We start from the raw sequence: 72,089 nt of genomic DNA, 5'->3' as shown, positions 1-72,089 counted from the left end.
CTAGAAATAACATTTCATGTCATGAACCAGGACACAGCTTACAACGCCATCATAGGGCGACCCTGGATACACGCCATGAGGGCCATCCCGTCTAGCTTATATCAAGTAATCAAGTTTCCTACTCCGTAGGGGATGTTCACCATCCGAGGCGAACAACACACAGCCCAAGAATGCTACCGCATCGCCCAAGATTGTACATACACTTAACAGTTAAAGGGGATAGGCTCGGGAGTATAGAAATTACCAAAGTCAGGGCCCGAACTTGATGAACAAAAAGATGTCATCAAGGATCCCGACATCGTGGAAGCCACAACATCAACGGTAGAAGACCTTAGACAACATCGACCACAACAAAAAGGCTTACATCGGCCATGAACTCTCAGAACCAGGTAAATTTCATAAATTTTTAACTGACAACGCCGATCTATTTGCTTTCTCCCATGCAGATATGCCAGGTATCCCAAAAGACATTGCCACGCACAAGTTGAACGTCGATCCACTCTACCCGCAATCAACAAGGTCGTCCGTGATGAGGTGGAAAAACTACTCGCTAACGGCTCCATCCGAGAGTCGAAATACCCCCAATGGGTCGCCAACGTGGTCATGGTGAAAAAGAAAAACGGAAAGTGACGGATGTACGTGGATTTCACGGACCTAAACAAGGCCTGCCGGAAAGACTCCTTTCCGTTGCTTCACATCGATCAACTCATCGACGCAACGGCAGGGCACGAGTTGTTGAGTTTCTAGGACGCCTAATCAGGTTACAACCAAATCCTCATGGAGGAGGAGGACCAGGAAAAGACCACTTTCATCACCCATTAGGGGACGTACTGCTACAGAGTCATGCCATTCGGATTGAAGAACGCAGGGGCGACTTATCAAAGGCTCCTCACCAAGTTGTTCAAGGACCAACTCGGAAAAACAATGGAAGTTTACATAGACGATATGTTGGTCAAATAAAAAAGGAAGGAAGACCATATCGACCATCTGAAGGAAGCCATCGCTATACTAAGGCGATACATCATGAAGCTGAACCGCGAATAGTGTGCCTTCGGCGTAACCTCGGGCAAGTTCCTCGGCTTTCTGGTGTCACAAAGAGGCATCAAGGTCAACCCCTACCAGATCAAAGCCATCGAGGGAATACCCGAAGTATTGACCAGCAAGAAACAGGTACAAAAACTGACCGGCCATAAAAACCCTATCGAGGTTCATCTCACGATCCTCTGACAGATGCCACAAATTCTTCAACGTGCTTAAAAAGGACAACGGACTCCAGTGGAATTCAGAATGCATCGAGGCCTTAAGAGAACTAAAGGCATACTTGTCCTTGCCCCCGCTACTCGCCAAAGCAGAACCCGGCGAGCGCCTCCTAATATACTTGGTCGTATCAGAGGTCGCAGTAAGTGTAGTGTTGGTCCGTGAAAACAAAGTAAGCAATCTCCAATCTATTACATTAGCAAAACCCTGGTCAATGCCGAAACAAGGTACCCCTACCTTGAAAAGTTGGCCTTGGCATTGGTCATAGATTCACGAAAGCTTAGACCCTATTTTCAATGTCACCCCATATCTGTGGTCACGACCTTCCCCCTAAGGAGCATCCTACATAAACCCGAGCTGTCGGGGAGATTGGCCAAGTGGGCCATAGAATTGAGCGAGCACGATATAACATATCAGCCATGAACAACGATAAAATCGCAGGTACTCGCCGACTTCGTCACCGATTTTAGTGCCAAAATAATGCCTGAGGTCGAGCAGGAAACTTCTCGTACCTCTCCCAAGTTACCCGACCTATGGGTCCTATACACCGATGGCGCTTCCAACACGTCAGGATCTGGGTTGGGACTCGTACTCGAGGTCCCAATAGGCAAAGTCATCCTCCAGTCCATACGGTGCCCCGATATGACTAACAATGAGGCCGAGTACGAGGCCGTAATTGCAGGACTAAAGCTAGCTCTCAAGTACGGAGCACGACGAGTCGTCCTCCGATGCGACTCGCAACTCATTGTCAACCAAGTCACAGGGACTTTCCAAATCAAAGAGCAGAGGCTACAAAAGTACCAGGCAGAAATTCACAAGCTACTACCAGAATTCGACGAATATCAACTCGACCAGATACCTCGAGCACAAAATATCGGGGCAGATGGCCTCGCCAAGTTAGCAGCAGCAACCAAAAACATAAGTGGAAAAGAAAACGTGGTTGCCCTCCTCCACTCGTCAATATACCAACCTGAGGTACACTCTATAAATTTAACTTGGGACTGGCGCAACCGTATTATAACATATTTGCAGGAGGGAATACTTCTATCAGACAAAAAAGAAGCCAAAAAGCTTCGAATGCAGCCAGCCAGATACAACATCATAAACCACGACCTATACAAAATAACGTTTGGCGGTCCCTTGTCGAAATGCCTAGGGCCAAAGCAAACAAGACGCGTCCTCGAGGAAGTACACGAAGGCCACTGCGGTGCCCATATCGGCAACCGAGCCCTCGTCAGATGCCTCATACGAGCAGGCTATTATTGGCCCACCATGAAGAAGGAAGTCGCCAACTTCGTCAAGAAGTGCGAGCAGTGCCAGAAATACGCTCCTATGATACACCAAGCGGGCAAGCACCTCCACTCGGTCACATCGCCATGGCCATTCATCAAATGGGGAATGGACATCATGGGACCACTCCTAGCGGGACGAGGTAATGTGCGTTTCCTTTTGGTTTTAACTGACTACTTTTCCAAATGGGTAGAAGCAGGTGCATTCACCCAAATACGCGAACAGGAAGTTATCACATTCATATGGAGGAACATTATATGCCGCTTCGGCATCCCCAAAGAAATCAGCTGTGACAACGGACCCTAATTCACCGGGAAAAAGACTGTCGAATTCTTCGAGAAATGGCACATCAAGCGAATACTCTCCACGCCATATCACCCTGCAGGTAACGGCCAAGCCGAATAATCCAACAAAACAATAATAAACATCATGAAGAAGAAACTCGAAGACGCCAAGTGACTATGGCTGGAACTACTATCAGAAGTGCTATGGGCATACCGCACCATGCCAAAAATAAGCACAGGAGAAATGCCATATTCACTAGTTTATGGGACTGACGCAGTGATACCAGTCGAGGTCGGGGAACCAAGTTTGAGATACTCCAATGAGACCGGAGCAAGCAACGACGATAACAGAAAGCAAGACCTCGACGAAGCGGAAGAGCGAAGATATATGGCACACATAAGACTGATAGCCCAAAAGCAGCAAGCAGAACAGTATTACAACAAAAAGGCCAAAGTAAGACCACTCAAGGTCGGGGACTATGTACTCAAGGCCAAAACACAGGCGAGTAAAGACCCAAGAGAAGGTAAACTAGGAACCAATTGGGACGGGCCATACAAAATCACGGCAACATCAAACAAAGGATCATTCCAACTAGAAACAATAGAGAGAAAGCTACTACCAAACAATTGGAACGTCGCCCACCCCAAATACTTCAACTTCTGAGAACGGACACCCTCCAAGTCGTACTCTTTTTCCCTCACCCGGGTTTTATCCCAATTGGGTTTTATCGGGGAGGTTTTTAATGAGGCGACGAAGGGGACGTCTCGAAGTTCAAGTATAATTCATCGCCCCGCCTATCGACTACTACTCCAGGCCGAGTGATGAAGGGACTAGGTAGACTGGAACTTCTTAAATGTATGTATGGAACAAACAGAAACATGTAATATTCTCTAATGAATGAAATAAACAAAGCAGCATGCAGCATTTTCGCACAACTCCACCAAATCATTCTACATCCTACACTCGACTCGCTCCTCGCTCGAATTATTTAACATTCGACCTCGCTCGAATTACTTTACACTCGACTCGCTCGAATTATTCGATATTCGACCTCGCTCGAATTATTTGACATTTGACCTCGCTCGAATTACTTTACATTCGACCTCGCTCGAATTACTTTATATTCGACCTCGCTCGAATTACTTTACATTCGACTCGCTCGAATTATTTGATATTCAACCTCGCTCGAATTATTTGACATTCGACCTCGCTCGAATTACTTTACACTCGACTCGCTCGAATTATTTTACATTCGACTCGCTCGAATTATTTAACATTCGACCTCGCTCGAATCACTTGACACTCGACCTCGTTCGAATCAATCAGACTCGACCTCGTTCGAGCTAACTAATATTCGACCTCTAGTCGGTCTATGTTCGACTCCGCCAAAATCAACAATACATGCAAACGACCGAAAAATCAGGGACATTCCCACATAGCAAACAGGAAGAAAAGGAGAACGGGTATCCGAAAATACATAGCAAAAAGGCAATTGTTCCATTTCAATTGTTGGATTACAGTACTTTTTACAAAGGGCTCGAGGACGCCCTCACAAAAATAGCAAACCAAAAAAAACACTAAGTACAAAAGCTTCACGCCACATCATCCCCATTAGCATACTCATCATCATACCAAGTATCAGAGGCAAGCCCATCCACGACGTCGTCATCATCATCATCGCCGGGTGTACCAGGGTCATAACCACAAGCTTCACGAGCTCCACGTGCCTTGACACGGACGCCCTCAAGCTCCGCCTCGGAAACCTTCCCAGCAGCCTTCAAAGACTTGTACACGTCAAGTTGAGCCTCGGCATGGACCCAAATTTCATACAACTCCCGCGACACACCGAGATCGGTGGAAATATGAGATATAGACGGTTGTGCCTGCTGTTGTGTCTTCTCGGCCCTCAGGACGATGACTTGCTCATTCAACTCGGACAACTCCTCCTCCAATCCCACGATCTGCTCCTCAAACCTCGCCTCCTTAAGCGCCGAAGTTTCCGCCTCCGTAGCCCGCTCGGACTTGCAAACTCGGAGGGCACCTTCTAGCGTCGCCGCCTCTGCCGCAGCAGCCATTCTGATTTTCTCAGCTCGACCCAAATCTGCGACCTTGGCACTCAACTCATCCCTCAAGTCGACAGCCCTTGCCTCGCTCTGCTCGAGTTCAACCTTTAAAGACGCCACCTACGCCTGAAGATCAACATTCTCGGCTACCACTCCCTTGCTCACCTCGAGCTCGTCCTCTATATCCTTTAGCACTCCTTCAAGCACGCTGAATCTGCTGACGGCCCTCAAAATCTCCTCGTCCTTCTCCCTCAGCTCCTCGTCCTTCTTCTTCAGCTCCTCGTCTTTCTGCTGGAGCCCATCACGGAGCGACTGAAACTGGTCGTCTTGGCTGAGTAAGTTGGTTAGCGTTCGGTGCTTAGAACGTACTCTCTGTACTTGGATGTCATTTTCTTGAAAATGGCCATCCTCCAATCTTCCCGCCGATCCCGCTCAATCCCCATGATAAGGGTCTGACATGCAAAAAAAAAGGAAAAAAAAAGAAGAGGAGGTCAGTAGAAGCAAGTTCCACATACGAAATGAACTTAACCTAACACGGGAAAAGCAAACTTACTCGCAAGGCCATGCCAGATATACTCAACGATAGATCCATATCTTTTAGCGTCTGCAGCGTCCTATTCTCCGAACCCGCGCACAGGGGAGCGAAGGCCGGCACCGCCCATTCTGAGTTGGCTAGAAGGTCGTAATCTACGAGGATGACTATGTGCCGATCAGGTCCCTCCGTCCTTATCTCCACTCGGGTAAACCTCTCCTCAAAAGCCCGCACTTCGTCAGGGTCGATATCAGAACCCGACCCCTCATCTTCCATGAGGACGATTTTATCCCTTTCGTCCGCTGAAGATGAGCTGACTCCGACTATCCGAGCAGGCTCCCTCCTGTCATAGGTCACCTCGGCCGCTGACGGTCTTTCCTCCATGACAATAGCCAGCGTGGGAGAAGCCTCAACGTTCAACGAGGGAGCCGCCTCCGCATCCAAATCAATAGGCCTTTCCAACTTGGTATCAATAGCATCGGCCCTTCCAATCTCCACCCTCCGTCTTTTCCGGGGTACCACCCCCCTCCCCATCATCATGAGACGACTCGTCAACTAGATGTAGGACGCGGTGATCATAAGTCTCAGCAGATGTGATGGCTGCCCGCGGGGAGGAATCACCCGACGGCGGAACTAGAGTACGACTCCCCTGTGCGGACTCAGCCAGTACGAAACTGCATTCTAGCCGACGCGACAGCCGGGCGAAATACAAGCATTGGAGCCTTCGCCTTTTTGGAAGCTCGCCGACCTAGCACCAAAGGAAGGTCGCATCAAAAGGCGATAGTGAACGGCAGTAAGCTGGGAGGTAGAAATAACACTTACTGGACGAAGTCTTGGGTCCAAAGCGCTTGTGGAAAGACGCCCAGTCATGAATTCCCACGGTATGGGGCAACACGCGAGCCACCCAATCTTCAATATCGAAGATAAGAGAAGGTACACGCCTCTCAGCTGAAAACAGGGAAGCCGTGAGTGGTCGAAAATGAAAGAAGAAGAGGAAAAGAGAAAGCAATAAACATATGGCAAGATACTTACGATTATAGTTCCATTGCTCAGGGAACCCGGTCGGATTCGCCACCAGATGCTCGGTCTTGATGAAGAAGTATTTATGCCAGAACCGCCGGTTTGCCTTATCATCCATCCCGACCACCAACCCTTTGGTCCCACGATGTCACAGATGTATCAATGTGCCTCTATAAAAACTGGCGAGAACAGATGCAGCAGATGGCAGATGTTGACCTCACAGTCGGCCAATTCTCCGTACTTCGCCAGTATCAGAAAAACTTTATATTTATAAGGGGAGAGTTGCGCCGGGCATACATTGTAAAAGCGGCAAAACTCCACCGCTAATGGGGGAGAGGAGGAGAATAACCAACTAGGAACAGATAAACGTAGAAAGCACAATATCCGGGTCGGTGAACCTGTACTATGTCGCCTCCCGCCGGAACAATTTCGACGTGAGAAGGAATACGATATTTGGACCGGAGGTCGGGTATTTGACGCGGCCCTATCTCAGAAAGCTCCTGAGCAGGAGCGGGTTCCTTTGGGAAGTCATTTATGACCGAAGGATTCTTAGGAACCACCTCCTCCACGGTGGGGAAGCTTTCTTCCTCCTCAACCATGGATTGCTCACCGCCGAGAGGAATGGCCACCGATAAAGGAGTGGCATCGGAGACTCCGTCGTAAATATGAGGGGAATTCGACATATTTCTGTAGTAAAGTGTGTACGGCAAAGTCAGAGAAAGAAGATATTAACCGGGAAAGAAACCAGGGACCGGAATTGAAGAAGCTGCAAGAAATCGGACGTGGAGATTAGAGAAGAAGATCAAAGAAGAACAATATGCATACAAAATGGGAAATGCTGAAAGTTTCGAAAGTGAAGCCCCTCTCCTCTATTTATAGGGTTGGGTGACACCAGAATCGAGGCAAAGAGCCGTCAATGGCACCAAAATCGAAGCGAAAAAAGCACAGACACTACATTGGGAAGACGCGTAATGATGACGCGTGTGGCCATGACGTCATCCTACATCAGCCGCACCAACCACAGTCCCGCTGGCAACGCCGCCAGTTCGACCTCGGCTGATTCGATTCAATTATCACGACCAATTTTCCTCTGAACGGTTGCAGACAGAATCCGCTCATCGAGGACGTCCAAGATCACGACCTCAACAAGCGGATGGACTAACTGTATTGGTCAAAATTTGGACTGGACTTAATAACTGTAAATGGACGTGGTCGAGGATTAAGCCGACCACGACGCAATGGCGAGGAGTGGTCTTAAGAAGGATCAGTGATGAGGTCAAGTAAAGAATGTACTAAAGCAATGGTAGAATAAGTTTAGAATAGAAAGAAGGAATATTCCATTGGATATTCTTTCAGTTGTACTTTTTAGGGTTTCTTAGAAATATCCCCTATAAATAGGAAGAGATAAAGAACAAAAAATGGTCTTCTTCACTTTTCGGATAAGAACATATTGTAAAGGTTGACTACAGAGAATATACAAAGCTTGTCTTGTCCACTGATTCTACTATTCAACATATACCTTTTACTCACAAGATCCAAGGATTCTCTTGTCCACCTTCATTTTATATTGTCCCCACGTTGTTGTCAGGAAGGAGAATCATACAAGTCATCTAACATTGGGTGACAAGTTCCTTCTTATTACATTTATTGCCATTATCTACATTCATTACAGGCTTTCTTTATTGCATTCATTGACAATCATGAGCACTCTTAATCGGCATTCAATATTATCGGACATAATCCTACATCGTTAATACTTTTGGTCTTCAGATCTAGTAGTTATTATATTAAACTAGGATTCGCCCCCTGTTTTCTTATTAATTCGTTTTAAGAAAAGGTTAACACATTTTTGGTAAAACAGGCCTTCCAAGGAATCTCACGAAGGCATCGCGTAACAATACACATGCTCATTGACTTGCACTTATTGATTCCTATTGTATTTTTGAAGAGAGGGGTAAAGTCTGCGTACACACTATCCTCCTCAGTCCCCACTGGATTTGTTGTTGTTGGTGATGTTAAATGATTCTATTAACATTTTCGCTAATACTTTAATAGTATGTGTAGGATATAAAATTTGTACGAATTAAATTCATAGATTAATTTGGACTTATTTTAAATTCAAGAAATATTGGTCCAAATAAATATTATGGGCTAATATATAAATGAATTAATTATATAGGTCCAATATATATGATTAAATAAATAAGTCTTAATCCATTGGGCTAGCCCATTTAATTGGGCTAAAATGATGAGCCTACTTCATTAAGCCCAAGATGTCATCTTCCTAGAGGCCCAGTTTGGTGCCACGTGTCAAATGACGTGGCGCGCCAAGTCAAGCGGAAGAGCCAATAGGACCACACCACATGTCAAAATGACAAGGCATGCCCAGTCACACTAAAAGGCCAATGAAATCGCGCCACGTGTGCAAGTGACATGTTCTGGCCAATCAAATGCGGCCATGTTACACTTCAATTTGATTGGTCGGAAAGAGTTTGTTCTTATCATAACTCCTCCCTTCCACAACTATAAATAGGGGTCCTCATAGCTCAGAAAAGAGACCAGAAGTTATAACAAGAAGCAAGAAAGAGCTCGTGGATCAAACACTACAAATTTCTCCACAAGTTTCAAGCTTCAAGCAATCAAGTTAAAGTTCAAGAACGAAGGACAAATCAAGTTCAAGCTCAAGAACGAAGACCAAATCAAGTTCAAGCTAACGAAGACCAAATCAAGTTCAAGTCCAAGCAATCAAGCTCAAGCTCAAGAACAAGATCATCGTTCGTGGCAACAAACATAGATTCAAGATCAAGCTCAAAGGCCCTTGAATTTATTTACCGTTGAAAAGAAGATCAGAGGATTCATAGAGATTGTAACACTCAAATATTCGAAATAAGATACTACGATTGTTGCGATATTTTCGGTCTTGATTTTATTTTCTCGACGCCAATTTATTGTCTACAGTATGATATTGGCTATTTCCAAAATATCATTCTAAATGAATTAAAACATCCTCATATCATCAGAAAAGAATTAACTTTTACAATGTTTACTCCAATCAACTACTAATAACATATAACTAGAAAAAAATAAAACACATATTTGTGTAGGGATTAGGTTCAACTCTTATCTTTCGCACTATATATAATCATTGTTAATCAATTGAGAGTCCACTTTGTTTGTGATAGTTTAGAACTGGATTCCAAGTAGGGGTTTCGTCGGTTGGTACGGTACGGTATTAGACATTTCGGTTCGGTATTTTCGGTATTCGGTATGGTTTGATTTTTCTTCTTTCGGTTTTGGTTTATTCGGTTTGGTAACTTCGGTTTATTCGGTTTGAATACTAACTAGTGCATAGAGCTATACGCTCTAATATTCTTAATTAAAGTACTCAAAAATGCAAAACTGAAAAAGTTTGTTGACAAAATTTTTGTCCAAAACTAGCAAATATCGACTCAAATAGAGAAAATTATACGTAAAAGAATATTTGATCTTTAGAAATGTCTTGTTACTTGTTTAGAGTTAATTGATGAACTTTGAGAATAAAGGAAAGTAAAATTTTAGAATTTTTATATTTATGTTATAAGTGAGTATATATGTTTTGTGTAATATAATATATATTTCGGTACGGTATCGGTATTTCGGTATTTTATCTTAAAATACCAAATACCATACCTAATACCAATTTTTTTTTTTAAAACTTAAACCAAATACCGTATACCAAATACCAAAATTTTCGATTTCGATACGGATTCGGTATTTACCAAATTATGCCCAGTCCTAATTCCAAGAGCATATTCTCAAAAAACAAACTATAGGTGGCTGAGTTTGTATTTGATATAATATTCTGACCCTGACCAATAAATTATTTTTATCCTTCCATTTGTGTTTGTTCATTGACGACTACTCCGTGATTCTTAAAAGCTTGTTTGGAGGTTGTTAAATATCGTTTCATAATGTATCGTATTGTATGTATTTTATGGTATTGTTACTGTATCGTTCGATAAATAAAATGTTTGGATAGATTGTGTTGTTTACCGTCATTTCATGATACCATGCACCACCAATATAAAAAATAAATTTATAATATCCTTAATTTTTTTTAAAGAATAAATTTGTAATATTCTTAATTTTTTTTAATGAAATTACTATATAAAAGGTAGGTTAAATGATAAAATAAAATTATTTAACAATAATTAAGGGTGATATTGAGAGAAAAAGATAAGGTAACGACGCGACCACACCAAATTGGGCGTTACATAAAGTAACATTATTCGTCGTTACGTAACGACAGATTTAAGATATGATACAATAGAATTTAAATTAACAATCAAAACAAACATTGTATTTAAAGTAACAATACTATATAATACAAGAGGTAACAACCATCCAAACAAGCTCTGACAAGAGAAGAAAAAAAAGAGTTAACAAGAAGACCAAAAATGGCGCCGGTGCCGGAGGAAACAACGGCGATAGAATACGTGATGGATGCAGCTTCTGGTGCACACTTTTCCGGTCTCCGATCTGATGGCCTTCTCACTTCTAGCTCAGCTTCTCCACGCGCTTCTACTACTCACTCCCACGCAATTTTCCACCACTATCTCTCTTGATTCCACTACCCCTAAACAGCCTTTCGTCATCGGTAATTCTTCAAATTCTCAATTAATTCTCGATTTTTCTTTAGTGTGAATTAAATACGTCTTAATTTTAGATTAGTTGAGAATTGGCTTTATGAACTTTTAATATCTATTTTGCTGTATTTTTGTTGTAATATGAATCGTCTATAATTAATTTGGCTCTGTTTAGGTAGGCTTCGTTTCATTAATTCAGTGTTTTGCTGACAATTTCACCAGAATTTAAAGAGAGTACTTATATGACTGACTGTTAGGATCAGGAAACCGGGTAGTGCATAATTTAGCCAAACAACGTTATAATGATAATAACAAAGACAATGCAAGTTGATAATAACGACAAATTAAAGCATATAAAAGAGGGACAAAATTTAACGTGATTTTGTCAAGATGACCTACGTCCTCGAGTGGAGAGGAGCAATTTTACTATAACAACCGGCACATAAAAGAGAGTACAAAATTAAAGATGAAACTCAAGACCACGATCTAAGTATTACTTTTGAGCAAATTAAATTTTTTACGAAATGTTGGACTACGGTTTAAAATTTTGTAAGTTATAATTAATGTTTGATGATACTTTAATGTTTGTCTGTAAGGTTCAGTAATATATGAGCAAATATTAGACCCGAGTCTAATATTATCTAAGGGTGTCTAACGGGTCGGATCAATCCGTTTCCGGACCGGCCCAAATCGGTACATAGGGGGCGGGTGGGTTGGGTTACTGGGGTAAGGGGGGTTGGTCTGTTCACTTTGGTTCAACTGGTTAACTGGACCGGTCAAATCCGATCAACTTAAATCACTGTAGAACCGCTTAAACGGCCTGGCCCAGACTGGTTTAGCGGCTAGTCTTTCAAATTTTCTTTTTTTAAAATGTTTTTGTCTTTCTGACCGTTGGTAACGGTCAGCTGGGCCAAGGGGCCGTTGCCCAAAAGGCTGTTTTGCACAAATAGCCATTTTTTGGGCCATTATTTTAAAATTAACACTTTTTGTAAATGCTAATTTAGCCCTTTGAAAAATTATAAATACACTCCCCTCTTCTTCATTTCTTCACTTATCTCTCATTTCTCAAACTCATATTCTCAATTATCATTCTCTCATTCTTCACCTAAAGTGCAATCAAGTATTTGACTCTCATTTTTTGGAATTTAATTTATCGTATTATTTATTATTTGAAGTTTGAACAATTGACGTTTCTTCGTGGTAACATTGGAGTTGCGAAATCATCAAGTGTTCGATTTATTGCCGAATTTGGTGCACTCCCTTCAACTCTTGTTCTTATTTACTATTTTATTTGCATATTTAATTTTTGCTAGTAGTTAAATTTTCACAATATATTTAATGCTGCAAAAAGAGTTTGTAATAAGATTACTAATCGTAAAAATAGAAAAAGAGGTACTACTTCAGCATATGGTGGTAATTTAAATGACTCTACACATATTACTGAAACATTAACTGATAATAATATGGATTATAAACAATCACAGGAAGATTTTGGTATATAAGATAATGAATTAGAAATTGAAGATGAGACACCACTTACACCTAGTAGTGTTGGAGTTGGTAGCAGGGGTGGTGGTCGTGATGCTAGTAGTAGACCACCTGTGGCCCCGATTACTAATCGGAGAAAAAGAAGTAAGGTTTGAAATTTTTTTGACGAAATAGTAGGTACTGCTAGAGTTAAATGCAGACTTTGTAATGGTGATTTTAAACATATGACTGGAGGACAATTATGGGGGACTGGGACACTTATAACCTGTTTGGCCAAGCTTCTTTTTGGCCAAAAGTGCTTTTTTTTTTTTGCCAAAAGCACTTTTGGCCAAAAATTGAGGTGTTTGGCCAAGCTTTTGGAAGGAAAAAAAGTGCTTTTGAGGAGAAGCAGAAGCAGTTTTGGAGAAGCAGAAAAAAGTAGCTTCTCTCCAAAAGCACTTTTTTGAGAAGCACTTTTGAGAAAAATACACTTAGAAGCAGTTTTTTAAAGCTTGGCCAAACACTAATTGCTGCTCAGAAGTGCTTTTCAAACTAATTAGCCAAACACAAACTGCTTCTCACCAAAAGTACTTTTGAGAAAAGCACTTTTGAAAAAAAGCACTTTTCAAAATAAGCTGATTTTTGCAGCTTGGCCAAACGGGCTATTAGTAGACATATGAGAATTGAGCATCCTATAGAATGGGGCTCTAATGGAGATGGAAATCAAGCAACTCTAAACCCTATGACTTGAGGACTTATGAAATATGATAAAATGAAGGATCGTGAGGAGTTAGAAAAAATGATTGCTTTAGGAAATTTAAGAATAAGTGTACCGAGCATAACCTTAAACCCAGATTCATGCCAGACGAAATTGTTACTAGATGGAATTATACATATATTTTTTAAAATGTTGCTACAAATATAGATTTCCAATAACTGAAGTTGCTAATGCTCATTGTACTGATCCAAACAGTATGTTAACAACTACTACTTGGGTGGCCATTAATGATGTTAAATTTTTACATAAATTTTATATAACTACTGTTGAGTTTATTACCCTACTATTACTATGGCTTTAGTACATATAGCTGAAATTTCTTTTCTACTCTCTTAATTTAAGAAGAAAGAAAAATATAAGGATGTTGTTGAAAAAATGCAAGCAAAATTCAAAAAATATTTCTTTCCAATTCCTTCGATTTACTTAATTGGTATTGTTTTAAATCCTTCTATTAAGATGTCTGATTGTCACCAATAATCAATGATTTACAGACGTATATTGAGATTAGGCCAACTGAAACCCCAGATATATATGTTTGTATGAACAAGTTAAATGATTCTTTACAACAATTATATAATTATTATGCAAATATATTTGATACTGCTGCTCTTAATGTAGGTAATGTTAATCCCACTATTCATTGTACCACTTCTACTACTATGGATGATGATGAAGGCCTTGGTAGTTTTAATATTTTTTCTAAATTTTCTAACACTCAAACTAGTAGCAGGAACATTGATGAACTTCAATTCTACTTGCAAAAGAAAAAAGAGCCTCGCACAAAGAAATTTTCACCGTTGGGATGGTGGTATGGGAATGAAAAGCAATTTCCCGTTCTTTCCGCTATGGCTCGGGACGTGCTGAATGTGCCAATTTAAACTGTTGCATCAGATAGTGCATTTAGCCAAGCAAGACAACAACTTGGAGACACCCACCACTTATTGGGAAGCAATGCTTTCGAAGTTTTAGTACGTTTTAGAGATTGAATTAGATCAGAACGAAGAAATCAAGGACGTGAAGATGTCGATAGCCCAGGAGACGAGGAACTTGGAGATATGTTAACACATGGTAACCCATCTGAATTTAACACTCCAGAAGAAGGCCAATCAATTCATATTGATTATGAAGAACTAACTAAGACAATGCAAAACCTTTGAATTTACTCTTTTTTCGTTAATTTACTTGTTGTTAAATGTAAACCTTTCGATTTGTAAGTTTGAATTTTGAAATAAATGTAGCACTTGCAATTTATAAGTGCAATTTTTTCCCCATCTTCATTGTATTCTTTATATTTTTACTTTATATTAATATAAATTACAATAGTTATATAAAATACCCAAAAAAAATACTAACCCGGCCCGACCCGACCCCTTGGACCCGTAACCCTTACGGTTTATTTTTTACCCGGATGAAATCGAATCCGTTAAGCCCGAGAAAACCTAATCCGTAACCGGCCCAGATTGGAACTCAACCGGTTTGATTTTTTTCCAACCCGCCCCGGCCCAGCCCACCCGTTTAACACCCTTAATATTATCAAAGGAGTAATTTTCAAGGGCTATATTTGCACAACTTTTAAACATAGGGACAAAAAATGATGGTAAAAAAGGAACATTTGCGAATATCACTTTTTAAAGAAGAATTAACCCAAATGGCCGCCATCTAACCGCTTAAATTAGAAATAGATAATGGAGGTATAATATATGCATAATTTATGTATTATACATGTATAATTGTGTATAATCAATGTATAAATTATGTATATAATTAAAAAAAGTAAACCATGAATATGGCGGGCTAATTGTGCAAAAATCCCCTTTTAAAATGTATTGGGCCAGATATTGTGTCAAGTCTGGGCTGGACCATTTTCTAGCCCAGATCACGATGGATTTTCGCTAAATATCCAAACAAAAACCCTAATCCTCTCTTCTCCATAGCCACAGACGGAGCACAGAGCAGCCAGAGAGGGAGAGAGGAAGAGGGTCGTAGAGAAAATGGTGACCTACAAAGTAAGGTTTTAAACTTTCTTTTCTTTTACCGTTTCTTGTGGTGCAGTTGATAACTCCAATTTTTGTTTTTGTGTGTGTGTGTGTTTTTATTTTGTTGTTCTTTGGCAGTTTCATCAGTACCAGGTGGTGGGAAGAGCTCTGCCAACAGAGAACGATGAGCACCCAAAGATCTACCGCATGAAGCTTTGGGCTACGAATGAGGTCCGTGCCAAATCCAAGTTCTGGTGAGTATCACTACTCATTTTTTGACAATGAGCGCAGTCTTAGTATAAACATGTTACTAGATAGTCGAATGTGTGTATTGGAAAATGATTATTATTGAAAATAAGGTGTTGGTTGATTTGGTGGAAAAAAGGTACTACTTGAGAAAGTTGAAGAAGGTGAAAAAGAGTAATGGGCAGATGCTGGCTATTAATGAGGTATGATCTTGATATCTATGTCTTTATGGATGAATGAATAGGATTTTACTGCATTTCTGGTATTGCTTTATGTATTTGGATTTTTCGTGTCAAAGTTAGTACACTAATGAATCATGATTCATCAACTACGCTTCAATCCCAAATTGCTCCTTTATATGGGCTTAGGTTTGGCTTTGCTTTGAAAATATTACATGTCTATTTTCCCCAAAATTGATTTTGTACTTGACCATGTATCTATTGCCTCTTTGTTGTGCATCTTTTTAGTCAATTAAAAAGGAATTATATATACTAGCTTACTGGATTTCGGAATCTGATGTTTGTTGAGATGATGGCATTTAGATTTTGACCTTGTGAAGGCAGTTTTATTTCTAATACACGATATTGTTGTATTATAGGACTTATATTTGGAAAGCTTTGTGTTGCAAATGTGGCACATGCTATTTCTTTCATGCTGATTATGTATTACCTATTAGAGGGAATTGTTTGTTTTGTGTTCTGTACGCCATACTTTTTCAATTCTGTCGTTTTTTCTGTCAATGTATTTTATAACAGCGATGTCTGGACAGTGTTTGTCTGTGCATATAACGAGCTGTATTGTTGCTTCTGCTGCTCGATGATTCCTACTCGTACAAGTTACAACAGCACTGTCTTACTGTCCTCCACTCTGCCTAGAGGGATGCTTTGGTTTTGAATTGTAAAGTTACAAATTTCTTAACGGTGCTTGGTGCTCTTAGAATCCATAACATATTATACTGTTGCTGCTTATACACACACTCACACATATTCTGTTGCTAATTTGCATGATAAAAGAGAGGTGGATTTTGGTGATATTATTCTTTTCACTAATCTCTTGGAGATGAGGGTTCAAGTTGCTTTGATGGATGTGACGATGGAAGCAATTCGAGGACAAGATGCGTAATAGAGGATGTGAGCTAGTATATAATAGATGTATGCTTATAGATGAGTCGAGCGGGAGAGAGAACAGGGGACTCAAAACCCTGTTATGGGGCTTCTGGAACCTAACATTAGAAGTGGTATATGGCTTGCTTGAATGGTTGACTGAAATGTTATTTTTGTCTGTAGATCTTTGAGAAGAATCCAACTAAGATCAAGAACTACGGTATATGGCTGCGTTATCAGAGTAGAACCGGGTACCACAACATGTACAAGGAGTACCGAGATACCACTTTGAATGGAGGTGTGGAACAGATGTACACTGAGATGGCCTCACGTCACAGGGTCCGCCATCACTGCATCCAGATCATCAAGACAGCCACTATTCCAGCTAAGCTGTGTAAGAGGGAGAGCACCAAGCAGTTCCATGACTCCAAAATCAAGTTCCCGTTGGTGTTGAAGAAAGTTAGACCACCTAGTAGGAAACTCAAGACAACATACAAGGCTACCAGACCCAACTTGTTCATGTAACATGTTAGGTCATAAGTTAATTGAGAAGCAACTTTGAATTTATGCAAATTTTGTTGCACCAGTTGGCAAGTTTGACATCAAACAAAAACCTTTGTCTTTTCCTTTTATTATATTTCTAGCCTTCTAGGTTTCGAACAGTCTCTTCCTTTCTGAGTCCTAAAAAATTGTTCGCTTTGGTATTTCACTTAAAGTTCTCTGTGTTCTCTCAAGGTTGGTTTTCGTCATTTTGTTGTCATGATTTTGTTATAGTATTATGATGATAGTTGTCATCAGCTTGATGCATAGAGTTGATTAGTATGCCACCACTTTCCTGATGAACAGATTGTGGTATCGGTAAAGCTGATGCCAACAGTAGTATCATAGTACGCAGGAAAAGATCTAATGTGACGCCATTATCCCAGTCCCCGGATAAGCAAAAGATTCTGTACCAGTGAAGTTGATCTCATTGTTTATCCGGAAAGTGGTGTCATATTATGCATCTTTTCCTGCTTGCTTTCCTTGCGATGATGTTACTGTTGAATGTTGATACAGCATATATTCGTAAAATTGTGTTAGAATTTTCAATTTACAATGTACTTGGCTGGCTGCACTTGAAGTTCCTCTGGCCCGTCTGCGCGTATATTTTTATCTTTGATATTGATATTCATGCAGTTCCATGAGATAATAGATCTCCAAATTCAAAACTGGAAAATCTTTCTTGGTCAGTCTAACGGTTATTTAGAGCCCATTTGGACTTAAGAAATTTTTCCTTTTTTTTTGAAATTAGCGTTTGTTCATATTCCAATTTTACTTGAATATGCATCTTGGAAATTTTTGAAAATTTGAAAAACTTCAAAAAGCTGTTTTTCAATATTTTCCTTGTCTAAAAGTAAGAGCAAAAGCAGTAACATCTTTCAGTTTATGTTCCTTGTCTAAAAGTAAGAGCAAAAGCAGTAACATCTTTCAGTTTATGTTTACTTAGTGACTATGACATTAGAAGAATATCGAAATTCTTTAAGGTCACATAATGCAGAGGCTCCAACTTTATCCAAGGACTGCTTCATAACCAGGGACGGATGTAGCGTGTTAGTAATGAGTTCAATTGAGCTCATAATTTTCGACACAGAGTAAAGATTTATATATAAAAATTTATGAAAATTGCGAAAATAGTATATGTGAACCCATAACTTTAAAAATATAATATGTTCAATGCTAAAAACCTTAAAAGTTGAATCCATAAAGTATACTAACTCCTATATTTTATATCTTTCCTAACCAAAAAAAGAAAAGAAAAAAGAAACTAAATGTGCATCCTAAAATTACATTCACAAATTAGTTTGACATAAATATTTTCATAGAAGAGTCTCCTCAACTAAATGAAAAAAGAAAGAATATAATAAAGGCACACACCTAAAAGAGGGATCCCACAACTTCATTAAGTGGAAAAGGTGGAGGTTAGTTTCATTATTTTTTCTTATGCAAGAGGTATAACATACTCATCAATTACGTTGTTCAATTGACTTGCACTAATTAATTTCTATTATATCATAACTAGACCCATTTTTAAATGGTGTTAAATGATTCTATTAACATTTTCGCTAATGCTGCTTTAATAGCATGATATAGGCTAATTTATTTCGTTATTTCCAAAATATCATTCTAAATGAATCAACACATCCTCATATCATAGGAAAAGAATGTAACTTTTACAATGTTTACTCCAATCAACTACTAATAACATGTAATTAGTAAAGTAAAACACATATTGATTAGTTAGAAATATTTTATTCTTCATCTTCTTATTTACTAATATAGTCATTGTTAATCAATTGGAAGTCCACTTTGTTTATGATAGTTTAGAACTGGATTCGAAGAGCATATTCTCAAAAAACAAAGTATAGGTAGCTGAGTTTGTATTTGATATAATATTCTGACCCTGACCAATAAATTATTTTTGTCCTTCCTTTTGTGTTTGTTCATTGACGACTATTCCGTGATTCTTAAGCAGAGAAGAAAAAAAAGATTTAAAAAGAAGAGCAAAAATGGCGCCGGTGCCTGAGGAAACAACGGCGATAGATTACGTGATGGAGGCAGCTTCTGGTGCACACTTTTCCGGTCTCCGATTTGATGGCCTTCTCACTTCTGGCTCTGCTTCTCCACGCGCTTCTCCTACTCACACTCCCACGCACTTCTCCACCACTATCCCTCTTGATTCCACTACCCCTAAACAGCCTTTCGTCATCGGTACTTCTTCAAATTCCCAATTAATTATCGAAACTTTTTTGTTTTTTTCCGGTTTGAATTAAATACATGTTAATTCTAGACAAGTTGAGAATTGGCTTTATGAACTTTTAGTATCTATTTTGCTGTAACACTTTAGGCCCATACCATTTGAAGAAATTTTGGTTGGTAATATGAATCGTGTAATATTCATTTGGCTCTGTTCATGACAACAACAGCAACCCAGTATTCTGTTTTCATTTCCTTCCATTTATTTAGTGGTTTGCTGACAATTGTACTAGATTAAATTGGGGTTGAGTTAATAGGAATGGGCATAGAGGATTTTATATGACTGACCCCCCTAGTTTAGGCTTCAGGCGTAGTCGATTGATTGATTGTTTTGAATGTAATGTTGTTTTTTTCAAATGATTCTTGAGCTTTTGCTCTGTGTATCCTATTATTTCAAGAATTCAGTGGGAAATTTCACTACTTGAAATGGGTCCAAAAAAAGCAGAAAAGATATAGAGAATTCATACAAAACAATAAATTATTGTTTTTACTTTTTTGGGTTTATTCATGGAGATTCTGTTATACCAATTTGACCTAATATTTGTTCTATTATTCTCTGGGGGTTTTTGAGCAGGGGTTTCTGGAGGTACAGCATCAGGTAAGACGACAGTGTGTGACATGATCATCCAACAATTACACGATCATCGTGTCGTGCTTGTTAATCAGGTTTGTTTCGTGTTCTTGTCTTTGCTTACTTATTGATTGCTGACATGTTTTGATAGTTGTCAAAGCCACGGAAAGCATATTGTTATAAAGGAAGAGGGTTGCTCTGGTGTGGTGGGATTTACCAAATCCTCCCCTCCCCCCAACAAAAAAAAGGAATACATTGTTCTGAAGGTGGCATTACGAATTATTTACAGATTTCACGAATCCCAATAAAACTACATACTCTTTCACAAATTGGTACCACATATCTGGTGTACCTATATTTAGTTTCTGATTGTTTGGATTTAAGTAAGGATGCATACACATCTTCTTCATCATGGGGGATTTCTCAGGTAAGTTTATTTGATTGAAATATTAATTTTTTTTGTGACGAAATTTGATGTTATCAGGATTCTTTCTACCGCGGTTTGACGCCTGAAGAAATGAAACGTGTCCATGAGTATAATTTTGATCATCCAGGTAATGCGATCTCCTCAGATGTAACTGTTTAGCTGGTGAAGATCCGGAAATTAGTGCTCTTGTACTTCTCTGGACTTGGTTGAACTTTCAGTTAACCAACCTCTGGCACTATTATGTGCAGGAGCATGAGTTCTAACTTCGGAATAATATAATGATTTACTTTCAGATGCTTTTGACACTGAGCAGCTCTTAGAGTGCGTTGAAAAGTTAAAATCTGGCCTGTCAGTCCAAGTCCCAATATATGACTTTAAAACCCATCAAAGATGTTCAGACAGCTTCCGCCAGGTATACATTTGTACCATGTTACTGTTGCATTGTTCTGTTTCCCTCCTTTTATCTCTTTTCACGAGAACATTTCATACCGACAACCGTGCTCCACATTTAAGTTCGTTGGAAAGCATTTAGTAGTTTGAAATTTGTCGACTCATATGCATGTTCTCGGTTTGCTGATTTACTTGGATCTCGGTTCTTATTGCTTTTTATTTCTTCGATAAGGATCACGGTTCTAATTGCTTCAAAGGATCATTTAAGACCTTTAAGCGTATTGCCTTATTCGCAGTCTCTGTAGGAGTAATGAGATTTTCCCCGTTGGTTTGTATCAGCTTGTATATGCTGCACAGTTCTTTCATTTAACATGGCTCACCCGTGACCCACCAATTGTGTTTCTCATTGGTCTATAAGATGTTGTGCTTCTGTTTCTCTTATGAAGAGAAATCCGATAGAAAATAATGCATACCGCTTTCTAGTTGAGTTTCTTTTGTGTTTGTTTGTTCCTTTTTTAGCAACTTAACAAATCTTTAGCATGAAAATTCTGCCAGGTGAATGCATCTGATGTTATCATCTTGGAGGGTATTCTTGTTTTCCATGACTCGCGTGTCCGCAATCTGATGAATATGAAGATTTTTGTTGATACAGGTTCCACTTCTTTAAATAATTTTGGCGCACTGTAGCTTACTGCGGTGCATCTTCTATTCCAGCTTATCATCTTCACCCATGTTGCTGTTGTCATCATATTTCTTTTACTTTGCACACATGTTCCATCAAGCTTATAATAAGCTTCAATTGCATGCCAATTCATAAAGTATTTTAACTTTTAAGCTTTTACCAACAGTTCAATCGAATATGATAGGCATTTATTTTCATTTTTTAACTTATCAGCGCTTTAACTCCCTAGAAAGATATTCTTCTTATGGCTGATTTCAAGATTTTAGAAAAGAAGAGTTGACTATGTTATTTTCTCAATGTAAGAATTAACTTCATCATTATTATTTGCATCTTCTTGATGCCATTAATGAAATCACTTCATCTAAAAAAGAAAAATTAACTTCATGGTTTTCAAACATTGATTGGAGAAATAATCATCTATAAAAGGTTTACTTTAATAACACTTTATCATGGCTAGAATGGAACTCCAGATCTCCATCTTGTAATGTTGTCGTGGTTTCAAAATCATTATGTTTCACCCCGACTGAAATGATATTCATTAATTTATAGATGTGTAGTGTGTATTCTACAGCCATATGTGAGCAACAGAATCTTTCACTAGGGAATTAGAAGCACTAACCAAGTTGTGGGAAACTTTACTTGTGCATGTATGTGCGCTCCAAGAAAATGTTCCTATTACACGTATTATCAGCCTGCACGGAGGAACTAGAAGTAAATAAAAAGTTGATTAGACCATACCTCTATAATGTTTAGTCCAAATTTTACGTAGTAGAGAACAACCTGTACTATCTCACTATATCTTACATGAAATTCCATCTTATTTTAACTCGGGGATATATTACAACAAAGTTTTTGCCTCTACTTTAGCTAAAACAAGATATGTTAGATTATATTTAGATGAAATTCAGTTCATATCAATCCATAAACACCAAAAAGAAAGTAATAAGTAAATAAAAGTTATAAATTGAAACTACATATAGTAACTAAAGTGGCTTAATTAAGTTTAACCGTATTTGCTTAAATAAATTGAGTCTGCATGTAGGTTGCCTTAGTACGTTTAATGGAAGCTAGTAATTTGCTTTAATCCCCTTTACTACTGGTGTGTGTTTATTAATTTACATATTGAACTAAAGTAGATTACCAAAAACTTGTTATCTTTTCCATCTAGAGTCTCCTCAACTTAGAAGAAGGTGAATTTTGTGTATTCTTTATCTATCATCCTGTGGAATATTTTCATTTGGAGAGTTATGCACACTTAATGGCTGATAGGGTATTATTTAATTTACCACATTGAAACTATCTCAAAGCTTTTCTTGTCTTCTATTGAAAGTTGTCTTTAGAATGGCAGAAATCATTTTTCTTAGTCTTGCTTGCACTTTACGGGTGATAATTATCTTATGCTAGATGCTGATGTGAGGCTTGCTCGTAGAATAAGACGTGATACAGTGGAGAGGGGTAGAGACATAAACTCAGTACTTGAACAGGCAAGCATTACTTTCTTGAAATATGTCATACTGCCATTAGTCCAATTTTTGGGATCAATTGTCTTTTTGTCTTCAAAGTTTTCTAGGTTATTCTTTTAAATTTGAAAAGGAAAAAGCTAACTATTGTCCTTGTTCCTTTTGAGGTTCAGATTATTTCTTCTTCTGCATGGCTTGAGCTTGTTAAGAACTTCAAATCTTCTTAATATGAGATTCTTTCTCTTTATTCAGCAATTAGTAGTTATTCAGGATTGACATGTTCCTTTTAAAGTTTAAACACATTTTTATATTTAATGCTGCCTATATGGCTTTAAGGTACAGTTTAACCTTAAAAATTTTCTCACTCATGCAGTATGCAAAGTTTGTCAAGCCCGCTTTTGATGACTTTGTTCTTCCTTCAAAGAAGTATGCTGATGTTATCATACCAAGGGGAGGTGATAATCATGTTGCTATTGATTTGATTACCCAACATATTCGCACAAAACTTGGGCAGCATGATCTTTGCAAGATATATCCGAATGTGTATGTTATTCAGTCGACTTTCCAGGTATGCACATCACTGTTTATTATGTAAAATGAACAATTTATCTGCTTAGACTGTTAGCTGATGTCAGATTGTTTAGGCGAGGCACCTAGGTAAGACGATATCTTAGCTTAGGTTACTAGAAGTAGTTAACTCTAGAATAAAACTGGTAGTGCAAAGCGGCATTCTGTAGTATTAGTTTCCGAAGGTTATCATAATTTACTTCCGGACTTATCAAAGTCAAGTGAACGTGGATGGACAAGAAGTCGAGAGAGAAAGGTGGAAGAGAACAATTTTCATTAAAGAGGATCACTCATGTACCTTCAGCGAAAAGATCAAGAATTTGCCTAACAATTAGGTTTAAGTGATTGGTGAATTTGGTGTTTTCTGTACGTTTATCTACTAATGACAATTACCTTTTATTTTCTTCTGTATTACAGATTAGAGGTATGCATACACTAATTCGAGATAAAGATATTTCAAAGCATGACTTTGTTTTTTATTCTGATCGGCTTATTCGTCTGGTAATCCCAACTTTCTAAGTACGTTGGATATGACATGACTACAAGGCTAATGTCTTTAATAGGAACTTAGAAGGAAATTTCGATGAACTTCTTTTCAGGTTGTGGAGCATGGTCTTGGGCATTTGCCTTTCACCGAGAAGCAAATAGTCACTCCAACAGGTATGTTCATAAGACATTCTATGTGATTTGAAGGTTTTTCTACCTTTTCTTCCTTTCAGTTTTCTCTATCATTACCTTGTGGGCAAAACTGTTTCTTCTTGGAATGGATAGATTGTCTACCTACTTTTGAATATACTTGGAATTATTTCTCAAAAGAGAAAATATACTTGGAATTAATAATTTAGTTATTCGTTATTGGGTTAGCTTAGTCATATATGAAGTGTTCCATCTAGAGGTGTCAAACGGGCCGGGTTGACCCGGGACCGGCCCAGGCCGGTTGAGACCCGGCCTGGCCCGGTAGTTAGGGGGCCGGGTGGGCTGGGTTACTGGGGTTAGGGGGGTTGGTCCGTTCACTTTAATTCATCCGGTTAACCAGACCGGTCAAACCCGGTCAACCAAAATCCCTTTAGAACCGGTTAACCGGTTTAAAGGCTAGATTTCAATTTTTTTTTTTAAAGGTTTTAGAGTCTAAGGTAATGCAAAACCTTTGAATTTACTCTTTTTTCGTTAATTTACTTGTTAAATGTAAACCTTTCAATTTGTAAGTTTGAATTTTGAAATAAATGTAGCACTTGCAATTTGTAAGTGCAATTTTTTTTCCATCTTCATTGTATTCTTTATATTTTTTTATATTAATAAAAATTACAATAGTTATACAAAATACAAAAAAAAATAAAAAAATAAAAAAACACTAACCCGCCCCGCCCCGCCCCCTTGGACCCATAACCCTTACGGTTCATTTTTTTACCCGGATGAACCCGAACCCGTTAAGCCCGGTAACCCCTAACCTGTAACCGGCCCGGTTCGAAACCCGGACGGTTTCAACTTTTCCCTACCCGGCCCGGCCCGGCCCAGCCCAGCTCACCCGTTAGACACCCTTAGTTTGATCCTTATCCAAAAGCCTTACATATGAAGTGTGAGCTTAACTGTAATACAGGTTTCTTAGAGGCATTTGAATACCTCGTATCATGATTAGATGTAGATATTTTATCATCCAGAAAGCCCTTATGCGGCTTAAATTTAAATGTTATCTCTTGTAAAAGAAATCAAAATGATGACAACCCCCACCCCCGCGCGCGCCCAAACACCCAAAAAAGAAGTCAAAATTGTTTTAGATCCGTTTCCATCGAATGAAATGCTTGACTAAATACTTCTCTTGATTGAGTGCAGAATAAAGCAAGAGAAACTAATGTGATATCATCTTAACCTTTTCCCGGTCATGCTATTTTGGTTTACGTGGTCTGTCTTCTTCTTCTTCTTTTTTTTTCTTTTTTTTTTGAGAATGAAGTTTGCGTGGTCTATCTTGATGATTGAGCTTCATTATTTATTTGATGTGGAGCAAAGACTGCCTATCCAGTTATGACTTCTTTTCCATTCATAGCCATCTTGAGGATACTTCAGCTTGCGCACTCAGGATCATCTTAGCTTTCCCACTCACCCCTAAATTTACCAATCAATCAACTTATCTTTAATCCCAAATTAGTTTGGCATAATTGCTGTAATTATTAGATTTTTTTAGGTTCTTTGATGCTGATAAGAACTACAACACCTCTACTCCTAGCGATTGTTCTGAATTCTCAATATCCATGTCGCTCCCAATTAGACCCCTCCCAAATCAATATTCACTAATTTAGGTTTTCTAACACTAAATGCTCTCTACATTTTCTGTTGGCATACAAATTCTAACTAGATTAGAAGTCTCCTAGCTAACATTGAACCTAAATTTTAGTTTACTAACATGACTAACCCTTAATCCTAACTAATTGGTATTTTTATGTGGATCTTTTTCTTCCACTATACCCTATTTTGCACTTAGTTTGCATGGATTCTAAGATATTGTAGGTCTTTCGAGACTACTTCATTTGTTGTGATTTTGGCTTCCCTCAATTACCATGCTTTCACACCTATGGACTGTTGCATCTGGAGGTCGACGTAGGACATGATCAAACTATCTCAAGCGACGTCTTACTTCCCTTTCTCTTCACTTTCTGAATGTTGGGTTGGCAAAAAATTCTTGTTATCTGTTCATTAGCTATTCTTTTACTTCTCAGTTTTCTGTTGCATATCTCTCCTGCATATGAATCCAAGCTCACATTTTTGCTTGATTCAATTCCAGGGTCAGTATACACCGGTGTTGATTTTTGCAAAAAGTTGTGTGGAGTGTCCATTGTTCGAAGGTGAGTATTAGATCAGGTTTTAACAAGTTCTCTTTACCTTTGGATATATACTGGTTAAAGAAAAAAAAAGGATAGAGACTGGACTGAGCTGGATCTCCTTATGTGTAAAAGCAAATATGTTACTGATTTTTTTGGGTTTCAGTCCAGGAGTGAGAAAAAAAGAATTCGTCCTTTCTAGTAGTCTAGACTCTAGACTTGCAACAAGCAACCTTTTCTCCTCTCGTGTCTGTGTTTATTGTTCAATGGGAACAGTACCAGTTATCTACTATCTTACTAAAGGAGTTCAGATATATAACTTGTTTCTTACTTTGCACTTTTTAGTCACTTCCATAAGATTGTCTCCTCATCAGAAAGTCAAGGAGAACTTTGCTTTTGCTTGCTATATTTTCCCAAACATGTGTATATACACATTTATACACAGTCAATTTGTTCTCAAGTTAAGTTCATTTTACTTCCTCCATCTTGAATTGGTAAGTTGAGTTAATTGCCCATGCAACATGTAAAGGCTAGAGCTGAAGGATTACTGTCTTTAAATGGAAATGGATATGCAAGTATAGATAAGTTCACTTGCACCCAAGGGAGTGGTCTTGTGGCGAATAAAGTGGGTGCAAACCTTAGAGACCAGGGTTCAAATCCCATCATAGACAAAATTCAGGTGATTTCTTCCCATCTACCTAATGGGTAGAGTTACCCGGCATCTGTGGTGGCGGGAGGTAACAGGTACCCAGTGAAATAGTCGAGTGTGAGCAAGTCTATGAATGCTGGTCTTTGTTACCATCTCAAAAAAAAAAGTCTATGAATGCTGGTCTGCTCGAAAAGTTGATAAAGCCATCAGGAAAGTCTGGCAGATGATCCTTGCTTGTAGTGTGTTTGGACATAAAGGAAGCACACATGTTTTGATGGGAAATCAACTTCTCTAGTGTATACTCAGGACTAGTCCTTAATTAATGAGAACTTATTGTATGACTGCTGACAATTTTGATTAAGGGATATGTAGAAACAGCCTTATAAGGCAAGGGATGTAGAAATCCAGTCCCGGTCTCTATGTCTTACAATTTGGATACTTGCATGACTTACGAGGGGTAATTGATTCTACCAGGCATTTGAAATTAGGAGGATTTTTTTTTTTTGGGGGGGGGGGGGGGATCATGGTTTATTGATATTTATGCATCAGTAAAGCAGTTTGATGTTGTGCAGTTGGTTACTTTACTTTATTCTCAGGACAAATCAACTAGCTTAAAACTTCTGTTTATTTGCAGTGGTGAAAGTATGGAAAATGCACTTCGTGCTTGCTGCAAGGGTATTAAAATTGGGAAAATTCTGATCCACCGTGATGGTGACAATGGGAAACAGGTGATCCGTTTTGTTCTTTTCCTTTTCTGCTTCCACATTGACAGGATATCACGGATAACGTGGTGATGAACTGCATCTGAGCAGCTTATATATGAAAAACTTCCAAAAGACATCTCAGAGCGGCACGTCCTGCTTCTGGACCCGGTACTTGCTACAGGTATAGTATCTTGGAACCCGTGACCCATAGGACGATCATTTCATTTTTGAAACCAAATCTCTTGTTTGTAGAAAAGTTGTTTTCTCCTATAGATGATCCCAGTTCTTTATCTGGGTGTTTCCTTTTGGGGTTTGGAAATCTTTCTTCTTTTGCATTGATTTATTGCTGGAAAGATAAAACAAGGGGGGAAAAGAGGATGTTGAGTATGTGGATCAGGATTCTGGAGACTAAAATGTAATAGTAACAGTGTGTTTACTTGATTCTTTTACCCGGTCCTTCACCTGCGGATGAAATGTCGTTTTCTTTTGCTACCGCTGTAGATAAAAAGGAAATAGAATTTAACCCTATATCCTTTTCCTTTGAAGGTAATTCGGCTAACCAGGCAATTGAGCTGCTCATACAGAAAGGAGTACCAGAATCCCACATTATTTTCTTAAATCTCATCTCTGTGAGTTTCTTCCGTTTTGCTATCTCAGAAACAACTGCAACTACACAACCTTTTCATAGGGCATTTCAACCATGTACTGACTTCTGCTATCTTTTTCTTTAGGCACCTGAGGGAATACATTGTGTTTGCAAACGATTCCCCTCCTTAAAAATTGTTACGTCGGAGATTGATCTGGCTTTAAATGAAGAGTATCGTGTCATACCAGGTTTGGGAGAGTTTGGTGATCGTTACTTTGGCACTGATGATTGATCCTGCACGTTTTGCAAAGAGTCTAAAGATTGATGTGCTCCAGCACTGGAACTTTAACACCCTCCAAATGTGGATCTATGATCTGGCTCTTCTTCTGGTTTATTAGCTGTTTCAGCATAAGTATAGAGAACACTCATACTGGATATTCTTAATGATGCCGGTCGATGTAAAATCTAAACGATCTCTTGCTCTATTGAAGCACATATTGCTAAATGAGACCTGCTGCTTTTAAGTGTGAATCAAATATTCTAACATGCCTGCAGCTTAGGACTCTGTTCAAAGCCGCGTGTGTAACTCACTTTGTGTTTATACCAATTAAACAAATACATGACATCACTTAACCATCCTAAAAAATAAAGTATACGTTGTCGGATATCCCCACTTGTGATAATATACTGGATTTGTTGTTGTTATTGTTGTCGATGTTTTATTTTTTTTTTGAAAACATTTCTTAAAACGAAATCAAAATATTGAAAAAGAGGAAATTCAGAAAACATGTAAAGGAGAACAAAGAAAAAAATGAAAATTTGGACTCCATCTTTCAGTATATGTAGAATCAATAACAATATACCCACTATAATCCCACGTGGAGGGATCTAGGGAAGATAGTGTGTACACAGATCTTATCCGTACTTGTAAAATAGAGATGTTGTTTCCAATAGACTTTCGGGTTCAGGTAGGCATAAGCATCACATTAATGAAAAACAAGAAAGGATAACGCCGAGAAGCCCGATAAAAGTAGCATAAATAACAAAGATGACCGAAATGCAAGAAACGACAAGTAGTTATGGAAATCTAATACCAACAGAATGCGAGAGTACGTATTAATAGTAAAAATTGCATGGGGCGCCCTATTTGGTCGCCCCGTTTAACCTATACCCATATTTTTAAAATTATTTAACCTATACCCTAATTTTGACAACTTCAGATCCTGTGGCCTATGCTCCTTTCTTCCTCCTCATCTTTTTCTCTTCTTCTTCTTTTCTTTTCCAAACATGTTATCCTGTAAGTTACACATGTTACCGTTTCTAGGAATTGGGCGACAAATCAAGAAGAAAGAAAGACTCGCCACTGCCTCTCAAACATTAATACATCCCAACACAAAAGTACGTAAATAATAAAACAAGAGTTTATTATCAAAACTCGAAAAAGCATCAACTGAAGTTTGGGACTGCAGGGCCAAACTTCAGATATTACCAGGTTAAATTTTATCTGAAGTTTGCAACTATCATGCTAGAAAAAATTATCTGAAGTTCGAATATAACAAGCTGATTTTGTCTGAAGTTTGCACTACAAACCGAAGAATTTCAGACTAATTTGTCTGAAGTTTGCACTACGAACTGAAGTTTTTGATTGCTTTTGCAAGTCAGGCCAAACTTCAGACGAAAATATGTGAAGTTTTACTTTGATAAGGTCACACTTCAGGCAAAAAAATCTGAAGTTCACACTTCAGACTTAAATTCTTGCTACTTCAGGCCCTGTATGTCTGAAGTTACCCGAAAAGTGGGTACGGTTGCAATTTTTTTTGCAAAGCCGCATAACTTAAATTGTGACCCAAAAACTGGTTATAGATGCAAATCCCCCTACCGATATGAACAATCTAGACTACCTAACCCATTGCCCTAATCCTCGAGCTTGACACATTCCTTTTAATATAAAAGGAGAACATCAAAATACAAAACTCAAAACTTATTCCACGTTATATATGGCAAATGAGGTCTGATTAGATGCACTTGTCATTTAATAACTACTCTTCTGATAAGTTAAAGGATCTACTTGTTAATGGTTAATATATCTATATTTCTTGAACAGAAAACCAAAAAAAAAAAATTCAGTTCTTCCATATAAAATTTAATCTTGTGGTATTAATTGGAGTATTTCCATTTAATAAGTACATGTTAAATTCAACAAAAGATTTTTTCCCCCCCCCAAAATATATTGACTATCTAACGTCATTCCATGGGCTAAATCCAAAGATGAGTTAGGTTGTAGCCCATAGAAATAAGGTGGGTATGTGTGGCTCCATTTTTCCATTTGTCAAAAAGTAGCAGCCATTATTTTGACTATACACTCTTCTGTTCTTCACCTAATTCCATTCTTCTTCTGTTAGTAACGTGCTGCTAACTCCTATAGCTCCTCTTGGAGCTCCAATTATTTAACACCAAGTACCAAAATCCAGAGCAGGATTATCAAAGAATGGGGGTAGGAGGACGTGAAGTGGCAATTTCACTGGATGGAGTGAGGGACAAGAACATGATGCAATTGAAGAAAATCAATACTGCAATTTTCCCAGTTCGATACAATGATAAGTATTACACTGATGCCATTGCCTCTGGTGATTTTACCAAGCTAGGTTCGTCTTTTCAATTCTGGGGTTTTTATTTTGCGTAATTAGTGGGTGCCTAATTGGTTTTATTTAGACCTGTTTTGTGATTGAAGGGTAAATAGTGCAATGTAGAGATCCCTTCGTTCCAAAAGAATGAATGGATTTGGATCATTAGGGTCAAACTTTTTAATGGTCTGTGTCAATTTGGACATGGATTCTTTATTTTCTTAGTATGGGCACCTATATAAAATTACTTTAAGATACTATTTTTGTAATTAATGTAGTTCTTAGAAATGTAAAAAAAACTAGTTGATTCTCTAAATAGTACTATTAGTGTAATATAAAATGAGAACAATAAGCTGAATTAAAAGGTACCTACTTTTTGGTGAAGGGTGAATCTTTCTCTTTTTCTCTGCTTTGTAGCATTTTGGAGTCTAACGATGATAAGAAGAGTAGTAGTTATAAGAGCCTTTTAGTCTATTTTCTCTCTAATAAGTACAGGAATTGTGCTGATAAAAGCAAGTGATTAATAGCCATGAGACAAGAGAAACCACAGGTAGATGCCAAACTAATTAGAGGGAATAGTGGTGCTTACTCAACGCGTCAACTCATATAACAAATCCATTATCCGCTATTTGGGTTTGTTTCGTAACTCATCACAAGAATGGCTGCAGTCAAGAAAAGGGAAGGGAATTGAGGCTTTTCCAAAGGAGTTATTTTCTTGGATGAGGCTAAGTTTAAGTAGTTGGAGGACCCCCTCAATGGAGAAGGAAGTTAGTTCATACGGGGATTGTAGCTGTATTTGGTAGTTTTACACTGTACATTTGAATGAAAAAATTACTCTCTAAAGAGAAATTAACCACTTAATTGTAGTGACATCCTTTAGGCCTCTCTTCTGTAGCTCGATATATTTGGTTGTTGTAGTTGGTACTCTGGTCTTAAGAACGTCGATATGTCCTACCGGTCCTTATTAAAAAAAAAAGTTGGTACTCCAGGCTTTCTTTTCCCATATTTTCTGATTGGCTTTGGTTGAAATCTCCTGTAGTTTTTTTTTCTGTGTATCGCCTATTATTAATCTGAAAAAAATCTCTATTTATTGAAGAAATATACGACTTACAACATTGTATTAATTCAGAAGAGAAATCATCTCAGTGCCCCTTAGCCCAGTGTTCATGATGCAATATGGAACCTGTGCCCTTTTCTTTATGTTTACATATTGAAGTGTACAATGAGAAAAATCTTATATTTTACAAAAGTAGATGTTAAATTAACCTACTTCACTATAGCAAATAGCAGAATTAATTTGAAATACAGGAATACAGAATTAACCTGTGATTGTTGTGTCACTCTGGAATTTCTACTCGCAAAATTGTTTTCCCATTGTTATATATTATTACTTAGTATCTCATCAGTAACTCTATCTTCAACTCTTCTTTTTTTAATGAGGTATCAACTCTTTTTCTCCTACTATTAGTTTTTTTTATAAGTTTTCCTACTATTAGTTAGACAGTTTAGATTCTCATATAACATTTTTTTTTAAAATATTCTCATATAACATTTCGAATGACTTTGTTTCCATTGTTTAGAAAATGAAGTCATTTAACATTTCATATACTACTTCAATTTTTTATTTAGAGAAAAAGTTCCTTTTTTTGTGGACTATAAATATAATTTATGAATCAAACTTGTGAAAAGACCCGAGCATCTAACTTAACATCTTAAGGCAATTGGGGGAGTAGCTCATGACATTTATAAACCCTTTGAAAGCCCTTTTACGCTATTCATGTGGGACAACTTCCTGTGTGAAGTACCCTTTCGGAAGCTCTTACACTAATGTGTAAATATAATCTGGGAATCTAATCCAAAAGCTTAAGGCAATTGGTGGAGTAGCTCATGGCATTTATAAACCCTTTGAAAGCCCTTCCACTATTCATGTGGGACAACTACTCGTGTGAAAGAATTACCCTTTTGAAAGCTCTTACACTAATGTATAAATAGAGTCTGGGAATCTTATCCAAAAGCTTAAGACAATTGGTGGAGTAGCTCATGACATTTATAAACCTTTTTTAGAAGCCTTTTAGAAGTCGGGATTTTGAAGGGTCAAGAGCAACACAGCTTATGAATGTACTAGTTAGTAATCATCATTGCTTGATGCAGCATTAGGTTTCTACGGGAAAGAATAACAACTCAATTTGTCGTTATTTATGATAAAACAATAATGATTTTGTGTAACGACCGTTTCCTAAAAGTCTTGCAAGAGACATTTATACCTTCAATAGTGTAGGTAAAGACCAGATCAGAAAAAAAAAAGTGTAGGTAAAGAGGTGCAAGAAATTACTGAATATGTGTTTTTCTTTATGGGTCAGTAGAGGAGGTAAACATAAATGTGTAGCGAAGTACAGCAAAGTGCAATTTACGGTTTCTATGCAGGTTAAAGAAAAATGTGTTTCCTATAATATTCAAAGAAATGAATACATCCAATATATAGTTCTCTGCTTCTGCTGTGAGTTTTCAACTTTTCAATCTGTAGATATTTCACAAAACTTTTGTCATCTTTTGTACCTTCAAATTGATACTCTTTGTTAAGCATCTCACATTGGTTGAGAGAATGGGAGGTTTTCTCCTTATATGTTCTTGGGCAATTCTCACCTTATAAGCTAGCTTTTGGTGTGAGTTTGGGCTGAAGGTCATTTTCTTTACGAGCCTGACTCATTCCTATCCTTAGTTTACCCAATGTTCTGTCCCAATTTTATGTTGTCCATGCGCCAGATGTTCTGCTTTGTGTGTGTATGGGGTTTTCCGTGTCCCACGTTGGTTGAACGAATGACCTATTGTCTCCTTATATGATCTTCGACAATCCTTACCTCATAAGCTAGCTTTTGGGTTTGAGTTAGGCCTAACGTCCATTTTCGTTGTACTACTTCGAGATAAATTCAAGGAATGCATCTCTATCTGGTTTAAGCTTTCCGTTTCCGAATCTTGGATATTCTATAGAACTTACCCTGTTTCATTTTTTGTGCCTGCAGCGTATTACAGCGATATTTGTGTTGGTTCAATTGCATGTCGCCTTGAGAAGAAGGAAGGTGGGGCTGTTCGTGTTTACATAATGACTCTGGGTGTTTTGGCTCCATATCGTGGGCTAGGTATTGGTGAGTACTCAACTTATCCTGCTCACCTTGGTCGAAGTTAATGTTACCATATAACTTTCCGTGGTTCTTTTCCAGTTTGACTGCTCAACCTTCAAGTTGACATTTTCCTTTAATTTTGAAGTAGTTGTAAGGCGTTTACACCATTTCAAAACACAATATAGAAATATCGGACAAGTTTCTTAGAAAAAAATGAATAGCAGCACAGAGTCAATCGATTGCAGTTTCTCCTGACATGTCAATAATATTGAGCAACTTCTCATTTAGTTCATCTTTTTATTCTGGTGCAGGTAAAATGTTGTTGAACCATATCCTCAATCTTTCTGCCAAGCAGAACGTTAGCGAGATTTATTTGCATGTGCACACAATTAATGAAGATGCCCTCAATTTCTATAAGAAATTCGGATTCGAGGTTACTGATAAAATCCAAAACTATTATACAAACATAACCCCACCAGATTGTTTTGTCCTGACCAAGTTCATCACTCAAACAAAGAAATAGATAGTCTGAGCTATTTGGTTGAGCCTTGGTCAAACCTTCACATTATCTTTGAGGTTCTGAGCCCCTTCTAGTTCTAGTTTTTGCTACTTATGAGTAATTTGCCACCCATTGAATTGTTACAGTATGCCCTTTTCTGTTCTATTTTTATTTATCCTATCTGCAACATCATCAAAGTTGAATGATTTCCCTGTAATAGAAATAGTGCAGTTCAATGCAAACATTCGAGTTTGGTTAATGAAATGGTCACCACATAAATGACTGCAAGATATGTATGTTGCATATAATTTTATATCGTAAATATGGTTAAAATGCATTTATAATTTTAATTTATGACTCTTATGTAAGCATTTTCCTAGCGTAATCTTACAAATGGGATAGGCCTTGGTGCAAAACAAGTTTGGATTACTTCCAATTTGAAACTGATATATACAAATTGTTGTGGGAAAAGCAACTTATAATTAAATCAAGAAAAAAAGTAGAAAAATCGAAACTGACCCATATGATCCCACGTGGAAATAACAATACTCTTTTTTTCCTAATATCTGTCGCAACATAATAATAATAATAATGAAAATAACAAGAAAGTATTTTGAGTCTAGTTCAATTATATATACAGCTCAGTTTCTCAGTTTCCATTTCCCGTCCACGAATTCTTACAGCTTGTTTGGATTGTCGTTACATTTCATAATGTATCGTATTGTACATTGTATTGTTTGATGAATACAACGTTTGGATAAATTGTATTATTTATCATCATTTCACGATGTCACGCACCAACAATATGAAGAATAAACGAGTAACATTACTAAGAAAAAAATAGGATATTATTATATAAAAAAGTATAAAATATGATTATTTAATAATAAGGAAGAGCAAGCTGAGAGAAAAAAGTAAGGAAACGACGCTACCAGACCAAATCCGTCGTTCCATAAAGTGACACTTTTCGTCGTTATGTAACGATGGATTTAACGATACGATACAATAAAGTTTAAGTAGCAATCAAAACAAACATTGTATTTAAAGTAACAATACGATATAATACAATATGTAACAACCATCCAAACAAGCTGTTAGTTTTCTTCTCCTACTAACAGAACTGCTCTCCTGTGATAACTTTAAAATTTTACTTTTTAATTACTTAAATTGTCAGTAGTCGTTACATATGATATATTTCCTTGTTTTTGCCAAAAAAGGTAGGAAACTCTAGGCCACTTTTACGTGGCGCCCAATAATTATTGTTGAGGAATTCTTTTGGCCGGTGCGCTGAAGTTCAATCCACACATCTTCTCTTTTTGAAGGGTATCTCAGCATATCATACCAATTTTCTTCTAGTAAAACACAATTAGGTAGCCAATCTTAATAATCTTTCAGGATTTACAGGAATGTAAATGTTGTTTTTTTTTTCTTTAACCCGTTAACTTGACTAATTTAGATTCAGGTCAAGTAAACCTATTAAGGAACAAAGCCCTCTCTTCCAAGTAGATAGACTTCTAGCCAAGTAAGCTTCCGAAGAAGGAATCGTTATGACATTTTAGAATTTAGACAAATCTTATATCAAAAAGGAAGGGGAAAATAAAGTGTATTTAAATTATAGGACAAGTTCATATGGTACACGCATTTTTTGGCTCTTGCTTAGCTCAAGGGATAAATTTGTAAAGTTGGTTGGATCAAAGCGGAATACATTATAGTATATGTTTGGGTGGTAACAAAATTCGTTTTTTAATGCTAGGTAATTGATAGATACAACACAGATTTATAGGTTGAATCTTTAAAATTCTTAGCATTGAACAAAAAATATTTCTAAGTTATATATTCATATCTTACTACTCCCTTCGTTCACTTTTAGTTGCCAAGTATTCTAAAAATAAATTTTCATTTTTACTTGTCACTTTTCATATATCAAGAGAAAAATAAGTTCTATTTTTCCCTTAGTATTAATCATTCATTCCAAATTATTTTACAAATCCATTAAGAGTACTATACACTAATTAATATGAATATCATGGTAAATTATGCACTTTATTTAATATTTTTTAAGGAGCGTGCAAAGTCAATAATGAACAAGTAAAAGTGAACGGAGAAAGTATTTGTTAGTATAACTTTAATGAATTTCTTACACATAAATTTATGCACTATGTATATATATCACTCCTTTTATTGAGTGAGGGTGAAGGTAAGGGACAAACAAACAATGTAGGGATGGATAGGTAAGCGTGTACCTAACCACATTTGCCAATTTGCCATCCTTTCCAACGAAGAAGCTACACTTTTTCTCATCACCATGATCAACTGCATCAAGTATTTAATGCACAATGTTTTATACTATAAAATTCCATGATATGTTATTGTGGTCACACTTTTCTTTTTAATGTTGACAAGCAAATATAACTACTCGATCCTATTTGACTTTGAATTGTTCGTTTGAACAACCCAACTTTCAACTCTCCTAGTCTTTGGCATACTATGTTATCTCACTAGAATAAATAAGGGAAATTATCAGTTATGTCCATTTATAAGTAGCTCATTACAAAAATTGGTTAATTCACAAAATATTATTAATATTAACCAAATATTACTAATATTAGCTATTTGTAAAAAAAATGTCAAATTTTTTGCTTTCTTTTGAGTGGGTGTTATTAGAATAGATTGGGTACATCTTAAGAGGAGCTTGAATCTCAGTTTTGGGATGCTTTGGTGAAGTTTGGAGGTGGTTTGAATTGAAAATTCGAAGTAAAAGCTGAACATGAAAAAAAAATGATATGTGTATCACACTGTGTATTATTTGTGTATCATTTGTGTATTACATATGTATCATATTTGTATCAATTGTGTATCAAATGTTTATCCATGTATACCTATGTGTGAGATACATGCGCGATACATGTTTGATACATGTGTCGCTGAAGAATTTTTTGAACTCGATTTAATTACGAATTTTGATACAAAACCAGTCCAAATCACCTCCAATCTTCCTCAAATTTTGTATATTGACTTGTCTATATGTTTTCAATGAATTTCAACTATACCCACTGAAAAAGTTTTTTTTTGCTTAGATTTTGTATATTTATTTTTTGTATTTTATCACCTTATTTGCTACCTCATCATGAAATTTTCTTTCCGTCTTGCATCTAATGTTGCTAATCACGCTTAAAAATAAGGAAGGTGATTTTTTCATGTGATTCTTTGATAGAAAGAACCTTATTTATTTGGTTTTTCAATTTTTATAGTACTTGGCTAGTTTTGGTAAGTCTATGATTAATGGTTAGAGGTTGGTAGGTAGAAACTTATTTGGGACATTTGTTTAAGTTTCCCATTAAATAAATGAATTGGTAATCTAATGAAGGTTTGAACTTGAACCATGACATTAGTAATAATTGGAATATGGGTATGTATTTTCTTAAAGAAGCGCCACGAGTTTAAAAACTTGTCGCAATTATGAAGTTTGACCGGATGTATGAACAATTGAACATTAGCCAAGTCAACATATATATAGTTTTGCTATCATTGCCATGTAATTAAATTTGTCGATCTTTGCCAAAAAGAAAAAAAACAATTATAATAACTGTAAACTGTATATTTTTCTTAATGTTTTATTTTTTAATGATGGCTTTTATTGGACAAGAGAGAAAATGTCCACTGAAAATCTTCAAACTAACAGCCGGGATTGTACCACTTTCCATTCACAAATTATTACGCTTTTCTAACATTATTGCTCTTCTGTCTCCAAATTATTAGCTTGATAATACATTTGCATGTTTTTCCACAAAAATAAAAAAATAAAAAAATAGAAATTATGAAACTCTAGGCCAAGTTCGGTCCACCACACTTCTTGTTGCAGCATCTTCCCTTTTTAATTTGAAGATAGATCATTTTTCTGCCTTATCTCCTGTGTTCCCACAAATAAATCAAACCAATTATGTTCTACCAAAGCACAATTAATAAGTTGGCCATCATTTTATCACTTACATCAGCGGTGTACAAACCGAATCGGAAAACCGTACCAAACCGAAAAGTCAAACCAAATCGATTAAAAATCGACTAGGTTTGGTATTGAGTAAAACAACCCGGACCAAACCGACATATAAATATATAATTTTAATATATACTTTTAAGACTTTATATAGAATTTTCTTTACAAAATTCTAGAAATATTTGCGATTCTCTTATGGAATGTAATATTTAATAGAATATGAAGTACTCCATTTTTATTAACCTTAAATAATGGGTTATATGATCACTTTCTTATCAAGTGTTACTGAAATACGTCAATTTATTTGTTCTTCCATGTTCATATGTCAAGATTTATTAAATTCTTATTTCTTTTTCAAATTTGAAGTGGTATTTCGATAATCTAAAATTAAATAGAACTTATCATTAATTAGTTATCATATTGATTTTTATGTTTAATTATTAAATTCGTTTAACCTTGTAAGTATACATCAACGAAAAATTATTGTCAGACGACTAAAAAAATAATTATCATGTGTTATTAACAAAATTCTACCATAAAAATATTTTAATAGATCATATGTTTGTCAAGTTTTTTAATTTTTACTAAATATATATTTACTTATAAAAAGTTTAACAAAGTAAGATTGAAATAATATTCACATAACAAAAAAACCCGAAAAACCCGATAAAACCGAACCAATCCAACCAGATATAATTGGTTTGGTTTGGTTTTAATAAAAACCGAACCAACCCCGTCCATATACACCCCTAACTTACATCCTCAAAACACTTTCACGACTACAAATATACATGTTTTCTATTTGGAATCAAAACTCTACTAATTAACTCGCCTAATTTATGTTTTCACCAATTAAACTTATTAAGCGAATAATAATTAAGAGGTTCTTAATTTCTAGAGTTTGAATTTGGACTACTGGTTCGAATAATCAAATTTTTCCTGTCTTAGCAAAAATAAGTATTAATAAAGGAATTGTTGCGGAATATCTTCTCTATCATGGGTCAAGGATGTGAAAATTATGAAGTTCGAAAAATTTTAAAGTCGTATGCAGAATTTTACATTAGATATTTGTTGTACGTTCACTATCAATGAAGATCAAATTCTTCTCTTACATGGTATCGAATACGACGGAGCAAGAAATTTCTTCAAAGTAGTCAATTATTATCAACCAAAAATAAAAAACAAAATAGTCATTATCAAGTTGCGTAGGGAAATAAAGATATAACGAATGTTCTCTTCTTTGTTTTTCACACAAGACCAATCCTAAGGTGCTTATTCTTCCATATATCCGAAAAGAAAAATTGAGATTCTTAAGCATTATTGGGTTAAAATAGCACGGTATAGTTAGTTTTCGAACTGGTCATTCAAAAATAGCCGGCGTTTATCAAGTCAATAAAAAATAGCCACTATTTTGCTGCAGCAGAGATCGGTCCAGCATAATATACTGGAGTTCGGTGCACCTGTGTATGAACTCCAGCATATTATGCTGGACCGGTATACTTTGCTGGCTCCAGTATAATATACTGGAGACTGGAGCACCGGTGCTCCAAACTCCAGTATATTATGCTGGACCGGTATACTTGCTGGAACTCCAGTATATTATGCTGGAGTTCTAGTGTACTTATGCTGGAACTCCATCATATTATGCTGGAGTTCCAGCATGCTTATCTTGGAACTCCAATATAATATGCTGGAGTTGAAGTATACTTATGCTGGAACTCCAGCATAATATACTGGCGTATTTTTCCAGGTTTTGAACAGTGTTTTCGCTCAGATTTTTCTTTACATGAAAAGTGGCTAAATTTCGATTACTTTTGAAACTGGGCTATTTTTGAACGACCAGTTATAAATCTGGCTATTTTTGAATTTCACCCCATTATTGGCGAGTGATGCATGGGCCAATGGCAAAAGGGGCAGAGTTACAGTATTGATACGGGTTCAGACGAATTAGGTAGCTTTTGCTTAGATTTTATATTTATAGAAAAAATCCATTAAATACGTAAAGTAATATTTAATTGTGAACCTAATAACTAAAACGAGTTATAGACTCGATCCCAAATGCAGAACCAATAAAACAAATCCCGACTCTGTGCCTGGTCTTGGCAATCAGCCTAGTTCGTCCTTCACAGGAAACTTAAAAGCTAAGAAACTTGGTTTTATTCTTACAAATTTGTACAACGATTTGGGGAAGCTTCCTTATTTGTTGGTGTAGCTAGGAATTTGGAAGACGTAACTGTGAACTGCAAATTAATTTTTGAATTATGGGCACGATAAGATATATGTTACTGTAATATTATATTTGAAACTGCAGTAGTCGTTACAAGAGGCGGATTTAAAATTTAAATTTAATGGATTGAATTTTTTATTGAACTCATTATATTGTTAAAATTATGGGATTAAATCGAATATTTATTAACATTTTAGTAAATTTTACACACACACACATACTTCTTATCCAAAGTTTGAATTGGGGAAAATCCTGTGGGCTTGGCCGAAAACGGACAATATTACACTATGTTAAAAGTATTTTTGGGCTAGTTGAACCCAACACGTTTGGAACGTAAGCCTCATAGAACTAAGTCCCGCGTTGAGCCCGGGGGCGTACGTAGGAATTTTTGTAAGCGGTGTCGAAATTTATAGAAGTACGGGATTAATAACTTCAATTATCATACTTCAAGACGATGACAACAACAACAACAACAATTCCACAAGTGGGTATACTTCTAGACAAGAAATACTTTTAGTCTAATTGATTTGTAGAGTTTTAGGTTAGAAAAAGGTCCTCGGTTCAATTCTACTTTATCATAATTTTTAGGCAGAATGGCCTAAATGGCACATATACTTGTCCCACTTTGTCATGCCGGTCCCCAAACTTAATAATTTGCCAATTGAACACTTACACTCCTTCAAATCGTGTATAATAAACACTTATGACACGAGACCACCAGTGCGTGTAATACAATCTCCTACACGTAGGACGCCACGTCAAGAAAATTAAACCACGTAGGCTCCAGGTCATTTAATATGCCACATAGGAAAATAAAAGGGGAAATGATTATTATCTCTCCCAAACCCAAATTTTCCCCTCATTTTACACTTACCCGCTTAGTTAGGGTTAGAAACTATGAACCACTTCTGTCTCTCCCCTCTTCTCCGTCATCATTGCTAGGATTTTTATGTCCACCACTTAAATCCGGCCTGCTTCTGCTTTTGTCATAAACAAGGGTTGTTGGGTTTTTTTTTTTTAAAAATTGAGGAAAATTAATGACGGAACAGAGATTGAAAATGGAGAAAAATCAATGGCGGAACAGAGATTGAAAATGAAGGAAAATCAATGGCGGAACAAGGGCTGTTGAAAATGGAGGAAAATCAATGGCGGAACAAGGGCTATTGGTTTTCACCTCCGAAATTCAAAGATTAAAATAGAGGAAGATCAATGGCGGCTCAGATCTATAATATTGAAGACAATGCAAGGGACTGGAGACAGAAGAAAAAATTATCATCACAACCTCAGATTTTTGCAGCCTAGATAACAATTTTATTTGTGTTTGAGATCAATCTTATTTGAGAACAGCTGATTGAGATGTAATCAAGCTGAGATTGTAAATATTTACTTGGAAGAAGAAGAATGTACAGAGGGAACAAAAAGGGAGGAGGGTGGGTACGAGGAAGAACAGAAAGAGACATACCTTTTTTGCTTTTTTTCTTTTTTTCTTTTTACTTATTTTATTTTCATTCCTATTTAATTGGTTTTTTCTTCTTATTTTAAGTGTTTCTGGTTTAAATGCTCATATTCACGCCCATTATTCGCGTGAATTGCACTCACTTTGTCCAGATCAACCATTATGTTGCCACATGTGCTTGGTCAACGGTCAGAGGGGTTTAAATAATAGGCTTTGATCAAGTTAAAGTGTCTGGATGAAAACAAGTGAAGTAGGAGGACCGGCATGACAAAGTGGGACAAGTATAATTGCCATTTAGGCTATTTTGCCTAATTTTTAACCAACACATCAAGAGACAATTTATGTCAAGTATTAATTTTTTCTACTTATCCATGTCCTCAGAGTATTAATATATATATTTAGTATAAAAAATTTCGATAAAACGATATTGTGTGGCACCGCTTTCATTAAGCATGCATATGCTCCTGGTTGAGCCTTAGAGCCTGTTTGGCCAAGCTTCTGGGAAGTCAAAAGTACTTTTTTCCCCCCAAAAAGTACTTTTTAAAAAATTTGAGTTGTTTGGCCAATACAGAAAAATACTTTTTGCCAGCAGAAGCAGTTTTTCTAGCTTCTTCCAAGAAGCAGAAGCAGAAGTAGAAAATTAATTTATTCAAGACAAAACTATCCTCACCATAAATTTATACTTTCCAAATTATCCCTTACTAATTTAAGTTTTTTCTTTTCATTTTTGTTTCTAGTTTTTACCATCCTATTAAACTTAAAGATATCATATATATATGAATCATATTGTAACTTTTCAAAATTTTTATTGACTGTTCTTGTTTTAGATCTATTCTTTGTGTAATGTCTCGTAACTTTCTTCTTCTTTTTTCACACTCAAGCAAATTATCTGCATCTTCTTTGGATTATCAATTCTCTTCCTACAAATAATTATTTATAGTTTCTTCTATTATATGCTATTAGTTTCCGAATCTTTAAAACAGTTATCAAATCTGATTTGTGAAAATGACCTACAAGTAGGTAATAAATATACAATTGCATTGCATAATCTATCTATATATTATTAAAAGAAGAAGAAAATGTATCCATATATAGTCAAGTGGCAGCCTCACAATAGGCCATTTGGCATTTTAGGACAAAGTTAGTAAGGTTAGGTAATAATTAGCTTCTTTTTGAATTTAAATTTTTAAAAAATAAATAAATTATACATTATGTGTTGTTAATAATTAGTTACTCTTTTTGAATTAGAATTTAAACATACTTAACTATTTCTTTTACGGTTTCTTTTTATTTATTTAAAATTATTTTTAGTTTACGATCAATGCCATCTTTCAAGTTTGACACTCAAAATCATCTAGTTACAACTACCGTAGCTATACATAATTTCATTCGACAACATTCTTTTACCGATAAAGAATTCAACTATTATGCTAATGAAGACATTACTGCAGAGATTGATGAAGAAGATCAGCCTTCTGATATTCCTCTAGAAATGTGAGGCAAGTCTTCTACTAATATGGAAGCGTTGTGTGATGGAAGTAGAGATGAAATTGTTGAGAAGTATTATCATGTGTGAGTGACTTTACTTATTATTTCATGATGGATTATCAATATATAGTAATTTGTGGATAGACTTCTAATTATACTGAATGATGTTATTTTAATTATTTAAATCATCATATAAAAATAAGTAATTATACTAGATAATATCATATACTTTAGTATAACTATATATGTAAAATTGATTTAAATCTTTAATATGTTTGTTTACTTTATGTTTTATATTTTAATTAAATAAAATAAAAAAATAATAAAAGTTTCTTACGATAAGTATTTAAGTTCATTTTTATATTTAGAAGAATTACACGACCTTGGTACTATCTTTTTTTGTTAATTTGACACTCAAAAGCACTTTTTGAAATGATTGACCAAACACAGATTATTTACCAAATACTGCAAAAAGTACTTCTTCAATGAATCAGCCAAACACAAATAATTTTTTTTTTCCAAAAGCACTTTTAATAAAAAGTACTTTTCAAAATAAACAGATTTTGGCAGCTTGACCAAACGGGCTCTTAGTAAGTTTTGATAGTGCTCTGCCCAGAAGCAAGCCTGAGACACGAGTCTAAAGAAGCCTTCAAAAATACTGTTTAATTCTTCTTAAAATTCTTTATTTTCTTACACATGTATACATCATTCGAATTGAGAGTAATAAATGATGATGCATCACATATCTTTTTGTTGAGTTAAGGTTATGGGCAGAATAGCAGTGTAGGGCTTGATAGGTAAACCGTGTACATATGCCTGTCCAAATTGCCATCCGAGCTTTTCTACGAAGAAAGACACTTTATTGAAATATTCTCATCGTCATTAACAACGTCAATATTAAATGTGCACAAATTAATTGCATGATGTGTCATTCTGGTCACAATTTTCTTTTTTAACGTTGACAAGCAAATTAATATTTGACTTTGAATTCTTCGATTCGTTTGAACAACCCACCATAACTTTACCAACTCTCAACGTTCTCTATCTAGAGTTTGAGATATCAGAGTAGATAATAAATATTTGACATCTTGTGTAGTAAAGTTTATAAAGAATTAATAATCGAATATAAAAAATAGTTTAATAATTTTTGTCCCCACTTAACTTATCCAAAAAAGTGTGATAAAATGTGATAATAGGTGAATTTGACTATAATCACACCTTAAATAATCACCTTCTTGTGTAGTTTTAATGCTAAAAGTGATAACAAAATGCTCTTATTAGTGCTTTTCATGATTTGCAGGTGATATATGTACAAGGAAGGCTAAGGAGCAGTTTTGGAGTCAAAAATTGAAGAAAAGAGGCCAAATGTGTAAATGCCCAATGAAGCCACGCCCTGCCAGCCCTTAGAATTCAGAGAACTGGTTTGGCCGCGGTTCCACCGCGACCGCGGCAGAACCGCGGTGGGAAGCAGCTGCAGAACTTCAGAGATTCCGCGAGGGTGATTGGCCGCGGTTCTACCGCGACCGCGGCAGAATCGCGGCAGGCGCAGAAAGTTCAGGGGTCAAAGTGTCAAATACGGGATTTTTAGACCTAAACCCTATTTAAAACATTAGACTTCGCCCAAGAGAGGCATGTATTGATTTTTAAGGTTTCTTAGCAAGGAAAACCATTATGAGAGAATACTCTAAACATCTTTCTTCTTTTCTTTTGATTTTTATGATGATTCAATTTTAGTTTATTTTCCCATAGCCATGAGTAGCTAAATTCCTTGTCTAAGGTTTTGATGGAACCTATTGGGTGATGAACTTCTTGTTTATGTGAATACAAATTGCTAGTTTAATCTCTATTTGTTCAACTTCGTGTTTGTTGTAGTTAATTGACAGGATCCTCAATTAGCTGTGCCTATTTGGCGTGCATAACTTGGAAAAGAGTGCATATTTAGGGTATTGTTGAACAACATCACTCCTAGATTATTAGAGGAATATATAATTGCGGGTTTAAAGGCGGGATTAGGGATAACGAAACCTTGGGTGTAATCTAAAGTGAATCGTGCTAAATAAAGTAAGCTAGTGTATCTCGGGAGAGTGCAATAGTAAATTACTGTGATTACTCGGGAGAGATTTGCGGTAAGATTAGCGTTCATGATTGATAGAGATGTGTGGGTAAATTTGTATGAGCATAAACAGAAGGGATTCCATCAATAGGGGAAACCATTGCCTTAGCTTTTCCTCATAATTGTTTACAACCTTATTAGTTTAGTTTATAGCTATTTAGTTACTTGCAAGCTAGTTGTTAAAGAACACTCAACTGAGATTTGAATATTTGGGAGGCTGGTTCTGAAGAATTAGTGGGTCTGAAGATAGTGGTTGATAGGTTAACTCTCTGTGGATTCGACCCTGGGCGTAATACTCGGGTTATATTTGCAACGTCCGCAGAGTCCTTTTTATAAGGCATAGTTGGGCGTGATCAAAATGATTGAAATTTCTTTATATTTAATGAAAGGTATCAAGTTCAAGATTTACAAATGAAAAATCTAGTAATTGAAAGCCCTTTATTACCTTTAACGGTCTTACTCGATGTGATTTCAAATTAATTAGAGAGAACTTCATTTATAGCCCATCGGGCAAAATAAATTTTATCGGGTAGCCCATAAATTGACCCATACAAGTCATAACCTAAAAATAATGACAAGTGTTAGCCGGAAACTTTACTGATCGAATTCCCTCGTCAGAAATCCAGCCAGCCAACTATGACCATGACTGCTTCTCTCGCTTTCCTCTTCTTCCTTACTAGTCACCGCCGGAATTAACCACTGGCCGGCGACGGTATTAGTTCACATCAATTTCCTAAGCAATGATTTAATCCTTGAAACAAATTTCACCAACAGAAGGTGATGGGGCGTTGAAAAATCTTACCTTAAAGAAAGTGCTTTCCTCATTTATATCTACTTTTAGTTCTAGGCTTTGAATTTTGTTATTATTTATTTATTTCATTTCTGATCTGGGGTATAGGGTTCTTATTAATTCATATACTAGTAGTACTGAGACTTGCTTTAATTACAAGTAGTTGGTCGCCTTTTCTTTGAGATTTTTGGGATGCGCGTTTGAAGTTTTCTGCAACTGGGGCTTTCTTTTTCTTTTCACATAACAAGGTGCCCTGCTGTAACGGTTAAGTAATCTTGATTTTTCAGCCTTGGGATCTGATTTTGATTTTGGTGCTAGGGATCTAAAAAAGGTATTTCTCGGTGCTAACTGCTTCAGTTGGGGTTTAAAGGTGGAAACTTTCTTCATTGGAACTGTTTTTAAGTGTGGAGAGCTGTGGAATTTGTTATAAAGAGCTGTGGAACTCTACAAAACATACTGTTATTATACAAAAATTATACAAAATAGACTGTCATTATACAATTTATATACAAATAGACTGTCACTATACAATTTATATACAAATAGAGTGTCACTATACAAAATATATACAAAAATAGAATGTCACTATACAAAAAATATACTAAATAGACTGTCATTATACAAAATATGTACAAAATAGACTATCACTATATAAAAATATACTAAATAGACTGCCACTATACAATTTATATACAATTAGCTTTCACTATACACAATATATACAAAATAGACTATCACTATACAAAATAGACTGTTACTATACAAAACATATACAAAATAGACTGTCACTATACAAAATAGACTCTTACTATACAAAAAATATACAAAATAGACTGTCACTATACAAATAGACTTTTACTATACAAAAAATATACAAAATAAACTGTCACTATACAAAATAGACTGTTACTATACAAAAAATATACAAAATAGACTGTCACTATACAAAATAGACTGTTACTATACAAAATAGACTGTTACTATACAAAAAATATAGAAAATAGACTGTCAGTATACAAAATAGACTGTTACTATACAAAAAATATACAAAATAGACTGTTACTATACAAAAAATATACAAAATAGACTGTCATTCAATTCTTAGCTAATATTATTAGATCCAGAAGTAAAAAATACAATTTAAAAAGGAAAAAAAGGGTTGCTCCATCACGCCAAGTAGGGGTCGAACCTACGACCTTCAGCTTAGGAAATAGACGCCCTATCCACTGAGCTACATGCACTTGTGTTGTCATACTCATTCCTTTTGGCTACTATATGCAATATGTTTTGGCCGAAGGGCCATTTTTTGTAAGTGGTACAAATCATGGGCTATTAAAATTTTGAGGGGCTATAGAGGGTAGTTTTCTCAATTAATTAGTTCTAAAACTTTAGATATCGAATAGTCAAACCGAAAAAACTTAGAAATAATTAAATGAATAGCCAAAGTGAACGTTTGAACTTGAACCGTGACATTAGTTGTTATTGTAACATGTGTATGTATTTTTAAATAAATCCCACAAGTTCTAGAACTTGCTGCAATACTGAAGTATGGCTGCGGATATGAAAATTTGCCTAGTCAATGTATCTTTGTTGTTATTGTCATATAATATAGTAGTAATTAAATTTGTCGATCGCTGGCCAAATTAAAGGGGTAATTAATAGAACTGAGAACTAAAAAGCTTTCTAACATTTTTTTATTTCGGGCGGTGGCTTTCGTAGTACTTAGTCAAAACTCGTGAATCTCACTTTGTTTTAAGTTAATACTTTTAGCTGTATTTCAATTGATCATTGTAGTTTTGACTTTCCAATGTTACAAGTACAATTTTCAAAGTTAAAAAAATGTAAAATGTAAAAGTAGATTGACAAAGCATCAATACATTGAAAAGTAGTAGAAACGTACCGTGTAAATATTATTTTCTAAATAAAAATCACAAATTTGCATCTATACCCGCTTTTTGTGTCACGTTTTAACTTGTGCCCGCTTTGCAAAAATAATTGCAAGCGTACCCGCTTTTTCGCATAACTTCNAGTGCTAAAGATTATGTGCTTTGATTCTTCAAAGCACTGATTCTTTTAGATGGATGGAATTGAATCAACACTGATTCTTCAAAAGTTCTTAGATTCAGAAAATGCAGAGAGTTTAGATGGATGAAATTGAATCAAAGTACGGATTCTTCAAAAGTACGCACAATAGGGAACACGAGTGAAACCACATGTGGATCAATATGTGCCCTCGTCCAAATTCTCTGTGCTGAAAGAAAAGCTATTTTAATAGAGTAAATAAAAAACTGAGTAAATAGTTTGGGCTTCATGAGTAGGAGTAGTAAATAGTTTGGGCATGGGTATTAAAGGGTAAATAGTTTGAAATTAATGGGTATAAAGTGAGATTTTCCCTTTTTATTTTGGCTAGTTTACTTGTGTTAGCCAAAAAGGGTAAATTTGAGCTATTTGTGTAGGGGACATTTGCATCTATACCCGCTTTTTGTGTCACGTTTTAACTTGTGCCTGCTTTGCAAAAAAAATTGCAAGCGTACCCGCTTTTTCGCATAACTTCAGCATACGGGGCTGAAGTAGCAAAGGCAATCACGCAAAANGCATATCACACAGAAGAAAACCTCAAGTTCAAAATATTAGAAACAACAATTTTTCCTGCATTGAATTAGAAGAATTCTGTAGCTTGATATCTTCACTTCGTCATGAAATTAACAGTACATTTCTACGTTGGCTTCAATTTCAGAGCAGCACTGCACATATAAAATAAGTTGTAAATCTCGAAGAAATAATGAGCTCTAGAGCTGAAGTTTTTGTTTTGTAACTGGCGAAGTTCAGCTCTAGAGCTGAAGTTTTTGTCTTTATAACTGGCGAACTTCAGCTCTAGAGCTGAAGTTTTTGTTTTGTAATCGGCAAACTTCAGCTCTAGAGCTGAAGTTTTTGTTTTGTAACTGGGGAACTTCAGCTCTAGAGCTGAAGTTTTTATTTTTGTAACTGGAAAACTTCAGCTCTAGAGCCGAAGTTTTTATTTTGTAACTGGGGAACTTCAGCTCTAGAGCTGAAGTTTTTGTTCTATATTTGATTAACTTCAGCATGTTTTATGCTTTCATGTTTTATGCTATCTGATCCAATCGTACTATAGTAAAAACTGTACTTATTCCAAATTGAATATTACAAACATCACAAGAGCCAATAAAACCTATGAACATGTAAGACATTTACGTAGTGTGTGCAGAAATGTACTCAGCATATCGCACAGAAGAAACCCTCAAGTTCAAAATATTAGAAACAATAATTTTTCCTGCATTGAATTAGAAGAATTCTGTAGCTTGATATCTTCACTTCGTCATGAAATCAATAGTACATTTCTACTTTGGCTTCAATTTCAGAGCAACACTGCACATATAAAATAAGTTGTAAATCTCGAAGAAACATTAGAGAAAAAGTTTGCAGCAATGAAAGAAGAGGACAACCCACATTAAAGGAAGTAATGTACCTATTGATGCAGTAATGCTTTCCAGTAGGCGGAGGGCTTTGGAATAGAAAGGGGGCTGAAGTTGTTTAAAAAGTGGGTACAAGTTAAAAATTTAAAAAAAAAATGGATATAGGTTAAATGCGGGCGACCAAATAGGGTGCCCCGTGCAATTTTTACGCATCCTACTTGTGTTATCCGGGGCCCAATTTATAATTACTCGTCGTTTTTTTAGATTGACCGTCGTGGGCATAAGGAGAGATGGAGGTAGGCCTAAGAAGTATTAATGTGAGGTGATTACGCAGGATATGATGTGACTTAAGCTTACGGAAGACATGACCCTCGATAGGAGGGTGTAGAATTCGATGATTAGGGTAGAAGGTTAGTGGATAGCTGCTTGTATTCCTTTGCCATTCTTAGACTAGTATTTTAGTTTGTGGAGGTATGTGTCTACTTGTTATTTTTTTTCGCTTCAGTCATTTTACTCTATCACTGTTACTGCTTGTTGATACTGCTCATTTTCATTTTATCCTTAAGTCGAGGGTCACCGAAAATAGCCTCTCTATCTTCACAGGGTAGGGATAAAGTCTGCATACATATTATCCTCGTCAACCCTACGTGTGGGGATTATATTGGATATGTTGTTCTGTTTTTTTTTTTACGCTATATATAGGTACACAATTATCTTTTTCTTGCAAAAATTGATATTATGACTTTGATGAAGTAAAAGTTGATGACCAATCTATAAAATTATTCCATGTATCTCTAACCGTCATTGTTGTTCGTTTATTTATTATCAAGGTATTAGAAAAAATAATGCAAGCATTAGCTCTATGCATTACTAATACCTTGTTTGGTATATTTTTTTAATATGAGTATAACTAATATTTGTATTAATTATACATCTTACTTGGTATTATCCTATGTATAAGTAATGCATAGAAAACAAGATATTTGTAATACTAAGGCTATTGCATGCATTAGTATGATTAAAGACAAAATTATCCTTAAAGCCCCTTAAAGCTAGAGAATATGGAGGGCATTTTTGTAAACAATTGTTTTTCTCAAAAATTATGCAATTCATTATAATTTTTAATACTGTTTGCTCAAAATTTATTACATACCTTATGAGTATAAAATAACATAATTAAATCACGGGAAAATCATAGCAAAAAGTAATAATCCATAGGACCAAATGAAGGAAACAAAAATACGTACTCAGAGTTAGGAGGAGAAACATGAAAATCATTTATTGATAATGTTGATTTGGCCTGCCTCTCCATGAAGAGGTTCAGGGCCTTACAATGGTGTTCTACTCTCTCATAATATGGGTATCATTGTGTTTTTTCTCTTTTTCCTGGATAGTGACCAAGAAGGAGCCCCCCCTTCTAGGATTTTCTCTCTTGTTATTTATAGCTATGAGCTTCGTGAGCAGGCAATTAGTGGCCATGACCACGTTGGGGTTTCGTCTTCATGATGACGGATGGGCCGTGGCCTTATTGATCAAATCAGGCAAGGGTTAAAAACCGTTAATTCTAAGTGGTCGTACCACTTATTAATCATGAATTAGCTTAAGACGGGATTAGCTTCGTTAGTTATCGTGGGGTCGGATTCTGACCCATACAGTTAGTCCCTCCGCTTATTGAGATCGTGCCTTGGCCGAGCTCGATGAGCGGATTTCATCGACTGTAGTTTGAGAAACTCAGATAGGGAGGTCGGTTGTCGTTTCGGTCGAGGCCGAATTCTCTTTGGCGATGGCCCTTAGCCTTGTAGAGTGTGAGTGTTTTGTTATTATGTTGTCAAGTCATCGTTCGGTCAAGGTCGAACTTTCCCCCTTGGCGAAGGCACCTGACCCGTTAACTTAATTCGAGTGAGGTCGAGCTTTGTTGCGCTCTGATCCTTACGTTTGTTTGGGAGCATAACCGTCGACCATGGTGGACGAGTCATATGTTGTGCAGCCAAAGGGAGTAGGGGTACGCTGGATACGTGTTTGGCGACGTCCATCATTCTGAAGGCGCACGGAACATCCTCTCGGCGTTCATGGGTCGTTGCAACCGTTTCGCAAGTGAGACGCCGGTTGGTGACTGAAAAGCCGCTTCATGGAGCCTATCATAATGATGCGCGTTTCTGCAGAACCGAATCGGTTTGCGGTTGGTCATGTAGTTAATGAAGGCTATTGGGGCTTGTGAAAGCCACTTGTGTTGCTTATAAATAAGGGCTGACTCATTCATTTGTTTTATATTCTCATTGTTTGTCTGAGAGAGATTCTGAAGAAGCTTTTCTTCTTGCTAATTCACCTTCATCTTTGTTCTTCGATTGATATAACTTCCGTCTTTGTCCCTCAAACTTTGTTTCTTTCTCGTTATTGAATCAACAATGGCAGGCAGTTCTTCCCAAAACGTTCTTCCGACGGATCTTCCGGTTAACTCTCCGGTGACTGAAGGGCCATCTCCGGCAATGGACGGTGCAGAACTGGTGGAGACCGATGAAGCTCCATCGATTGACGAGATAGTATCTCTGCCCGGAGGTCCGATGACTGATTTCACCGCCGATGGTGGGGAGGATCAGGTGGATGAAGCCCCGTTAATGGGGGAGATTGGGATGGCCCAACTACGGGGACAGGGGGTCATCCCCAGCTATGCTGACGTCGTTCTCGCTAGAAGCGAGGAGAGGGTCCACACCGACCGCAGGGGATACTGCGTCTTTTATGCATATCCCTTCAAGTTGGGGTTTAAGCTCCCGCTCCCAATGCTAGTGGTTGATTTCTGTCGTTATTACGGGGTATGCCCGAGTCAGCTTGCTACTTCTCTTTACAAATTATTAGCAATGCTTATCAAATATGCAGAAGTGGCCGGTAGGGAGGTCACGCTGCAGCATGTGCTTAGCTTCTACGCTCCCCAGAGAGTTCGTGGTTCCATGATTCGAGCGTGCCCTCGCGGGACGAGGGGCCTGACTGTGAAACTGGATGATGAGCTCGACCCTCGCCCTTTCGAGCACTTCTTCTACATCAGGCTCTGAACATTTAGTGGCGTGCTCTACTGGGTTCCCAGAGGCTTGGAATCATGCACGTAAGTTCCTTAATCGTCGAATTCCCTTTTCTGCCCCTCCTTACGTCTTGTGCTCATATACGTTAACTCGTATCAATTTTGTAGCCGAAAAGTTGCCGCCGACTCCGTTGGCTGGGATTCGTGAGTGGGTTGAGGCCGTGCTCCCCCATACGGTGGGGATACGCACATGGGCGTCTTTCTGGGAGAGGCATGGCCGTAGGCCTGTGGCAGGCAAAAAATTGATTTCTTCTTCTGTTCCGCTTTGTTTCAACTCTATTCATCAACTTTGTTTTTCTGTGATCAGGGAGGGCAAGCCGCGTCAGGGCCCCTCAGTTGGCCTTCCGTCGGCCGGGTGCAATTGCTCGACTTACTGCAGCGCCGGTGTCGCGCCCAATACCGAGGGCGGCATCAGTTGAATCTTCAGTGGTTCCTTCTCCAGCACGGGCCGCACTTCGGGACGAGGGGCCATCGAGGGTTGCGCCCTAGAGCAAAATCGCCATCAGATAGGGAGGAGGAGAGGCCATTGATAAGGCGTAGGGTCGTGTTCACGCCGGCTCCTCCTATGGTAATTAATTTGGACCCCCCCCAGCGGATGTGGAGTGGAGTGTGGCTGCGGCGCCTGACCCTGAGGGTGGACACGCAATAGGGGTTGCCCCGGTTGGCTTATGACATGATGATGCCGTCGCTTCGGCGACTCGATCGGTGGTTCCAGTCGCTGAGACGGGAGGTAGTTCCTCAGCGGCTGCTAATGTTGGTGAGGCAAGCGCTCCTTTGATGGCTACGGCGGGTGGTTCTACCTCGCTGGTGGCGGAAGGAGAAGTGGATGCTGTAGGAGATGAGTACGAGTCTGAATCCGACTTGGACCCCGACGACGTTCGTATGTTCCAGGAAGGCTTCACCTATTCAGCGGTGCGGGCAGAGGGGCGGTCTCGCTTCGTCGAGGTTCCCACGGAGTTGAATTTATTGCTCCAAGGGGAAAGCTTGGTGCCGCAGTTCGAGCTGCTATGCTCGGAGGCCGAGAATGCATCGTTGAGGGACGTTACGAATATCGGACTGATGAATGAAGTGGCCGTGATAGGCTTGAGGGTATGTACTATGACGTCGGTTCGCTTCTTCTTTGCCTTAGTTATTCCTTTATCTTAATCGTTGTCTTTGCTTTGCAGTCTTATTTGTTGGAGGTGGAGAGCATTCGTCGAGCCAACGTCCGTTCGGGGATATTTTTGCGGGCGCTGGAGAAGCACCGCCGCTACCGAGAGCGGTGCCGAGAGATGCACGCGCGCTTGAGGAATGATCCCCGTAGTCGGACCTTGGTCGAGGAACTGGCGAGGTGGGAGCTTCAGATGCAGCAAACACTTGGCAGAGCGAGTGCTCTCGAGGAGCAGCTCCGGCGGAAGGATGAGGAGCTCGAGGCGGGGAGGAGGGCTGCAGCTGAGTGTGAGCGCCAGGGCCAGGCTAAGGCGGCGGAGGCCGCTGCGGCATGGAGCGGGAAAGTGACTGCGTTGGAGGGTGAAGTCGCGGTATTGAAGCTTCAGGTGTGGGATGCCTCGTCAAGGGCTGGGGCGTTGAAGGAAGCTATCCGCGTGCACGAGTCCCAACGGGCGTTGGAGAGGGCTGCTGCGGCATTTAGAGAAGCGAGTCTCGAGGAGCGGATCGGTGTCTTTGAGCAGGGCGCCCAAGTCATGGCGGACCGGATCACAGCCTTAGAAGAAGAGAATCAGCGCCTACGGGACCAAGCCGATTCTTCCAGCCAGGATCGCGAACTTAGGGTCTTTGCCGAGGCCCAACGTGATGTATATAAGAATTTGTGGGAGGCCGACATCGTGACCAAAGCTGCTTTCGAGGGAGCGCGTCAAAAGGCTCGAGAGGCCCGTACCGACTGTGGTTTTGACGCGGCGACGCTAGAGGCTGACGCTAGTGCAGATGGTGCCGCGGATGGCGCCGAGCAAAAAGATGTTATGCATTTTTTCTTGTTTTTCTTTTCTCTTTCCTTGTATTGATCGGCCTTGGTCGGGTGTAAGCGGGGATGACCCGCAATTAATTTCGTGGATAAATGAGATCTCCTTTCCGTTATTTGCCTTGTATCTGTTTTGTACCTCCTCTTTTTCCCCCTTAGATTTTTCTTTGCATGCGCTCGAAGGGGTGATTTGCCTTCGAGTTCGACTCTGGTAGGCGTGTTAGTTTTTAATTGTTGACGACTCTTCTTCTTCGACTCGGGGTGAGCAAGTCGGAGCCGTTGCTTGGCGATAGCGGCATTTAGCCTCAGTTACGGTTCGGGCGCGTCGAACTGTCTGCCGTAATGATAGAAAACGCGGCCTTGTAGTTTGACCGGGGCCGGACTTTACGTGCCCCCAATCTTAGTTTGAGTTGGGAGTACTTACTTGAAGGGCGAGGGTGCCTAACCTGCGCCTCGATTCGTTGGAGGTTGGACTTTGCTAAGTTCAACGATGAAGGCGCTTGGTTCGAGTCCCGGTTCGACTGCGGTTGAACTAGTTAGATTTGAGGATGAAGGCGTCTAGCCTTATGGTTGAGTGAGGTCGAACTCGTTGGATTTGATGTCGAAGGCGCGTAGCCTGAGTCCCAGTTCTACTATTGTTGAACTTAGTTGGTTCTGATGGCGAAGGCTCATGGCCTGAGTCCCAGTTCAACTGTTGTTGAACTTAGTCCATTTTGATGGCGAAGGCGCATAGCCTGAGTCCCAATTCTACTGTTGTTGAACTTAGTCCATTTTGACGGCGAAGGCGCATATCCTAAGTCCCAGTTCAACTATTGAACTTAGTCCATTTTGATGGCGAAGGCGCATAGCCTGAGTCCCAGTTCAACTGTTGTTGAACTTAGTCCATTTTGATGGCGAAGGCGCATAGCCTAAGTCCCAGTTCAACTGTCGTTGAACTTAGTCGATTTTGATGGCGAAGGCTCATGGCCTGAGTCCTAGTTCAACCGTTGTTGAACTTAGTGGCGAAGGCGCATAGCCTTGATTCAATGGCGAAGGCGCATAGCCTGAGTCCTAGTTCAACTGTTGTTGAACTTAGTCGGTTCTGATGGCGAAGGCTCATGGCCTGAGTCCCAGTTCAACTGTTGAACTTAGTCCATTTTGATGGCGAAGGCGCATAGCCTGAGTCCCAGTTCAACTGTTGTTGAACTTAGTAGCGAAGGCGCATAGCCTTGATTCAATGGCGAAGGCGCATAGCCTGAGTCCCAGTTCAACTGTTGTTGAACTTAGTCGGTTCTGATGGCGAAGGCGCATAGCCTTAGTCTCAGTTCAACTGTTGTTGAACTTAGTGGCGAAGGCGCATAGCCTTGATTCAATGGCGAAGGCGCATAGCCTGAGTCCCAGTTCAACTGTTGTTGAACTTAGTGGCGAAGGCGCATGGCCTGAGTCCCAGTTCAACTGTTGTTGAACTTAGTCGATTTTGATGGCGAAGGCTCATGGCCTGAGTCCCAGTTCAACTGTTGTTGAATTTAGTCGATTTTGATGGCGAAGGCTCATGGCCTGAGTCCCAGTTCAACTGTTGTTGAACTTAGTGGCGAAGGCGCATAGCCTTGATTCAATGGCGAAGGCGCATAACCTGAGTCCCAGTTCAACTGTTGTTGAACTTAGTGGCGAAGGCGCATAGCCTTGATTCAATGGCGAAGGCGCATAGCCTGAGTCCCAGTTCAACTGTTGTTGAACTTAGTGGCGAAGGCGCATAGCCTAAGTCCCAGTTCAACTGTTGTTGAACTTAGTGGCGAAGGCGCATAGCCTGAGTCCCAGTTCAACTGTTGTTGAACTTAGTCGGTTCTGATGGCGAAGGCTCATGGCCTGAGTCCCAGTTCAACTGTCGTTGAACTTAGTCGATTTTGATGGCGAAGGCTCATGGCCTGAGTCCCAGTTCAACTGTTGTTGAACTTAGCGGCGAAGGCGCATAGCCTGAGTCCCAGTTCAACTGTCGTTGAACTTAGTCGATTTTGACGGCGAAGGCTCATGGCCTGAGTCCTAGTTCAACTGTTGTTGAACTTAGTGGCGAAGGCGCATAGCCTTGATTCAATGGCGAAGGCGCATAGCCTGAGTCCCAGTTCAACTGTTGTTGAACTTAGTCGGTTCTGATGGCGAAGGCTCATGGCTTGAGTCCCAGTTCAACTGTCGTTGAACTTAGTCGATTTTGATGGCGAAGGCTCATGGCCTGAGTCCCAGTTCAACTGTTGTTGAACTTAGTGGCGAAGGCCCAGTTCAACTGTTGTTGAACTTAGTGGCGAAGGCGCATAGCCTTGATTCAATGGCGAAGGCGCATAGCCTGGGTCTTAGTTCAGCTGTTGTTGAACTTAGTGGCGAAGGCGCATAGCCTGAGTCCAATATTGTGGGTATTGAGTGCTGAAGCTCGGTTTTGATTCGAGACCTTGAGCGGCTTATCCGTTGTCTTCCCAACCAGGGTATATAGGTTGTCTTGAGGCGACTCTCGGCTCGAGATATCTCCGTGCCAGTTTCTGGCTGGAGCTCGTATCAGGGATGCGGGAGATGCCTTACAGAGATCTTCCCTTAGGAGGGGCTTCTTCTTCTTCTTTGCACTATCCGAGATCAGAGAGAGAGAGGACTTGGATCTTGATTTGAGATCTTCGAGTTCCCCTTGTCCGACATGCCGCTTTGGCTTATTTGAGCTGGGTTGCTTTTGTTTTCCTTTTCTGGCGTTTCTTCCTTTTTGGTCTAGGGAAGAACTACACGATTTTGCTAGGAAATCCCCACAGACGACGCCAAATTATTTGCTCAAAAGTTATCACATACCTTATGAGTATAAAACAACATAATTAAATCACGGGAAAATCATAGCAAAGCGTAATAATCCATTGGACCAATTGAAGGAAACGAAAATAAGTACTCAGAGTTAGGAGGAGAAACATGAAAATCCTTTATTGATAATGTTGATTTGGCCTGCCTCTCCATGAAGAGGTTCAGGGCCTTACAATGGTGTTCTACTCTCTCATAATATGGGTATAATTGTGTTTTTTCTCTTTTTCCTGGATAGTGACCAAGAAGGAGCCCCCCTTCTAGGATTTTCTCTCTTGGTATTTATAGCTATGAGCTTCGTGAGCAGGCAATTAGTGGCCGTGACCACGTTGGGGTTTCGCCTTCATGATGGCGGATGGGCCGTGGCCTTATTGATCAAATCAGGCAAGGGTTAAAAACCGTTAATTCTAAGTGGTCGTACCACTTATTAATCATGAATTAGCTTATGACGGGATTAGCTTCGTTAGTTATCGTGGGGTCGGATTCTGACCCATACAAATACACCACACCAAACAGTAGATAAGAAATAATATCTGCATAATAATGCTTGAATTACTAACTCATACATTACTAATCTCTGCATTACTAATACACCTTATTCCGCACTATTCTTATACATCCTACCATATGACCCCTTACTGCATTATCCTAGTTTGAGAGGAGTCCTGAAAAGTTATTTCTCATATTATTGATCTTTGACGCGTGTAATTCTAACTGTTAATTTCAATAGAAAACAGTAAAGAAGCCAACCAGGGAAGAATCGTCGACATAAAATTATAAAAGAAAATAATTATTATAAAGATAATATATACCAGATTTACGTTTAAATAGTATTTTTCAATTGTTGATTATTGATTAAAAAAGAGCAAAGCAAGAAAAATACGAAAAATTGTTTTCTAGTGTTGTGGATTCTGGCAGCCAGGCTGCCACTACCCTAGCAACACATTGGCACGTTGTGGTCAAATTCGATTGGCTTATTCATAGCCACGAGCAGTCCAAAATCTTTACGAAACCAAACTTCTCTCTCCCTAACATCAAATCTCAACCCTCCATTCTTCTTGATTTTGAAGTTTCAACGTTCCAAAATCCACTGCTTTATCCTCTCTTTCGTCCTACTTTCTTGGCTGCCCCACAAACAACTAGTATACAACACTTTCAGATTCTCAGTGTTGCCTCCTCCATTCCACTCCCTCTTATTTATTAATAAACCTGATTATACCCCCTCTTTCAAATACCATTCTCTCTCTCTCTCTCTCCTCTCTCTCTCTCTCTCTCACACACACACAGAGTTCATAAGTTTCTCCGTTAGTGGGGTACTCTGCGTTGACAAAAAGGTTTGTTCTTGATCTGGGATTCTGTTAAACTGATGCCTTTTTAAGCTCATAGATGCTTGTATTGAAATGGGGTTCTTTGCTTTTTTTAGTTTATTTAAGCTTTTGAGAATTTGGGTTTTTGTGCTAGATCTTATGTTTGACTCTAATGTAGCTAATGTACATGAAATCTGATTCAAATTTGTTTTGTTTTGCCCCCTCTTAATTTTGGTTGCAGGAGCTTCTCTAATCTTGGACTGAGTGAGGTACTCCTTTGAAATTCTTCATTTCCTTTGTTAGATCTGGCTGTGTTTTAGGAACCCTTTTTGTTGTTAAACCCTTTGACCTTATAAAAATTCAATCTTGAAACCATTTATTAAGCAAAAAAATTCAATCTTGAGCTGTTGGTTTTATTAGTTTTGGCCTTTTGGGTAGGGAAAAGTTGTTGAGTTCCATCAAAATGAGTGAATCCAAACCAGAAGCCCAAGTTAGTAATGCCCCTTCTTATTCCAGAAACTTTCCTGATTTCAAACAATCCGTGAAACTGAAGTATGTGAAACTTGGATATCATTACCTCATTACTCATGGAATGTACCTATTTTTATCCCCTCTAGTTGTTGTCCTTGCTGCTCAACTCTCTACGTTCTCGCTCAGTGATATATATATTCTTTGGGAGCAGCTTAGGTTCAATCTCATATCCGTCGTCATATGTTCCACCCTTTTGGTTTTCCTGTCCACCCTCTATTTCCTAACCCGTCCTCGCCCTGTATACCTTGTTGACTTCTCGTGCTATAAGCCTGAAGATTCTAGGAAATGCACCAGACAGATTTTCATGGAGAGGTCAAAGTTGACTGGTTCGTTCCCTGATGAAACTCTTGAGTTCCAAAGGAAAATTCTCGAGAGGTCTGGACTTGGTGAATCGACTTATCTCCCTGAAGCTGTGTTGAGGGTACCGCCAAATCCTTGTATGGCAGAAGCAAGAAAAGAAGCTGAAATTGTTATGTTTGGTGCCATTGATGAGCTCCTTGCTAAAACCGGTATTAAGCCAAAGGATATTGGAATTCTAGTTGTAAATTGCAGCTTGTTTAATCCAACACCCTCATTGTCTGCAATGATCGTGAACCATTACAAGCTTCGTGGAAACATTGTTAGCTACAATCTTGGTGGAATGGGTTGCAGTGCTGGTTTAATATCGATTGATCTTGCAAAAGATCTTCTTCAAGTCCATCCCAATACTTATGCATTGGTGCTCAGCATGGAAAACATCACTCTGAACTGGTATTTTGGGACTGAGAAATCCATGCTCCTTCCGAATTGCTTATTCCGGATGGGAGGCGCTGCTGTATTGCTCTCCAACAAAGGATCTGAGCGAAGAAGATCAAAGTACCAGTTGGTTCATACTGTCAGAACTCACAAAGGTTCTGATGACAAGTGCTTTTCTTGTGTTTATCAAATGGAAGATCCCAATGGAAAAGTTGGAGTATCGCTGTCGAAGGATTTGATGGCAGTAGCTGGCGATGCGCTAAAAACCAATATCACTACATTGGGTCCACTTGTGCTTCCTATGTCCGAGCAGTTGCTTTTCTTCGCAACGCTCGTGGGAAGAAAACTGTTGAAGATGAAGATCAAGCCTTATATCCCAGATTTTAGATTGGCCTTTGAGCATTTCTGCATCCACGCCGGCGGCAGAGCTGTGTTAGATGAAATAGAGAAAAACCTGCAACTTACTGACTGGCACATGGAGCCTTCGAGGATGACATTGTATCGATTCGGAAACACCTCAAGTAGCTCTCTCTGGTATGAATTGGCCTACTCGGAAGCTAAGGGAAGGATCAAGAGGGGAGACCGAACTTGGCAGATAGCATTTGGTTCAGGTTTCAAATGTAACAGTGCAGTTTGGAAAGCTTTACGATCCATTAATCCAGCCAGGGAGAAGAACCCGTGGATGGATGAGATCAACCAGTTCCCCGTGGATGTTCCAAGGGTTGCAAAAATCTAACAATCCAATGGAGCTTTCATTTAGCTTAGTGTTCCCAAAATTGTTAGGGAATTATTCTTTATCTGTTGGCATGCGCTGTTCAGTCGTTTCCTTTTTGTGATTCGAAAGCTAGTCTTTAGCTGATGTAATTTCTATTGAGAAGCTGGGATAGGGAATTCTACTTGCTTTCAGTTGCAATGAGGATCAATCAAGTAAGTGTTCTTCTCATTTTGATGTTTCTTGGATATTGAGTTTAGGGTCATTGACTTGGTGGTAATTTGGAGTTGAGGGGGGTAATTGCTGAATATCTGTCAGTTCATATTTATCATGTAATGCTCATTGTTGGAGCAGAGCAGTTGTGTTATTGCTTTCTGCAATAAGTTTGCTTCATCTGCATTTCCCTATTAACCCCATCATCTTGCCCCCTCCTACGAAAAAGTTATTAAATAAAGAAGAAGATATGTATATTTTAGCCGCTCCAAAAAAAAAAAAAAACGGACAAAAGGTGTTATATATATATATATATATATATATATATTTTTGGCTAGCGAATGCAGTTAACTCTCTACTGAAAATATTGTTTACTTGTGTTGTTAATAATAAAGGTGTGATACCTTATTTAAAATGGTAATTACGTTTGTTTCTTGATATTTGAGATGTGATTTTTTTATATGCAAATAAAAAACGCCTATTAAGTTGACCTCAATAAACTCAAAAGGGATCAAATCGAACGGATATAGATTCCTAACAAATTGTATTAGTCATTATAAAGTAGAGTATACATTTAAAGAAAATTGTGACACCTACTGTCTTCGAATCCTAGTTCCTGTCATCCAAAAATGAAAAAAAAAAGAAAAAAGAAATGTGGCAAAGCGCGTGAAATTGGGAAAGGTTATTTTTTTGAAACACAAGTCATTGTTATTCGATAAGATTTGTGACCAATTGAATATGATAGGTAGTATAAATATAATATTAAATCTCGTCAATTCGTTAGAAATTGTGAATAACTGAACAACACAAACATGTCTTATAAATATGTCATTTGTCAGAACTGTTTTAAAAGACTTTTCTGGAATTCAACTCGGGCTCGCCTCGGGACGAGGCGCTATCAAAACGCCTTGAGACTTATGTGTGGGGCTTAGTCCTCTGAGGCTTACGCCCCCAAGCGCTTGACGGTGCGCCCTAAACACGCCTAACACCCAACGTTCGGGACTCGCCCAACAATTCCAATACAAATCATGTGTTGAATTCACTAATTTGCACTGTTAGCTCTCAAAATTCTTTAACAAATAAATGATTAAAATTCTTTTTATCTATAGAAATATGAAAATTGTGAATAACTCAAATAACGAAACATATATTGCATATTTACTAATTGAGAACATTGTGAGGGTGAATATCATTTGTGTATTTCTTTTAAAAATAGATAACCAAAATTTATATCTTTACTTGATAGATCTTCATGTCTTAGTTCTATGTCTCTCAAAAGTATCATACAATTTTTATTTTTCTATTTAGAAATAATTTACATTTACTCATGAAGCAGTAATATTTTAAATTACAGTATTGAAAAATTTATTGTGTATTTTTTTTGTGGCAATAATTTGTGAATATTACCATAATAAACCAAACAATTTACAAACTAAGAGCATCCAGTTGTTCCAGTCCACGAGGATCAGAATCTCTCTAGCTCTCAAAAAACAAACAATAACAAGGAACTCTAACTGCTATCAGTTTTAACAACTCTAACTACATAACCTCTGTATCAAAATTGGGCAATTTCTAGCTCTTCTAGATCCTGCTAACATACTAATCCTCTCCCTAAGTTCCTTCTTAATTTGTATCTCTATAAATGCATTATTTACATTGATCTTCCTGAAATACATTATTTATTGTGTATTTACTATAATATGTTTTAAGAAATTATAATTTTTAATTGTTTGAAAGTTAAGAGGTTGGAGTTAATTTATATTTCATAGTAACTTTAATAGTATTGTATTATTTATACTTGTAAAACATGCTAAATATTTTATTTTATATGAATTTCTTTAATTCTTTTTAGTTTTCTTGAACTTTTAATGCATCTTTTATATTGTATTGTGTTATAATGCTATATTATTAATTCATAAATTTAAAAAATTAAAGATCCGTGGGACTTACGCCCCATGTCTTAAAGCTTTTGCCTCATCCCGTATTAAGTAAAAAGCCCCGCCTCACGCCCTCGTCTTTTAAAACACTGTTTGTAGAACTTGTGATAGATCTGGATATATTTTTAAATTAATTACTGCTTCAACTATATGCGATAAATAGGGTGGTATAGCACCAATTTCCCGGAGGTAAAACGCGGCCGGTGACGTTCAATTCTTTATGGCGTTGACTCGGTTTTCCCCTATATTTATCTCCAAATGCCTACCAATTTCCAACCTTATTATTCATTTTTTCATTTTTTTTAAATTTTTGGGGTTTTCTTTACTTGCTTCTAGTTTATATAAGTTGAAAAATGATAAGTTTTGGTGTTACAATTTATTACAAAACACTTAGAGCCTGTTTGAGCAAGTTTCTGGGAGGCCAAAAGTATTTTTAAAAAAAATTTTATTTTTGGCCATGACAGATAAATACTTTCGGCCAGCATCAGAAATAGTTTTTCTGCTTTTGTGAAGAAGCAGAAAATTCTAGCTTCTTCCAAGAAGCAGAAGCAGAACATTAATTTATTCAAGACAAAACCATCTGTACAATAAATTTATATTTTTCAATTATCCCATATTGATTTAAGTTTTTTTTATTTTATTTTTGTTTCAAGTTTTTATCATTCTTTAAAATACATGAATTATATTGTAGCTTTCCAAATTCTTTATTGACTTTTCTTGTTTTTGATATTTTCTTTGTGTAATGTCTTGTAACTTACCAAAATATCTTCTTCTTTTTTTACACTAAAGTAAATTATCTACATCCTTCTTTGGATTATCAATTCTCTTCATTTATAATTTCTTCTCTTATAGGCTATTAATTCCTGAATTTTTAAAACAGTTATCAAATCTAATTTGTGAAAATTACCTACAAATAGGTCATAAATTTATACTCATATTATTTACTCGTAAAACGGTATAGTTGAATTTATACGCGATTTCTAGACAAGTGAATTAATTCGATCCTAGAATAATAAATGAATTGAAGAAATATGTAACACTTAGCCTTGATATGAAAGATGAAATAGCAGAAATAGTAATTTCGGGAGCGAAACTTCCGGGCACAGCAATAACGAAACCAAAAATTAAGAAGATAAAATTGTGTAGAGCTTTGAATAGATTACAGCATAAGTTTGCCAGAGAAATCCCCTTACAATGATAATAGAGCTCACTATTTATAGATACACCTAGGGATGAGGTCCTAGGATCAAACCCCTCTTCAATGCCAATTGTGAGGACCACTGAAGGATATGTAACGACAGTCATGAATGCCATATTCTTTTGTAACGGGCAGTGTATATAGTGCTGTGGAATATTCTACATTAAAGCCCAAAAGCAGATGAAGAGGCATGCTGATCAAAATCGTCGCTTCGTTAAATACCAAGTAGGAGACAAGTGATGGTCAAAATCCCAAAGCGGTACTTGTTTGCAGGGGTCCATGACCTTCTCCTATTGCAAAAATACATTGTACCCTTGTCCATTGAAAGACGCATTGGGAAAGTTGCGTACCGGGTGGATACCCCAGCCTGGTGGAAAATCCATCCCGTCTTCTACGTCAGTCTTTTAAAACCTTTTCGGGAAGACATGGAGGATCCTTCACGGAGCCAACTTATAATACCCAGTATTCGAGGCCCCAATTCAACCGAGAAAAGGCGTGTTGAAGCTATTCTCAATGATCGAGTAAATCACGCCTCAAGGAAAGATCACCAAGAGTTCTTGGTGAAATGGCAGGGCTGTGATGCAGAGGAGAATACTTGGGAGAGGGGAACAAACCTCAAAGCCTACAAAAGCCTTATTGATGATTATTTTGCAAGTAAAGTGCCGAGGATGACGCCAACTCAGGTGGGGGAGAATGTCATGGTCGGTTTTCCAACCATGCTCCATGACCCCTTAGACGCGCCCCATGGCGTCCTAGCAAGCCTCCCAACGCCTAGCGCCATGGACGACCCCGTGGTCTTGACTGCGCCAAGTGACAAATGCGCATGTGCCTCTGTCGCCCCCACCGATAGCCCTCGCCAGCGCCCACCCGTAGGGATATGACAACAGCGCCGCGCGTGCAGACAACGCCGCACGCAAAGACCGGGATGTCAAAGACAAGGTTGCTAACAACGGACCTGTTTTTACCTTGTAGAAAACTAAGTCCTTTTCATTGTAAATATAGAGTAGCTTTATTTCATGTACTTACATTATGTTCCTCTAGATTAGTTAGGTCAAGTCTTGTAACTTTAGTTTATTTTTCTAAGCATTATTAGGGGGGATCAAGAAATCAAACTTTCTAGCAAGCAAGCAATTCTCTGTAATGGTGTCTCTCCCTCTCGGCACCGTGTTGCCTTTTCTTATTAGATTTCATTAATGTAATCAAGCTTTCTTTCATTCTCAATTCTCTTTTTTGTTCTCTCAATCGCTCTTGACATTAGTTTTCTGTACGGCACTGACAATCTAGTCTAGCGTACGGAGGTAACCTCAGTTGGCGGAAAGTAACTACGCGGACATCGGTTGCTTAGCCTTACGTCTCCCTTCCAAGGAATCTTAGGAAGGCGCCGCGTAACAGTTGGTATCAGAGCCTAGGCTCGACATCGGACGAGGGAATACATTGTCATTACCACCATTTCTGACCATGGTGAATCATGGGGATCGTATCGCGGCCCTTGAAGAGACGGTTGACATATTATGGCCCATCGTGGATACAGTGCCTGAACTAAGAACCAGCCTAGTGCAAAGGTTAGACGACCTGGACCGCAGAATGCTCCAGCCGAAGTTGACATAGAGAACATCATTCGCGACTCTGAAGGAGATCGGCAAACGACAGCCATAGAGGCAACCAAATTTTTTGATAAATTCGAGGGCCTCCAACAGGAGCATGCCGAGGATTTAGCCTATAGGGCACAAGAAGCAGAAAGGGTGACTGCCATGCAGCAAACTATAGACAATTTGACAGGCCAGCTCAATGTTGTCAATGCTGCTCTACAAGGCTTTCTTCGAGGAGGCGCAAACCAAACCGAGGGTGCACTGAAAATTTCTGAGCCAAAGCTATACAGTGGATCTCGGAATCCCAAAAAAGTGGAAAACTTCATCAGGGTGGTGCTAAACTCTGGTGGCGTGTGAAGTATGAAGCCATCAGGGCCGGTGAAGACGCTCTCGATACATGGGAAAAACTGAAGGCATCCATATGCCTACAGTTCTTCCCCGAAAATGTTGAGTACAATGCAAGGAGAAAGCTACAGGAGCTCCGCCAGACCAAATCAGTGCGGGATTACGTGCGAGAATTTTCTGCACTCATGCTGAACATACGTGACATGGGGGACAAAGACAAACTCTTCACATTCCTGAAAGGGTTGAAACCTTATGCCCGTATGGAGCTGCAAAGACAAAGGGTAGACACTTTACCCAAGGCGATCCAAGCAGCGGAGTGCCTTAGGGACTATCAAGTGGAAGCTAGGATGGATATACCTCAACAGCCTGTCCGAGGGGGATACAAAGTGGGCCAGCCTAGCACTGGTGGCCCTAGTAGAGGTAGAGGAGATCGGAGTGCAACTAAATCTAAGGCTCCCTCCTCAGGTAGTACTAGTGGTGTATCTAACAACAACAATCGGGGGAGGAAACCCCCTTTAGGATGCCGTCATTACGCCGGGACAAATTGGAATAATGAATGTCCACATGCATAGATGAACGCCCATCAGGCTTTTGATGATGGAACGGATGATGACGTCGAGGATGCTGACTAGACTGAACCAGTAGGTGCCTTCAATGTATTTGTTGGCTCTATTTATGAGGCTAGCAGGAACTAGTATCCGTAAGAAGAAGGACCCATGCCCAATCACCAAAAAAGGGAAAAAAAAGGCGGATGAGAGGACTCCTCTAAAACAAGAGAAAACCTTAATGTTCGTCAAGATGAAGGTAAATGGCAAGCCCATTCCGGCGATGATTGACACGGGTGCTACCCACAACTACTTAGCCTCGACTCAGGTGGAGTGCCTTGTTCTAGTTGTAGTAAAGGGCAGGGGTCGTGTCAAGGCTATCAACTCACCACCTTAGCCAGTGGGTGGAATAGCCAAAGAAGTACCAGTGAAGCTTGGCCCTTATGAAGGAAAATTCAACCTGCACGTGGTGATCATAGATGACTTCGAGTTAATAGTTGGGTTGGAATTCGTGAGGCAAACCAATACCATGCCCGTACCATATGCTGACATGCTACTGATGATGGGATCAGACGGGGTCAATCCCTGCATTATCCCGTGCATGCCCATAAAGATAGCCGCTGAGAACATCTCGAACTTGCAGTTGAAGAAGGGGGGCAAAAGACATAAACCTACGTTCTTTGCTACCCTCTGTATTGAAGATATAGAACGCTCCTCGGGTCCCATTCCTGCACCCGTGAAAGAGCTTCTACTGGAGTTTGAAGACGTCATGCTAAAGCGATTCCCACCTAGGCGCACTGTGGACCATGAGATTGAGTTGGTGCCTGGAGCGAAGCCACCCGCCCGGGCACCTTACAGAATGTCACAACCCAAACTCATGGAGCTTCGGAGACAATTGACGGAAATGCTAGACACAGGGATCATCGTGCCCTCCATATCCCCGTATGGTTCCCCTGTGCTATTCCAAAAGAAACATGATGGCAGCCTACGACTATGTGTGGTTACCGAGCTCTAAACAAAATCACCGTGAAGAACAAGTACCCTATTCCACTAATGGCAGACTTGTTCGATAGGCTGGGTGGTGCGACGATGTTCACCAAAATAGACCTGAAGACAGGTTTTTTGGCAAGTTTGGGTTGTGGAGGGTGATGAACACAAGACGACCTGTGTGACAAGATATGGGTCGTACAACTTCCTGGTTATGCCATTCGGCTTGACTAATGCTCCAGCCATATTTTACACCCTGATGAACCAAGTCTTCCGAGAATACATTGACGAATTCGTGGTGGTCTACTTGGATGACATTGTGGTATATAGCAAAACACTGGAAGAACACCTGGAGCACTTGCAGAAGGTTCTAGACCGATTGCCGGAGAACGAATTATATGCAAACCTATCCAAGTGATCCTTTGCTCAAAAATAAATTGACTTCCTCAGACATGTCATCAAGGAAGGGCGGATCAAGATGGACAAATAGAAGATTCAGGCTACCACAGATTGGCTGCCACCTAAGGATATCCATGCTTTGAGGGCTTTCCTTGGCCTATGCAACTTCTATCGGCGATTTTTGAAAGATTACTCCCTCATCGCAGTGCCATTGACAGAACTCCTAAAGAAGGTCACACCTTAGGATTGGGGACCCAGCAAGCGGAGGCCTTCAATGCATTGTAAGCGGCTATGTCCAGTAGCCCCGTCTTGGGCCTCCCTGATTTGGCCAAGCCGTTCAAGGTACAAACGGATGCCTCCGACTATGCCTTTGGCGGAGTCTTGCTACAAGAAGGGCATCCTGTAGCGTCCGAGAGCCAAAAGCTGAAGGATGGAGAGCTGCGCTATGCCGCCCATGAGAAAGAATTATTGGTTATCGTTTATTGCTTACGCCTTTAGAAGAACTATCTGCTGGGAACCCCATTCATGGTCAAGCTAGACAACATAGCCGTTAGCCATTTTATGACCCAGTCGAAGCTGAATGCTCGACAGGCCAGGTGGCAGGAACTCATAGTGAAATTTCACTTCAACCTGGAGCAACAAAGTAGGAAGACTAATCATGTTGCTAATGTGCTCAGTCGGAGAGCTGATCTAGCATCAGTGTGCCTACTCGCCACCCTAAGGGGGAGCGAAGTAGGCACCACCATAAAAGACCAGATACAGGATCTACTCATCAAGGATCCTGCTTGTGATGACCCAGTAGGTATCTTATGTTTTAAAACCTTATTCTATGCTTTGAAGCCTTAAATACCTCATCTTAGCCCTCCTCGACTTGCCTACGCAGTCCGAGTGTTTTTCTAGAAAGCTTTTATGTTAAAACTGAGAAAATATGAAATTTTTGCCTTAAAATTCATTTGAGTTGACTTTGGTCAATGTTTTGAGCAAACGGACACGAATTCGTATTTTGACGGTCCCGGTGGGTCCGTATCATGATTTGGGACTTGGGCGTATGCCCGGAATCGAATTCAGAAGTCCCTAGCACGAGTTATCGCACTTTGTTGAAATTTGAAGGTTTAAAGGCTCAATGGCTTGGAAACTTTGACCAATGTTTTACTTTATTGATATCGGGTCCGTATTTTAGTTTCGGAATCCGGTATAGGTCCATTACTATAGTTATGACTTGTCTGTCAAATTAGGTGAGAAATAGAGTTGGTTTTACGTGATTCGGACGTCCGATTGTGAAAATAGAAGTTCATGAGTTTTCTTGGAAATTTCCTTTGATTTGATGCTCAATTCTTAGTTCTAGGTGTTATTTTGGCGATTCTATCGCGCGACAAGTTTGTATAATGTTTTTATACTTGTGTGCATATTTGGTTTAGAGCCCCGAGGGCTCGGGTGAGTTTCGGTAAGCTACAGAGTAGTTTAGACTTAGAAAACTCAGCTGATGTTCTGCAATTTTTGGTACTGGTCTCTGGTCTCGCAATTACGAGATCAGTGTTCGCATTTGCGAACATCCCAAATCCTTCCAGGCTCGCATTTGCTAGCAACTTCTTTGCATTTGCAAAGAGTAACTGAGTCAACAAGAGTTCGCATTTGCGATCATTTCATCGCAAATGCGATGAAAGCAGAGGTGCATAGACTTCGCAACTACGAGATGTTCTTTGCATTTGCGGGGGTTCGCAATTGCGAACCCCTGGTCGCAAAGGCGACATCTACAACTGAATAAATAGGAGTTAGATGGCATTTTTGTTCATTCTTCAAATTTTCAAAACTAGAAAACCCTAGAGGCGATTTTTCAATGAACTCTTCTTCCCCAATCCATTGGTAAGTGATTCTAATCTATTTTCTTTCAATATTTCACATTTTTTTCAACCTAAATTCTAGTGTTTTCATGGTGGAAATTGGGGGTTTGGGTAGAATTAGGGATTTTGTAAAATTGGTATTTAGACCTCAATTTGAGGTCGGATTCCAAAACAAATTACATAACCGGGCTCGGGGGTAAATTACATAATGACCTAAATTGAATCCTTTGCAATCGTGGGTAGTTCCTAAGGCTTAATTTGAATCGTTTGGTTGGTAATTTGCTAGATTCTATTAGTTCGGAGGGTTGTTTGAAAGGCAAAGATGTGGTTGAGCTTGAGTTGAATCTTGGAGTGAGGTAAGTGTCGTGGTTAACCTTGACTTGAGGGATTAGGATTTGTTTGTCTATTTGCTACATGTTTAGATGTTGGGTAAAATGTATATGTGAGGTGACAAGCACTTATGCGTTGTTGTCGGGTTAAAGCATGCGGGTGAGACTTGTTCCTTATACTTTATTGCTTATTTTGATCATGTTATCCATGCGTAGACTAGTTACTTATTGAATATATCGTTCTTACCATGTTTATGGGCTTCTGTGATTGTTGAGTATTGTTTCTAAAATTGAGATTGGTATTTTGGTACCATTATTGACGTAAGGCTTGTTCTTGTTGATTCTATCTCCCTGTTGTTACTTGTTCATTGTTATATGGTAAGGGAGAGTGTTAATGCACGAAGGGTGATGTTTTGCCGTATGTGAGTGTTAATGCACGAAGGGTGATGCCGTGCCATATTATGAGAGTTAATGCACGAAGGGTGATGCCGTGCCATATTTTTGAGAGTTAATGCACGAAAGGTGATGCCGTGCCGTATCTATTGATTTGTGATGAAAGTGAGTGTAAAAGCACGAAGGGTGATGCCGTGCCGTTATTATTGTTTCACTGTAAGGTTGAGAGTAAAATCACGAAGGGTGATGCCGTGCAGTTTTACTCATTGTGTTTACTTGTTTTACTGGTTAAAGACATATTGATTGTTTTGGTTATAATTTCTGCTGTAATTATTGTACTTTGTACCCCTTTCGCATCTCCCCTCCCAATAATACATGTTTAGCTTTTATTTGTTCTTATCTTGTACGTATACTGTTATCTGTATAGGTTTATTACGTGGGTGTCTTGTCTTAGCCTCGTCACTACTTCATCGAGGTTAGGCTCGACACTTACGGAGTACATGGGGTCGGTTGTACTCATACTACACTTTGGTACTAGCCCCAACTATTTGTGAGGCGTAGCAACTTGGTTTTGCTCATTGGAGACTCGAGGTAGATCAACTGACGTCCGTAGACCTTGAATTCCCCTCCTATTTTCCCTATTTTACTGTTTCTTTTTGTTCAGAACAATTGTAATTATTTTGGACCCTGTTTGTAGAAATTCTAGAAGCTCGTGAGTTGTGACTCCTGATCCAGATTGTATTAGATATTATGGGCTTTTATGTTATTACACACTCAATTTTAGCTTCTATTTGGATTAATTGATCCTGTAATTGAAATTGACAAAAATTGGCTTAAGGAATCCTCTAACGTTGGCTTGCCTGACTAGTGAAATGTTAGGCGTCATCACGGTCCCGAAGGTGGAAATTCCAGGTCGCGACAAGTAGGTATCAGAGCCTTAGGTCGCCTAGGTCTCACAAGTCACGAGCAGGCTCAGTAGAGTCTGTACTTATCTTCCAGAGGCTATGAAGTTTAGTAACAAATTTCACTTCTATCCTTCTCCGTCGTGCGATTTTGTTCTCTCATTGCTAATTGAACTCTTCTACTCTTGTTCTCTTGCAGATGGCGAGAACACGTACTGCATCTTCAGCTGGGCAGCAGTTGGAGCCCCAGTGGCAGCTCTTAC

At 38.5% G+C, this 72,089-nt stretch overlaps 5 protein-coding genes across 5 annotated transcripts; all 5 read left to right on the top strand.

The window, feature by feature from the left end:
- Positions 10,741-14,364, top strand: LOC109227295 (zinc finger BED domain-containing protein RICESLEEPER 2-like). The gene is made up of 2 exons (XM_019392405.1): positions 10,741-11,083; positions 13,936-14,364. The coding sequence occupies exons 1-2, from the start codon at positions 10,930-10,932 to the stop codon at positions 14,193-14,195; spliced, it is 414 nt and encodes a 137-aa protein (XP_019247950.1). The 5' UTR covers positions 10,741-10,929; the 3' UTR covers positions 14,196-14,364.
- On the top strand, positions 15,213-17,391 carry LOC109227294 (60S ribosomal protein L18a-like). The gene is made up of 4 exons (XM_019392404.1): positions 15,213-15,323; positions 15,432-15,547; positions 15,679-15,742; positions 16,826-17,391. Exons 1-4 carry the CDS (start codon positions 15,309-15,311, stop codon positions 17,165-17,167), a joined length of 537 nt encoding a protein of 178 aa, XP_019247949.1. The 5' UTR covers positions 15,213-15,308; the 3' UTR covers positions 17,168-17,391.
- Positions 19,082-28,843, top strand: LOC109227293 (uridine kinase-like protein 1, chloroplastic). The gene is made up of 14 exons (XM_019392403.1): positions 19,082-19,390; positions 20,010-20,101; positions 20,491-20,560; positions 20,727-20,845; positions 21,379-21,475; positions 22,910-22,989; positions 23,339-23,533; positions 23,950-24,033; positions 24,132-24,192; positions 26,309-26,369; positions 27,629-27,722; positions 27,807-27,879; positions 28,245-28,327; positions 28,430-28,843. The coding sequence occupies exons 1-14, from the start codon at positions 19,189-19,191 to the stop codon at positions 28,574-28,576; spliced, it is 1,458 nt and encodes a 485-aa protein (XP_019247948.1). The 5' UTR covers positions 19,082-19,188; the 3' UTR covers positions 28,577-28,843.
- Positions 30,553-34,816, top strand: LOC109227292 (probable N-acetyltransferase san). Its single transcript, XM_019392402.1, has 3 exons — positions 30,553-30,929; positions 33,929-34,051; positions 34,339-34,816. The coding sequence occupies exons 1-3, from the start codon at positions 30,773-30,775 to the stop codon at positions 34,548-34,550; spliced, it is 492 nt and encodes a 163-aa protein (XP_019247947.1). The 5' UTR covers positions 30,553-30,772; the 3' UTR covers positions 34,551-34,816.
- On the top strand, positions 59,036-61,547 carry LOC109227291 (3-ketoacyl-CoA synthase 11-like). The gene is made up of 2 exons (XM_019392400.1): positions 59,036-59,197; positions 59,412-61,547. The coding sequence occupies exon 2, from the start codon at positions 59,634-59,636 to the stop codon at positions 61,170-61,172; it is 1,539 nt and encodes a 512-aa protein (XP_019247945.1). The 5' UTR covers positions 59,036-59,197; positions 59,412-59,633; the 3' UTR covers positions 61,173-61,547.

The sequence above is a fragment of the Nicotiana attenuata genome, chromosome 6 (assembly GCF_001879085.1).
Source record: "Nicotiana attenuata strain UT chromosome 6, NIATTr2, whole genome shotgun sequence".
In the NCBI taxonomy this organism is placed as follows: domain Eukaryota; kingdom Viridiplantae; phylum Streptophyta; class Magnoliopsida; order Solanales; family Solanaceae; genus Nicotiana; species Nicotiana attenuata.
This window is presented reverse-complemented; position numbering and strand designations above follow the sequence as displayed.

Bases quoted from the DNA above. Each gene is read 5' to 3' on its own strand.
- LOC109227295 (XM_019392405.1), top strand. From the start codon at position 10,930: ATGCAGCTTCTGGTGCACACTTTTCCGGTCTCCGATCTGATGGCCTTC. The intron at 11,084-13,935 runs GTAATTCTTCAA...CTCTTAATGTAG, and splicing joins TAAACAGCCTTTCGTCATCG to GTAATGTTAATCCCACTATT.
- LOC109227294 (XM_019392404.1), top strand. The intron at 15,548-15,678 runs GTGAGTATCACT...GGTGGAAAAAAG, and splicing joins CGTGCCAAATCCAAGTTCTG to GTACTACTTGAGAAAGTTGA. The intron at 15,743-16,825 runs GTATGATCTTGA...TTTTGTCTGTAG, and splicing joins AGATGCTGGCTATTAATGAG to ATCTTTGAGAAGAATCCAAC.
- LOC109227293 (XM_019392403.1), top strand. From the start codon at position 19,189: ATGGCGCCGGTGCCTGAGGAAACAACGGCGATAGATTACGTGATGGAG. The intron at 19,391-20,009 runs GTACTTCTTCAA...GTTTTTGAGCAG, and splicing joins TAAACAGCCTTTCGTCATCG to GGGTTTCTGGAGGTACAGCA. The intron at 22,990-23,338 runs GCAAGCATTACT...TCACTCATGCAG, and splicing joins TAAACTCAGTACTTGAACAG to TATGCAAAGTTTGTCAAGCC.
- LOC109227292 (XM_019392402.1), top strand. From the start codon at position 30,773: ATGGGGGTAGGAGGACGTGAAGTGGCAATTTCACTGGATGGAGTGAGG. The intron at 30,930-33,928 runs GTTCGTCTTTTC...TTGTGCCTGCAG, and splicing joins TGGTGATTTTACCAAGCTAG to CGTATTACAGCGATATTTGT. The intron at 34,052-34,338 runs GTGAGTACTCAA...ATTCTGGTGCAG, and splicing joins ATATCGTGGGCTAGGTATTG to GTAAAATGTTGTTGAACCAT.
- LOC109227291 (XM_019392400.1), top strand. From the start codon at position 59,634: ATGAGTGAATCCAAACCAGAAGCCCAAGTTAGTAATGCCCCTTCTTAT.